Raw genomic sequence first — 72,089 nt, 5'->3', positions numbered from 1 at the left:
CCCTCTGTTCCGTGTTTCCTAGTTAATATGCTGAGGTACCCGTCTGCTCAATTTCTGTGTAATCTTGCAAGTTTAGCAGTAAAGCTGCCATGAGTTCAGTTCTGCATCTGTGTTCTGCAGTTTTGGGTCCATGACTCCACCTGCCAAACATCAAGATATAATACTATGAGTCTAGCTCTGTTAGTCTAAGTTCTGAATGTTTGATTAAAAGTGGGTAAAATAAGTATTGAACATATCAGCATTTTTCTAAGTAAATCTATTTCTAAATGTGCTATTGACATGAAATTATCACTAGCTGGCGATAACACTCTGTCCGAAAATCAAATGCAAAGAAATCAAACCATATGTCCATAAATAATGTGTAATAATGAGAAATGCCAGAGGGAAAAAGTATTAAATATGCTTATTGAACTGTATTTAATACTGCGTATATAATTTTCAAGACGCCTCATGCATGGAAAAACTAATCGCATGTATTGATCAGATGTGATTTTGGCTCATTCTTCCACACAAAAAGTCTTGAAATCCTAAAGCTTCTGTGGTCCTCTTCTATGAATTCTGAGCTTTAGTTCTTTCTGCAGATTTTCAATTAGATTCAGGTCAGGTGATTGGCTGGGCCATTCTAGCAGCTAGCGCGGTCAGATCAAGCCTCATCAAAACTTGAAGCTTTCAATCAGATTGGTTCAATAAACGTGTTACGGTCCTGGGCCGGTGGCCCAGTGTCTTGATTTTATTTTGTTGTTTATTAGTCTGTTTTCCTTTTGGTTCATGGTTTATGACTACTGGTGTTTTGGTTTCTGTTCTGTGTTTCTTAGCTTGTGTATTCCTTTGCTCCTCATGTCACTCTGGTCCCTGTACTCTGTCTCGTTAGGTCTAATTTTTCCCTGCTATGTTCCCACCTGTTCCTCGTTCCCTCATGTGTATTTATAGTGTGTGTCCTTCAGTGTTCAGCGTCTCGTCGAACCCTCAACTTGCTGTGTGTTTTTCTTCCGTGCTCCCAGTCTCTCGTCTTTAGGTTTTCCTAGTGTTTTGTTATTAGCTTTGTGTTTTCAGTTTAGGTCTGTTTTTGTAAGTTTATGTTTGGAGTCTTTGCCACAGCACAATAAAGATGCCTCTTTTAGTTCACTGTGAGTCCAGTGTTTGGGTCCTCTTCTCCTGCCTGCACACAGCAAAACATGACAAAAGGGTTCATTTCTAAAGGCTTCATGTGCCCACAAACCCACCTGCTGGTCAAAACCTTTATTTTAATTTTCTGTGATGGCCTCTTGACTGTCTTGCAACAGTTTCAGGATGGGAATGATCACTGCCAGGATTTGAAAAAAACACCCTAATTTGATTTTGTGTGGCTCATTCATTTATCTAATTTGTTTTTAGTTGATATCTGGGTAATGGTAATAGAAGTCTATCAAAAAGAAAAAAAGAAACCCATCATAACAAAGCTTATGTGTAAGTTCAATGAAGAAGATCTATGGTCTCACATCTGTTCATCCCCAGGTGTTGTGGGCTAAATCTCAGCTTTGCATCACTCCCACTTTCCGACGCTGTCCAGCTGTTTTTGACATCACTGGTCTAGTCCAATCACCTTCTCCCAGCCTTCTCCAGGCCAATCAGCATTCATGCCACATACTTTTAATCTCACTGCGCATCTGTCATTCTCCTTTGCAGACACCTTCGTGCAACCCACCTCATCCACATCGCCATTTCTCATCACTCAGGCTACATTCAACCCACCATCTTCATCTCCACCACCACCACAGTCTAGGCTCCGGGGGTTCCTGTTCTAATCCCTTTCACAGCTGGGGTTCCTTTTCACCAATCCCATCTCCCATCGGAGTCTAGCCACTAAACACCTTTATCTAAATTCTGTTCATCATGTTCATTTTTTCTAATGATCTCTCCTTACTGAAATTATTTCAGTCAATGTTTGAATAAATCCAACAGGATGTGAGATATACATTTTAGAACTGTTGCAGTGTTTTCAAAAGACGGGGCAGTGATTGTGCTTGTGAATACTGGGCTGATGGTGACTTGGACTCAATTCCCTTTGTCATGTGGTCCATACAACAGTTAACTACAACTGCTGTTTATTTGCTTCACAGCTGCCATGCAGTCTGCACTCTCAGACATCACATGGAGCCAGGACTGCATGGACTGGCTGTCCTCGTGAGACAGACTTTAAATTATACCTAAAGTAGACGTAGAAGTTGAGCAGAAATTTATTTAAGTCCATTAACTTCACGATGTTTAAGTTAATGAATAACTGTGTTGAAAAACTGAGATTACAATATCAATCAAGATAATTGTACCGTTTTTTCCACATTATAAGGCACACTTAAAATCCTCTAATTTTCAAAAAAATCGACAGTGTGCCTTATAATCCAGTGCACCTTATGTATGAATTCTGATTGTGCTTACTGACCTCGAACCCATTTTATGTGGTACACAGCGCTCAAAAATCTGTCAAAAAATGTTTTAGTACGACTTTGGTAAGCTACGAAGCTGCTCCGCTTCATGGATTGTCGGAGCATTACGGCTACTGTAGTCAGGAGCCTCGAGGAGTAATCTGGGTCCAAAACTCCGTCCGCTTCAGGTCCCAAAGTCAAACGAACACTGCGGCATCACTGATAGTTAAAAACTGTCTAAATTCTTTTATCTTTAATAAAATGATCAGTGTTGCTGCTTTACCGGGTGTAACAATTAAGTTTAATATCCAGGCATCCATGAAAACAGAATGTATTAAATTTAATGGAGCTAGAAGTTAGCAGGAAGTTAGCTCGCTAGTTTCCACCTAAATATGATATAGCATGTTCTGACAGCTTTGGTATCACTCCCAGCAAAAATGAAGACAGGAAACTAAACAGCAGTGACTTTTGTAGGGTTACTGAAGTTGGACTAGCTGGTATATAATGATGTGCTACGTGATCACTAGCGACACAGCTATGTTAGCATAACATAAACAGTGAAGCTGGAGGATGACCGCTAACTTTTTTCCACTCGATTAAAGTTAACGTGAGCATTCCCGATGGTTAGGAACAAATGCAATCGCATGGCAGGATGCTGTAAACAGACCAAACTTCAGTCAGGAGAATAACTGAGATAATCCATCCACAATACGAGGTTAGTCATTAATATACTGCAACAACATGGGAATAGAGCAGCTGCGAGAGAATTCAACATTAATGAATCAATGGTACGGAAGTGGAGGAAGCAAGAAGAATGAGTTGAGTAAAGATTGACTTATTTGACTGTTTTGTTTCCCTTAATGTGCCTTATAATCCGGTGCGCCTTATGGTCCGAAAAATACGGTAATTATGATTTTTGAGTGGATTCCCATTCATTTCCTATGGCGGTCACTTTTGACCGGGAACACCATAGGTGTAACAAGGTTGATTAAAACACTCAAAATTCAATGAAAAAGGTGATCATCACTTTTATATGTTCAAGTGCAGAGTGTGGAGGATATCATAAGGCCTTGAGGCAATCAGATGTAAAAAAACAAACAAAAAAAACAATATTTATGAGTGTTTTAAGTTGTAAATAGCTCAGATTTGACCCGAATACGACAGGAAGGCTAAAAGACAGTGCGCTGGTCTGACCCCCCCTCCTCCTTTCAGGGTGGAGCCTGCTGGAGTCTGATGGTTGACACCAGGTCTGAGGAAGTGTAAGTGTGTTTTTAATGTGATTCATGAAAACAAAGCAGCACACATTCAACCATCTTCAAACTGTCACATCACTCATTCACATCTCTGATGTCAGGAGTCATCATCAAAGTGTCAATCAATGAACAGATGGTGGATCAATAACTGCAGCTGGATTGTGTTTTTCTCTCCATCAGATTCCTGTCAACTCACAATCGACACAAACACAGTAAACAGAAACCTCAGACTGTGACAACAACAGGAAGGTGACACTTGTGTTATCGACTCATTATATCCTGATCATCCAGATAGATTTGACTGGTGGCCTCAGCTGCTGTGTAGAGATGATCTGAAAGGTCGCTGTTACTGGGAGGTCGAGTGGAGGAGACCGGCTTGTGTATCAGTGAGTTAAGCTTATCAGTACAACTATAAAAACAATATTGAAGATTTAATCGCCCTATAAACAGTTTGTCCGATGTATATAGCTAAACTGTGTCTTAAAAAGATAAAAGTAAATGTCAAATAGTTATGGACTTGTTTTTATGTGTCTGGTGCTGTTGTTCCCCGTTTTCCTGTGTGTGTGTGTGTGTGTGTGTGTGTGTGTGTGTGTGTGTGTGTGTGTGTGTGTGTGTGTGTGTGTGTGTGTGTGTGTGTGTGTGTGTGTCCAGAGGCCCGGTTTACATGCACCATCAGGCCCGGAGAGTGTGTCCTGCCAGAAGTCTGGTCACACCTGAAGCAGATGACGACACACACCTGCTGCTGATCAGCCTCGTCTGGAGGGAGCTACTTGAGAGAGTGGCTGAGCTCCCATCAACATGGGATCGTTGTGTGACATCACGTTAGTTTCCTTGCAGTTAGTGAAAGTTAGGCTGCTGCTGTAACTGTGGAGTTTTCATATCACCATTTAATCAAAAGCACACATGCACCTAACTGACAATGCAGAGGTGTGGCAAAATCATTTAAATTATTTTCGTTAAAATGAGCAATGAGCAAAACAAAAATAAGAGTGGAGCTGCAATGAAAGACAAGTTACCTTTTTTCACTTAACACAAAGTTATCCCTAACAGGTGACATTTAATTAGTTACTTTATTACCATACATACATTTAGAGGCAGTCTACTGCAAGGAGTGCTACCAGCTATTCACCAAATGTGTCTCCCTGCAATCCTCACTGCAAACTAAAATGCTGTCCTCATACTTGTGGCCTGGTACTTTTACCCACATGCATTAATATGGAGAGGGGGCCTCATCAAAAGTGGCTTGTGCCCCAACAAGACAGCCTTGTGCCTACTAAAAAGATTAACTAACCAAAAAATTAATAACCACATGCGCCAAAGACAGGTCAACTCAGTTAAATGTAACATGTGTGGTTAATATATTAAAATATGCAATCAAGCCAAAATACAGTAAAACAGGCTTAAACAACACAACACCAGAGGAGACGACTAAAAAGGACAAAAAACGTTACTGGCTTGTGTCCACTCTGCTGTAATCCCATTCACCACAATCAGTGACTAAAAAAACAAACAACCACCAAAAGAATCAGGTCCACAAACACTTAAAAAATAAATGATTAAATTACCACTGGGGTCATCTGTGCGAGCATGTTTTTACGACCATTACCTGTGTTTCATAATTAAGCAACCTCTAGCGTTCATACGTGAAAAGTCATGTGAATAATGCGTTTTCCTCAGATTTCTGTTTTAGTAACTCTGAAGTGAAGAAATCTTAAAAAAAAAAAAAAAAATAGTAAGTGACAGTACCTGTGTGCTGAAACAATGGTTAGGAAACAGAAATTGCCTGAGAATCTGCTCATATTTAATATTTCTTCTTTATAAACATTTTCTATGGCTGTTCCCAGTATGACCAACAATACAAAGCATGATAAACAGTGATAAGTTAATTCAGCCAAATACACTTTTTAAAACAGGGGTAGGCAACTCCAGGCCTCGAGTGCCGGTGTCCTGCAGGTTTTAAATATCACCTTGTGTCAACACACCTGAATCAAATGATTAGTTCATTACCAGGCCTCTGGAAAAACTTCAAGACATTGGGACATTGTTGAGGTGGTAATTTAGTCATTTGAATCAGCTGTGTTGAATCAAAGACACATCTAAAACCTGCAGGACACTGGCCCTCGAGGCCTGGAGTTGCCTACCCCTGTTTTAAAATGTAAAAAATGAATAAATAAATAAAAATAAATAAATAAAAAAGAAGCTAACTCACTGTATGTATGGCAACAGTTTACTTTCTGTTACTTGATATCAGAACCACATCTATGAAATCAATCAATAAATAAAATAAATATCAAATGAATGAATACATGAATTTATAAGTACATTACTCATGTGATCCATTTTGTTCAATGCCACATTTTTTAAAGGCTGCTATTTATTGAGATTGAGGATATTTTTTTAGAAATTAATCAAGCAGTGTTTTCTACTTGATATGTGTTTGAAGCAACATGCGTTGCTTCAAATTTGACAACACAAAGTTAAACAGCCAGAAACCATCGATGTGGACTTGAGTCAATGCAAGACCATACTGTACATTAAGAACTTAGCCTGTTAGCCTCTCCAGTCCGTTCCAGGAAGAAGGCAAGGGCTCATATTCCAGGGGTGCATTTTGAAGGGGGTGACTTCAATCTCAAATCATCAAATTTTTTAAATATTTTCTCCTCTGCCATCTCAGATTTGCATAAAAATGTTATAGTCCAAAATTTGAGTATACAGTATATGTCATTGCCCTGGGTCAGTGACCCGAGGTTTATGTTTTTGGATTGTTCTGTTTTGGGGTGTAATAGGAGATTCTAAGTTAGATTAGATTCTCTGAAATGGTAAATGGCCTGTATTTGTATAGCGCTTTACTAGTCCCTAAGGACCCCAAAGCGCTTTACACATCCAGTCATCCACCCATTCACACACACATTCACACACTGGTGATGGCAAGCTACATTGTAGCCACAGCCACCCTGGGGCGCACTGACAGAGGCGAGTGGTTTATGTTTGGTTTGCTTGTATTTTTATGTTCTTATTAGATCCTTTGGTTTCTGTTTAGTGTCTAGATCTTAGTGATCATAGTTCTTCCTCCCCTCAGAGTCTAATCTCCTCCTGTGGTTAGTTTGTCTTGTCTCTGTGTTTATTCTTGTCTCCCCGGTCACCATGTCAAGCTTGCATGTGTTGAGTCCAAGTGTCTGTCACTTTGCCGAGAGTTCTTGTTTTATTTTGAAAGTCCTTATCCTGTATTCAGTGTATCTAGTTTTGCTTCTCTTTGGTCTCGTTATGTCAGATTAGATCTAGCTGTGTTTCACTCCTGTTGTGAATTCCCCCATTACCCTCTGTGTATACATTGTGTGTGTTTTTCTTTGTTCTTAGTTGGGTTGTCTGTGTGTCAAGTCAAGTATTTCATGTTCAGGTTTGGGTTTCATGTCTTAGTTTCCCACGTCATCTTGCTTTCAGAATCATGTATTCAGATTTTAGTTGTTTTTCCCAGTTTAGGTGTTGTTAGGTTAGTGTTTTTTTCTCTTTTGCTTTTTTCCTTCAAGTTCAGTTCTGTCTCTGGTGTCTACATTTGAGTCCACTCCAAACAGTCTTCCAGTTCAGACCTTGACAGAACATAATGAATTATTCTAATTTTAGCTTCATGGGTAAAATATCTTTTTAGATAGTTATATTTTAAAAGGTGTGTCACTTTGATGTAATTTTTCTTTCACATTGAAATCAGAGGCTCAAAAATGATTAAATGGTAAGTAATGTTTTGCAGATGTCAGGTTTATACAGTAGAATAGTTTGTAAAAATGGCGCTAATGAGACTGAGCTGTATCAGTCGTATCCCGATCAAATTCGATCAGTGGCCTCAGCTGCTGTGTAGGAACATCAGATTAAAAAGCACCAAACCAACTGGTTCTGACAGACATTTTCTCTCTGTCTGTCAGAGCCAGTCGGACTCCTGCTTCCCCTCACATCAGCCAGAACTTCTCTGAAACTGATTCTAGCTGCATGTCCATAAGAAGTCATCAGTCCATGAGTCCAGACATGCAAGATTTATATTCAGTGTTTGTCATGATTTGTCAATGTCTAAGAGCATGTTTGCTTTCAGTGTTGTTCTTCACATGAATATCCATCTCTTAGCATCGTCATTAGCTTCAAGCTGAACTAGTAATCAAGACTAACAGATAATCCACAGGAAATTCTGGAGCATAAAACTTTCTTCACCAGACTGACTGACATTGCAAATTTACTGGATAAAGAGTTTAAAGTGAGCTGCATAAGCATTATAAAATCTGAAAAACATTCATAAAATAACATTCAAACAATCTGAAAGCAGCACATGGTGACAATGTGGAGGAAGAACAGGAAGAGACCTCCATCAGATTAAGACAGGTAACCATATGCGGGGAAACTGAAGAGAGAAAAACCTATTTCTGATGACTAAAAGGGTTAGGGTGGTGAGAAGTAATCAGTCCATGTGTCGTGGTCCTGGGTCTTTGATTTTATTGTGTTTCAGTCTTTTGGATTTGGGAGATATTTGTATTCAAGTTCTGTTTTGGTTCTTTGTATTGGTTGCTCATACTTTCTAGCAAAGGCGTAGATTTGGCATGGACGGAAGGGACATGTCCCCACCAATATCCAGTGGTTATTGAATTGTCCCCACCAATAATTTGATCTATTCGAGTAAAGAAAAACAAAACCGGTAGAAAGAAAAAACCGATCTGTCAACGTCTCATTCACGTAGCGGTGCAGAAAGAGTTAAATTACGTTCTCTACTGGAGTCCTTCCTCATGTGACAAATATGGCCAATGTGATTGGCTGTGCCTTTCAGGGAGCTCTGTTTAGTTTTAGCAGCGGCAATCCTGCGCTGCGAGGACCTGTAAGGACAGGGGCGGATCTAGAGAAATTTTCTTAGGGTGGCATGAGGGTGGCAAAGAAATCAAATGGGGTGGCAAAATCAAAGCCTTTTTCCCAAACACATATGCAGGTGGTTACATATGGTTAAAATGATTCAAATGCAGTAAGCATACACGTTTTTCATATAAATAGTCTATAACTTAATTATTGTCTGTAGCCCACATAATTACACACTTTAGTTACATAAAACATGTGAGTTTTGATTCTATGTACTGTATAGCCTGTATAATAAATAAATATGTAGCCCAATAACTATAAAATCCAGAAAGCTACACAACATGGGGCGGTTCATTTACAAACACAAGTCTAACTTAAGTTTCACACTGTTTTTTGTTAGAAAACAATCACATTGTTTGATGCTTAAATTACACAAAATGTCAGAAATCTTCACTGTCATGAACAAAAATTTAAACCAAATTTTTCATGATTTGTTGGATTAACCCACTGAGGTCTGAAATACAACCGGACATTTTTGACTCCTTTTGAGTTTACGTTTGTATTTCCCCCTCAAATTGTTTCATTTTATTTTTCCCCCCTTGCCTTGTTTGGTATCATTCTTTTCAGCTCATTTAGTTGTTTTTTTCACTGACATACTGCATTAGTATTAGAGTCTGGTTATTTGCAGTCCCAGTGTCAAGCTCACGTCTCAGTCTGGGTCTCTGTGTGTCCTGTTATATTTTGATAGTCTCCTGCTTTGTGTGGATCAAATTCATTGCGGGTCATACAGGAGAATTTTTTTCTCATAACAATCGTGGACGAAGCAGGAGTTAATGCGAGAGAGGAATACACTTTTAAGTATAAGTATATAGTATATGAAAATCTGGTGGTACAAAAGTTACATTTTCATAGTGGTTGTGTTGTTAGGCTTTGGGCATTTGCTTATTAAAATATTCTTCGTAAAAATTGCCCGTAAACTAGCTTGTATGCTGGGTCCCGTGGTTTTTCATGTATTGCTGCTTACATACAGCTAATTTTGATTTTTTAAAATTAAGCTTTTGGTGTTATATTTTAGGGAACAAAGACCAAACAGCTCAATTTATTAAAATGACAGGAGAAAAGATCACTGGTTCACTGGGGTGAAGAATTCGGCCACTGTGACAAGAATAAATCGATTTACACATCATATTCATATGAGTACGTTTTTATTAACCCTCATGCTGTACAGAACCTGTGATGTCCAGACGGAATTCCTCTTGTGTTCTGCTGTGAAAACTTTTGGATTTAGGGATTAACATAGTTGCCATGGTTTTCTCTCTTCTCTTATCTGTTGTGTGTGATCAGGACAATTCTGGAGAAGATGACCTTGCAGGGGAAAGTCCCCCCCTTAACATACATACATACTTTGTTTTTTTGTTTTTTTGTTTTTTTTATCAAGAAGACTATTCTTAAGAACACAAGTTAATAAATGTACAATTACTAAGAGTTGTGGTGTTTTTATTTGCCTACTGTCATTTTTGATTTCCTCTGCCTTTAAGATTGCAAGTATCCAGGCTCAGGAGAGGGAGTCAGTGGGAAGCCCACTGCTGCAACTTGGCCCTGGTTTGCCCTCATGGATGAGGTGATAGGACAGAGGCCTTCCATTAGGCCTCCTGTCCTAATTTCCTCTCTCCCTGGGAGAAAGAGGAAGAGAGACAGGGATGATGAGCTGCTAAACCTCATCAGAGAGGACATGAGGCAGCAAAGAGAGGCTGAGGAGAGGAGAGCGCAGGAGAGGATGGACAGACTGGTTTCAATTCTTGAAAGATCAGTTCCAAAATGAGTTATGTATTAAGAAATATAACAATGTAACAAATATATTAAAATAAATATATGTGTTGCATTAGTTTTAAAAATGTATGTTATGAATAAATTGATTAAAACAAACAGTAATTGTCACTGAACTCATTTCATTTACAGGTATTTTTAACATGTATGAACATAACGCTAACTTTGAACAATTTTAAATGGATATTTATTTAATAAGAATAAAGTAAATAACAATAACAATAAAACAAGAAGATTTATAATACATCAACAAAAATCAGGCCTGGGATCCTCCTGGTTGAAAAAAAAAAAAAAAAAAAAACAGTCCAGGACTAGGACACTCAGGTTAATCCTGCAGTACAAGGGTCTGGTCTGGTTAAGGAAAATGTGGAGAACAGTTTTAGTAGAAAGGTATGATTTCATTTATTTTAAGAGATCGAAGCATTATTCTGATTATTAAGCATAAGTAAAATATACTAACATGCTGTGAAAAGACATTTTCTACACTTCATCTGTGTAACTAAGCTTTTATGTGAACTCAAAAATAACCCTGTTTTCAGCTTTGTGACATTTGTGACGCGCTACCGACCGGAAAAACACGGAAGTAAGGGTGAACTTGAACGAAGGCTAGAAGGCTGTCCAATTTCACAGCCGCTCACTTCGGGCCTACCCTGCCTTCGAGGACCTGCCCTCGGTGGACCAGGTACGTCAGGTCCTTCAAAACATGCTACCCCTGAATTTGGACACAGTAACAGTCTGCATGTGATCTCTCCCTGGTGTGTGCCCAGGTGTGTGTTCAGTGATTCCTAGTTAATGTATATGCTCAGTCAGGGGTGTAATTTCCAGGGGGTTAGGGGGGTTATGACCCCCCCCCCCCCAATAATCAGACCCAACCAATATAACCCCCACACACCCCCACCCCCCAATAAAATTATGAATTATCTAGCATAAATAGGCTTTTGATTTTCTTTACTCATTTCAGGTATTACCAGCTAAATAGTTTCATGTTTAATCACCTGGGAATTTACCCAGATTTACACATAGATCTTCTAAAGAGAGAGACGCCTCCTGCATGGAAAAACGAGTCTACAATCTATTGATCAGATGTGATTTTAGCTCATTCTTCCACACAAAAAGTCTTGAAATCCTAAAGCTTCTGTGGTCCTCTTCTATGAATTCTGAGCTTTAATTCTTTCTGTAGATTTTCAATTAGATTCAGGTCAGGTGATTGGCTGGACCATTCATGAAGCTTATGTGTAAGTTCAATAGGGAAGATCAACACAGCTGCTGTATGATGGTCTGGTTACTGTTGCTAGGAGGTTGAGTGGAGAGGAAAGCTTTCTATATCAGTGAGTTACAGAACAATCAGAAGGAAAGGAGACAGTGATGACTGTTGGTTTGGATGCAATGATCAGTCCTGGAGTCTGTACTGCTCTGATGATGGTCCGTGTTCTGTCAGGCACAATAACACACTAACATCTCCTCCTCCTCTGTCTCTAACAGAGTAGCAGTGTATGTGGACTGTCCTGCTGGCACTCTGTCCTCCTACAGAGTCTCCTCTGACACTCTGATCCACCTCCACACATTCAACACCACATTCACTGAACATCTTTATCCTGGATTTGGGTTAGATCTGGTTCTTCAGTGCGTCTGTGCTGAGGTGAGTGTAAAGAGTTTCCTCCTGTTAGAGAAACACTCTGACTGTTGAACAGATAGTTCAGTCTTTACATGTCTGTCTCTTTCACTCAGAAACACATTTTCAGATTCATGGATTCAATCAGTTGATGTTTTAAACTGTTCTAAACGATTCCTGATAAACTTCTTCCTCTTTTGTACTTTAAAGATGGAAGCAACGATTCAGATGTTGTTTGTCTGTCTTTTTAAAACTTTCACAGTGAATATCAGTGTGTTGTGTTTCTCTGAAGCTCAGTTCAGCTGAGAATATTCAGTTCATGTCGCCTGCAGTTACTTTGCTGCAGATTAGAAAAACTGTGATGTCAGCTTTATTGCACTGCTTCCTTGTGTGTCAGATAAGACTCAACAGGTTGCAGATAGAAAATGTATTCCTTCAGCAGAGTATTAAAACAAAAGTGTATATGTATATCTGCATTCACATTACAAAATGTGAATGTGACGGCTTTCAGTCAGTAATGTAGCAGAGACAGAGTCTGACTAAAGAGACATTACAGTGAGACCTGTTTGATCAGCAGAGACAGTCTCTCTCTCTACAACAAGTGTTTGACTTTAACTGTCACACAAAATGATTCAGCTTCTTTAAACCCTCCAACAAACATTTACATTTTTATTCCTAAACAAAGGATGTGACTCGAAACTTATGTTTCCGAGCCCCAGCTTTCCCACAAACCCCTCCCTCCTGTCCCAGCTTTTTTCTACTTTTTATTAAAGTTTCACTTTCGTTTTCCTGAACTTGGTGTCGCAGATGATCTTGTCGGTGTGAATATCCATGTGAAGGTAAGGGAAGCAGTCTGTGATGGTTTTTTTTTTTTTAAGTTAACATCAGCTGTGTGCAGCTTAGTTCCAGCACAAACAGCACAAACCTGCTGCTGCATAGTTCAAAGTAACGGACTCGAAGCGACTGGTAACCTGTTCGCCATTTTCTGTGAGTGTGTGCGATCAGAGTCCGGGAATGAGAGCAGAAACCGTTAGTTGATGATCAGCAGCTGAACTCAGAGTCGTTGTTACTGTGGATCCACTTACTGATGACTGAAGGCAGCTTTTCCTGCCTCAATCTAATTCAACATAAACCTCGAAATAAAAATACTGCGTCACAAACTTCTGGCTCTCTTCAAACAGGAAGTAGGCTATTGTTCACTGTTTACACCCAGAGAAGAGTGGTGTTACTCAGAGACTGACTGGACCAAAAGTTTTTATGAACTTTTATTGTTAAACTTTATTAAATTTAAACATAATCATTTAAAGCTGATTACATATCAATCACAATTGTTACTGACTTTCTCACTGACATGCCCAAGGGAGCCTGAAGCAGCTGTCTGTAAATCATCACCTTACTCCTAAAGCTGATATCAGAGTACAATTAATCTGCACAAATTTGTGTTTAAAGACATTAAAGTCCCAGTTAGACATCAGTTCACTCCCCACAGTCTGTGTTCAGCATGAGTGCTGACATCATCAGTCTGTCATCAAAGTAGAGACAGAGCCGGTGATCTCGGTGAGATCTATACATATCTAGAAATACTGATTCTGTGGACATCAGGGCAGCTTTTTCCCTACATGACTGATTCCAAACATCACTGAATATATTTTTGGGGAGTTGTTGAACATCTACAGAGAGTCTGGATGTGCTCTGATAGCATTTCACACTGAAATATTCAAAACTCTTAAGTACAGATAAAATGTTGTTAAAACATTGAATTTAAAAAAGATCAATGTAAACGTGAACTACATCTACAGGCAAACAGAATCATGATCACATAAAGAATGTTTCCAGTGATAAGTAATTAATCTGTGAATAAATCGGAGTCCTTTTCATGGATCTTTGTTGATCTTTCTCAGAAATGTATTAAATTAAAGTGTTTTTTAAAAATGATGGTAGATTTCTCTGTAGTAACAATGGTTTAATGTTGTAATTTTAAAGCTGTGAGCTGAAATATGTGTGTGAAATAATCAGCTTCAATTTGTTCCATTGGTTAATTTTCTGCAGGCAGACTGCAGACTGGGAAACACCAGTCCTTCTTAGTCCTTCTACTCACAACATATAAGAATCTAACTGGACCGCGTCCTCTTACTGAGGTCTGTACTACGAAGCAGGATTTGATCTTATCAAGGTAATGTCAGGGTTCTTACAGGGGTATGTTCCCAATGGTAACTTATGCAGCTATTTTTCAGTCTCACTGACCAAACTTTTTCAAACATGCCACACTTTTAATTGTAAACTTCTGTTCACTACTTTTCCTGTCACACACAGTCATACATGTGTTTTATTTTTAGCTTGTATTATCAGTTTAATCTCTTCATATACTTCCTATAATATAGGTTTACCTTACTTTGTAAAGTCAGCAGGTCTGTCACGACTACACTCTTCTCTGACTCCTCATGTCTACACCATCATAATGCCCATTAATTTTTATTTATTTATTTATTTTTTGCTCAGATTATGGTTTTGTTCTGAGCAACTTATGACAGGTCGCCAGTCTGTCACATGGCTAACACAAACAGACAGACAGTCATTCACACTCACATCTATGGGAATTTAGAATCATCAGTTAACCTAACCCCACTAGCTGCATGTCTTTGGACTGTGGGAGGAAAAAAAAAATGCAAGCTCCACACAGAAAGGCCCTGACCTGGCGGTGGAGTCGAACTCGGGGGGGGGGGGGTACAATGCAGATGAGTGGAGGCTTAATGGACTGAAACTTCCAGTCACAGTGAATCAGTGTGTGTCAGTGAATGCATCATGTGTGTTTTATGGCTCCATCTAGTGGACTGATAGTAGAAGTAGAGCAGCTGATGGCAGCTTCCTCTGCCTCACACTGCTGTCTGACTGCATTCAGCTGACACTGAGAGGAAGGACAAAAGAAGCAGCTGATATTTGGACAGCACACATGATGGAAAGGAGGATTTCAGTTGATGTGCACATGAATGATTTGTGTTTCCTCTGCAGGTGAAGGTAGAAAGTGTGCGTGAGCTGATGTGGATGTGAATTCAGCAGCATGGATCAGTGTGAGGACAGAGAGGAGGGAGTCCCCCCCTCTAAAACCACTCTGTGTGGGGAACATGAGAGCCAGACCAAAGCTCAGAGGTGAGATGACCATCTCTAACTGTCCATGACTCTTCTCCATGTCACAGCTCAGCACTCACATCACTGCTCCATCATTATTCACAGGAACCAACCTGGAGCTGAACCCAGCTGTGTGTCCTTAAAGAGCGACCATTCAAAGAATTTTAATATTGATTTGAAACAAAGACATTTATCTGACACAGAGTAAGTATGTCTCAGCATTAAAATGGGGCCAAAAAATATTTCAGAGAACAAATTGTTGAATAGAATAATTTGAGTTTTGGATTATTTATTATATCTGCTGTAGTTTGCTCCATCATATTCATCATGTTTGGAATTAGTTTTCTTCTAGTTTATGCAAAATTATTTTAGTTTCACAATTCTTTACAGAAATTTAAAACTTTAACCTAAAGTGTGCTTTTGTTTTTTTTCTCTATCAGGATGTATCAGAAACCTGAACCCAGCTGTGTGTCCTTAAAAAGTGATGAGTTAAAGCATTTAAATGTTGATTTTAAAGAAAATTCTTCTGCTGCAGAGAGGTAATGTGTCACTAAATGCTGTTTCTTAAAATGTTTACATTATGTTTAATGCCAGCTCAGCTCTTTTTCACACACATTTCTATGTTCATATGTAAAGCTGTGTGTTTTGGGAGTTTTTCTTTTCATAAATACAGCAGTCAAAGATTGAAGAATGAGTATTTGTAGGATGTGTTTCTATACTGAGTGTAATTTTTACATATTGTATTAACACAATTGACCTAAATACACTGGAAGGCCATGAAGTTGGAGTGGGAATTATTATGCTAGATGTTTGTACCTATGTACTGGATTTGTGCTGACCTATTTACACGTTTTAAATACATTTATATCATATGTTATACTACTATATGAACACCTGTTAAAGAAGAGTGTTTGTTTTGCAAGCTAATAATTAGTACTTATGGTTAGTTTAGAAAGTTTTAGTTTTTTATCGTTTTTATTTTATATGAGGTTCACCTGGTGATTATGATGAGTTATGGCTCTTTTTGATAGTGTAAATTATTTGATGCTAAAGAAATTCCTAATTAGTTAGATATATGGTTTATTTTGGGAGCGTGACCCATTTTTAAGTCATAAAACTGTCAAGTAGATTAATTATGTCTTTCTTTAAGACAAACATAACAGCCATGATTTCTGACTCTGAGTTGACCTCAGCCACAAAAACCTATCAAAAAGGACAATAATGAAGATGGATGACAAGCTCTGGGAAGAATGTTCACAAAGTTCTTGATCTCATGGGATGTACTTCATAGAGGGGTTAAGATAAATTTATCATTTTGGCTTTAAAATTTAAGACCTGACTAGTCCGAAATATAAAAATGAAAATAAACAAAGTCCAAAACAAAACTCTTCATATTTCTCATCTGATCTGATCTTCTCAAATGTCAGAGAGAAGATTCTCAGTTTGACACCAAGACAAACAGCAAAGCATGTCTTGTGTCCTTTAGCTTGTATTTATCTCTGTGTGGAAAGTCATAATGTGAACTAATTCTTCATGATTCTTCATAGAGTGGACCAGGAGAGTTCAAAGGTTCCCATTGATCAACCTGCCAAACACCATCAGACACATTTGGACTCTGTATTTATGGTCTGTACATGCAGAACAACTGCTCTTACATCTGTTCTGTTCATCCCATACTGCACTTATAGACCACTGAATTGTTAATGTGTCCATCATCTGAGGTTTTGGTCAATGATTTCAGTCTGGCTGGATTATTCATATCATCTTCTGTTCCAGCTACTGGAGGATAACATCATCACTTTTGTGAAGAATGAGCTGAAGGAGATCCAGAAAATTCTAAGTTCAGATTACCCAGAATCCTTAGGGAGCCAGAAAGAGGATGAGGAGGTCTTGGAGGATGAAAATAAAGAGGAAAACAGAAACAGCAGAGAAGCATTTGTGAAAATCACACTGCACTTCCTCAGGAGAATGAGGAAGGAGGAACTGGCTGACTGTCTGCAGAGCAGTAAGAGGATGTATTTAAAGATTTAAGCTGCTGCATTAATGGGAAATTTAAGAATGTCTGAAGAAATGGACCAGCATAGATTCAAAAACCTATTCTTTAGGCAAGAAAAATGTAAGTGTATTTACTAAATAATAATTCCATCATTAAATGTATTTATTGTGTGTGTTCAGAAATATTTGCTCCAGATTTTCGACATGAACTCAAATCTTCTCTGAAGAAGAAGTTCCAGTGTGTGTTTGAGGGGGTTGCTAGAGCAGGAAACCCAACCCTTCTGAATCAGATCTACACAGAGCTCTACATCACAGAGGGAGAGACTACAGAGGTCAATGATGAACATGAGGTCAGACAGATTGAAACAGCATCCAGGAAACCAGACAGACCAGAAACAACAATCAGACAAGAAGACATCTTTAAAGCCTCACTTGGAAGAGAACAACCAGTCAGGACAGTGCTGACAAAGGGAGTGGCTGGCATTGGGAAAACGGTCTTAACACAGAAGTTCAGTCTGGACTGGGCTGAAGACAAAGCCAACCAGGACATCCAGTTCATATTTCCATTCACTTTCAGAGAGCTGAATGTGCTTAAAGAGGAAAAGTTCAGCTTGGTGGAACTTGTTCATCATTTCTTTACTGAAACCAAACAAGCAGGAATCTGCAGCTTTGAAAACGTCCAGGTTGTTTTTATCTTAGATAGTCTGGATGAGTGTCGGCTTCATCTGGACTTCCACAAAACTACAATCCTAACTGACCCTAGAATGTCCACCACAGTGGATGTGCTGTTGATTAACCTTATTAGGGGGAATCTTCTTCCCTCTGCTCGCCTCTGGATAACCACACGACCTGCAGCAGCCAATCAGATCCCTCCAGAATGTGTTGACATTGTGACAGAGATCAGGGGGTTCAATGACTCACAGAAGGAGGAGTACTTCAGGAAGAGATTCAGAGATGAACAGCAGGCCAGCAGGATATTCTCCCACATCAAGACATCAAGAAGTGTCCACATCATGTGTCACATCCCAGTCTTCTGCTGGATCATTGCTACAGTTCTGGAGGATGTGCTGAAAACCAAAGAGGGAGGAGAGCTGCCCAAGACCCTGACTGAGATGTACATCCACTTTCTGGTGGTTCAGGTGAAAATGAAAAAAGTCAAGTATGATGGAGGAGCTGAGACAGATCCACACTGGAGTCCAGAGAGCAGGAAGATGATTGAGTCTCTGGGAAAACTGGCTTTTGAGCAGCTGCAGAAAGGAAACCTGATCTTCTATGAATCAGACCTGACAGAGTGTGGCATTGATATCACAGCAGCCTCAGTGTACTCAGGAGTGTTCACACAGATCTTTAAAGAGGAGAGAGGACTGTACCAGGACAAGCTGTTCTGCTTTGTTCATCTGAGTGTTCAGGAGTTTCTGGCTGCTCTTCATGTCCACCTGACATTTATTAACTCTGGAGTTATTCTGCTGGAAAAGCAACAAAAATCATCGCATCAGTCTGAAACAGATGAATACTTCTATGAGAGTGCTGTGGACAAGGCCTTACAGAGTCCAAATGGACACTTGGACTTGTTCCTCCGTTTCCTCCTGGGTCTTTCACTTCAGACCAATCAGACTCTCCTACAAGGCCTGCTGACACAGACAGGAAGTAGCTCACAGACCAATCAGGGAACAGTTCAGTATATCAAGAAGAAGCTCAGTGAGAATCTGTCTGCAGAGAAAAGCATCAATCTGTTCCACTGTTTGAATGAACTTAATGATTGTTCTCTAGTGGAGGAGATCCAACAGTCCCTGAGATCGGGACATCTCTCTGCAGATAAATTGTCTCCTGCTCAGTGGTCAGCTCTGGTCTTCATCTTATTGTCATCAGAAAAAGATATGAATGTGTTTGACCTGAAGAAATACTCTGCTTCAGAGGAGGCTCTTCTGAGGCTGCTGCCCGTGGTCAAAGCCTCCAACAAAGCTCTGTAAGTAAAATGGACTCATCTGTGTCTGCTTAAAATGTTTATTCTACTTACCTGAACAAAACAGAACAAAAAAAAAAAAAACCACACAGACTGTGCCTACTGTGCCTGTGCCAGTGGGTACTACACAAGTATGACTAAATCTACCAGCTCCTCCCTGGTTTAGATTTAATTATACAGGCATAGTTGTGTTTTTACTGGGCAAATTTAAGGTGTTTTATATTTGACAAATTTGAGACATGTTTTGATTTATTTGAAATAACCAAGAACTGTAGTGCACACTCTGTTTTTCTTTTTTACGTTCAATATTAAGTGATTTAACCACTATTATCATTGTTTTTCAGACTGAGTGGCTGTGACCTCTCAGAGAGAAGCTGTGATGCTCTGTCCTCACTTCTCAGTTCCCCGCCCGTTAGTCTGAGAGAGCTGGACCTGAGTAACAACAACTTGCAGGATTCAGGAGTGAAGCTTTTGTCTGTTGGCCTCAAGAGTCCATACTGGAAACTGGAAACTCTCAGGTCAGGTTTCAGACTTTTACACTCATTACCACTTTAGATTACCTAATCTGAATAATATTAGTGCATAAGCCACTACCTGTACAGAATTCTTTAGTCACTTTGAATTCAATTTGGTTGGATTATTGTCTGAAAAGGTTTTTCTTCTTCAAATTCTTTTGTTTTTGAACTGGTAAAAATTACTGATATGCATGACACTGGTTTGAACATACACCAGTTACCAGGCTAGTTTAAATCCAGAGAATTACATGTCCAGGTGTGTTTCTATTTTTTACTCTTTTCACTCTTTGCAACGAAAGTTTCTGGAATTTTGAAATATATATTTTCAAAGTCTTTCTGTGTGGAGTTTGCATGTTCTCCCTGGGTCCTCCCGCTTCCTCCTACAGTCCATAGACATTCACTTAGTGGGGATAGGTTAATTGGAAAATTGCTCATAGGTGTGAATGTGGGAGTGAATGTGAGTGCGAATGGTTGTCTATGTCTATGTGTTAGCCCTGCGACAGACTGGTGACCTGTCCAGGCTGTACCCCGCCTCTCGCCCTAAGACAGCTGGGATAGGCTCCATCCCCCCCACGACCCTGAAAAGAATAAGCAGAAGCGAATGGATGGATGGATGGATGGACTTTCAAAGGTTGATTTCTCAAAGTGAGAGTATTGGGAATTTAATGTCACAGCAATTAAAACACATAACATCAACTTCGTTCAATAAAAATAAATACAATGTCACAAAGCAAAATTACAAAGAAAGGTGGAAAAAAGTGAACGTGTATGATTATCTTATCGCTCCGTATTAGCCCTGTGGTAGACTGGTAACCTATCCAGGTGTACACTTAATGTCAGCTGTGATACACTTCACCCCCTGCAAATCTCAATTAGATGGAAGTGATTTTACTTTGTTTTTCTTCAATGCCATGTGTCACCACAATTTATAGACGCTACCTAAACTTTACTTTCACACAGGTAGATTGTCTTGTTAATAGTATTGAAACCTCATGGATGGATAACACATGAGGATTAGACTGAGTTAAACACTGAGCAGAACCCATATTAATAAAAGAAGACAAAATTCATTTCAGAGTTTCCTTCTTATTCTTTAGTCCTATAAGTACATTTATTCTTGACTTTCACAAGCCATTGCATCCAACACATTCTTTTGTCAGAAAAAAAACACTAATGCTAACTCCGAGTTGTTCCCTATAATAAATATAATAATATAATAATAATATAATAAACCCCTTTACCGTAAATATAAAACGAACATCACAAACATATCAAATATTAACTGTTCTCTGGGCCTAATTATTTTTGTCACAAGTTTGCCACAGTCTACAAATCAAAGTAATATATCCAGTCAGCCCTTTTATGATAATGCAAGGCCTGTTCCGATCAAATAATCATAAATTGTTTTCTTAGCTCACAAGGGTTTACCTTATTGCCTTTGCAATAGTTTGAAATTGTTACTGAAGTTACAACCGAAAAATAAAAATCTGAAATTGAATGAGTATTTAGTACGAGGGTGACTACCTTTAACTTGATGTTTAAGAATGTATTAATTTTTGTTTTTTAATTTATACTTATTCTAGATGGCATTACCTCAGCTTCTGGTAACACTGTCATGAAACTCGAATACACTTTTTTAAGGATATGTACTTTGATGTGCACATTTAACAAATAACTGGGATTGCTCTATTTAATGTTTCTAGAATTAGAAACAAAGTCTCAGAGTAGTGCTGATGGGTGGCATTTATTGCTTTGAGGTTAAACTGCTTTAAAAGCTCCCTGAAGAGTCTTTAGTTTAAGCAAAATCTTCCAGTGGGAGTACTAAGAGTGACTAGAAAGAGAGAGATCAAATTTCATCCATATTGACTTTTCATCAGTGGCTTCCTGCTGTATCCAGAGCAACAACTTCTTCTCATTTACAACAGCAAAAATAAGCAATAACACATCACCAACTTTCTAAGTAAATATATTTCTATTTAGTGCTGTTGACATGAAATTATCACCAGATGTCAGTAACAAACAAAGAAATCAAACCATAGATGGTCATTAATTATGTGTGACAATGAGAAATGATACAGGGAAAAAGTATTGAATACATGAAGTAAAGTAGGTGTAAAAAGACTTGGAACATCATAGTAATTAGAAATCTTTCCACTCAGTGCAAATTAATATGATTTGTCTTAGTCCCAACTGATGGCCTATAAAAATGTGTCTCATAACCAAGGTGTCACACAAGAAAAATATCACTGTGTGTATAACTGGTGAGCTCTCTCAAGACCTTCACAACTGCTGCAAAGCATACTGATGGTATAGGCTACAGAAGAATTTCTAAACTACTGAAGGTTCCAGTGAGCTCTGTTCCAGATGTAGAAAGAACATAATTTCACCATAAACTGACAATGACCAAGTGCTCCTCACAAATGCCAGACAGACAAGTGAAAAGAATTATCCAAGATCCAAGAACCACTTGTGAGGAGCTACTGAAAGACCTGGAAACAGCAGGTATAATTGTTGCTAAGAAAAGTATAAGCAATTCACTCAACCACCATGGCCTATTAGCACTCTGATCATGCAAGACTCCATTACTGAAGAAACACCATGATTTAAAGTTTGCTGAAAAATATTTAGCCTGTGAAATACTAGGAGAATGTAGTCTGTTCAGATTGGACCAAAATTAAAATCTTTGGATGCCATAGTATTTCACTGCATTTCACCCCCAAAACACCAGCAGTGACGTTTGGATGTGGGAACATCATAGTGTATTGGTATTTTTCAGCACAGGGCACTTGCATGCTTCATATAGAAGGAAGGGAGGATGATTGGAAAAATGCAACGAGACATTCTTGATAAAAATCTGTTGTCATCTACCAGGATGATGAAAATGAAATGAGGGTGGATGTTTCAGTCAAGGAAACTCAATTGGTTTCAGAGAAAGAAAGTAAAGATTGGCCCAGCCAATCACCCAAACTGAATCCAACTGAAAATCTATAGCAAGATCTAAAGGTCAGAGTTCGTAGAATGTAGCCTTCTAGATTTGAAGATTATTTTTGATGAAGAACCACACCTGAGCGATGCATGTGACTAATTTCTCCATACAGAATAGAATAGAATAGAAGAACAGAATAATCCTTTAATTGTCCCACAAGGGGAAATTTGGTTGTAACAGCAGCCAAAAAGACACATGTACAAACAAACAGTACACAGGACACAGAACAGAAACATACACAATTTTTCTTACATATTTACATTAAGGACAATGGTTACTATAAGCAGAGTACTGTACAGCTATTAAATTAAATATAAATAACTACAGATAAGAGGCAAACCAGGTTGTAGTGCGAATCGGTTGAATAACTTATTGCAGTTACAGCGCAGATGTAAACATCTATGATTGTTGGGAGCAGTTCTGATTGTACAGTCTGACAGCTGCAGGGAGGAGACATCTTGAAGTTGTCAGCGCCAACAAAAGCTTTTAGACAAAAAAAATTAGTAAGAACACTTACTAAAATTTTCAACACTAGAAACATTTGTCCTGTGTCACTTCTAATTATTACACAAAACATAATTTAAGGACATCTATGGTTTAATTTCTTTGCATGTGTGGATTGGATGGGTTATTACGCATATCTTTTGAGAATTTCATGCCAATAGCACCTTTAGAAATAAATTTACTTAGAAAATTGGTGCTGTGTTCAGTACTTACTTTATCCATTCAAATAGAGCACTTTACACTAAGACTGCAGACTTACTCATGGCTGTTAGAGTTTGTATAACTAGGATAGAGGTCTCTCTTCTATGGAACCAGCTCCCAGTTTGGGTTCAGAAAAAGACGCCCTTTATACTTATAGCTTTGAGTTAGAACTGAATCAGGTGACTCTGAATCACATTTTAGTCATGCTGGAATAAACTCCTTACACCTTACACAATTTAACAACTTGAGACAGCTGTTGTTGTCTGTTGCATGTGGTCACTATAAATAAATATACATTGATTTAATGCAGGGGTGGGCACCGAGGGCCAGTGTCCCTGCAGGTTTTACATGTGTCCTTGAACCAACACAGCTGATTTAAATGGGTAAATTATCTCCTCAACATGTCCTGATGTTCTCCAGAGGCCTGTAACGAACTAGTCATGTGATTCAGGTGTGTTGACCCAAGGTGAGATCTAAAACCTGCAAGGACACCGGCCCTCGGGGCCTGGAATTGCCCACCCCTGATTTAATGGATGGAAATGAATATGGATATGATTAAAAACCTTTTAAAATAAAGTGTTCACAGATGGACTGTTATTTTGTGTGTCTGCAGTCTTTCAGGCTGTCTGATCACAGAGGAAGGCTGTGCTTCTATAGCTTCAGCTCTGAGCTCCAACCCCTCAAATCTGAGAGAGCTGGACCTGAGCTACAATCATCCTGGAGACTCAGGAATGAAGCTGCTAAAGGATCTACACTTGAGACTGGACACTCTCAGGTATGGAAAGAATATCTGAAAGAGGAGAAAGAGCTGGAAACATTTTCTGTGTCCTTCACTCAGCTCTTGTTTGTTTCATGTAGATGTGACATGGACAATAACACACTGAGAACAATCTTTCCTTTGCTTACAACAAAAACACCAGTCTAACTGAACAATAACAAGAGGTATTTATGTAGGTGGGCACCATTTATTCATCATTTTGATCTCTGTAGGTTTAACTATTAACTCATTTTCAGTATTTCTGTATTCTTTGTATAGAAACAGGTTTAGGGCCTGTTTATCCTAGCAGAAAGACTGTACGCAGGGGAAACCATCAGCCTGGCTTGATCAAAAATAAATCATTAGTCAAGGTTTATAATCAAAACTGTGGTAGAACCTGACAACCACCAGGCATTTTTTCTGTACATTTTAGAGCATGCAAGCTTGCAGAATTTAAAAAAAAAAAGTTCTTATTCATAGCACTTTTTATGAACAAAAAGGCTGTCGTGGTCCTGAGCCTGTTGACTCAGTGTTTTGTGTTTCTTTATGCTTTTGTTATTCTGATTAGGTATTTCATTATTATTCACCATTTTGTTAGGTTTCTGTTCTGTGCCTGTCCTGGTCCCTCCTTCCATGTCCCCCCTGTCTGTCCATGATGTCATTATGCCTGCTTATGAGTCTGCGTCTGTGTCTCTGTCTGTCGTGTGCTTCCTGTTTTATTTTGTAGGTCTGTGTCCGATGTCAGTGCGTTCAGCTTTGTGCTCTCCCTGTCTCGTCAGTGTAATCAGCGTCAGCCGTGTCTCCCAGCTGTTTCCTCTTCGCTCCGTTCACCTCTTGTATTTAGTGTCTGTGTCTTCCCCTACTCGGTGTCGCGTCGTTAACGTCTGTTCACCCTCTTACCTCCCTGTGTGTTCTGTTTGCCTGCATGCCAGTTTAGTTATTTTCCAGTATAGTTAGTTTTCTGTTCAGTCTCCCCTGCAATAAAGCTGGTTATTCCGAATTCACTTTCGCTTCCGCGAGTCCTGCATTTTGGGTCCTCCCTCTCTGCCTGCCTGCACACAGCCGAATCATGACAAAGGCAGTGTTTTTCTAAATTAGTGCACAACATAGAATAATGTTATTTAAAGCAACACAAAAATAAAAAGTTAAATTAAATTAAATGAACACCGGAACTGAACAAAACAGGAATTTAAAATAGGCACAGAAGCCATTTTAAGCTAGATATCATGATCAACAGCAATCATCAACACTTCAAATCACTATTTCAAAGCAGTGCATCAAAGTAAGTAATTTTATTTTCACTTAAATATTTGAACTACAGTTATAACCAAATTAAAGCAGTAATATAATACATTTTTTAATTTTGCTTAACAGATGCCAAAGAAATCAGTGGTGAACAAAACTGCAGTGTTTGAAGTCCTTTGTGCTTCAAAAGAAGCAGTAAAAAAAAAAAAAAAAATTGAAACATTTCAACTCCAAGTGATGGAATATGGCAAAATCTGTGCAAAGAACTTGGTGAAAAGATGACGCCAATAGCACTTTACAATTTTGTTAAATTAAACAGACACAGTGTATGGGCTGCTCTGGATTACAGTAATGAAAGGAGACTGACATAGACAGCAGTGACAATGACAATGCTTTTGAGCCAAGTAGCTCTCCTTTTCAAAACAAAGACTGCAAGACTTTCAATGTGGAGCTCCCATTTGAACAGTGGATACATAGGATTCCAGATGAAGTCACATACAAAAAGAATACTTTAAAAAAATAAAAGGAAATACACCATTTTGAAGCCAGGTACATGGACTCATGTAGTAAGCCAGGGAATCTGGAAAGAGATTAAAAGTACATGCACCATTACCTTTAAACGAGCCAATGTGTACCCCACAACTGTATCTTGTTTCATAAAAGTCAGACGGAACCTGAAATTCACTGCCCAATGGTGCTGAAGTGTGTAATGGCAAACACAGATGCACACTGCACACTGGCTTTTCTAAGAGAGCCATGTCCAGAAGTCTGTGGGCACAAGTAACAAAAGAACTTTGTGAAGGAAGACTGCAGCCCCATGTGTGGAGAGCATCAGAGGCAGCAAAGCTTATGGACACTGGTGATCCAGATCCAAGCCATCTACATAAGGCCAAACACAAAAAAAATCAACTAGAAGTGGCTCATAAAAATCCAATACTGTCACTCCACTCATTAAAATACAGTTCTTCTCACAGTGGAAGCATTGGAGACATTAGATTAGACAAGTTCTTCTGTCACTACTGGAGTCAAACTCAAATGCTAATGTACAAGATGGTGAAGCACCCCATAGCTGCCTGTGATGCAGCTGGCTGAGTTGTAAAAAAGCTTCTCAGGCCTAATGGTTTGTCTGGAAATATCTTCCTATATCAAGGTGTTTTAACAGGAAGCTACAACTCTCACGTCCCAGTGGTGCAAATGTTGTCAAAGAGACATGATGTCCACGCAATCACAAGATGGTTATCAGAATGGATTCGTGCTGGAGCACCAATCCCAAAAGAGGCCATTTGTGATTTCTCTTTAGCTTTACTTGGTGCTTTAGTGAAGGCTTTAACACATCGTTCAGATTTGAAGAGCTACATTAATGAATGCGCTGGTGTCTTGCTTCAGAAAAAATCCTACAAACTACCACCATGTTTCATCAGAGTGGATGTGGCACACTTCATCAAAATGATTTGCCAGTGGGACTGTTTGAGAAAAAAAGCCTGATCAGGTAAAAGACTTGCGATCAATGGCACAACTTGTCAAGTCCCAATCCTTGGAGGAAGAGAAGGTCCTAACATGCAGCATTGCTATTGTGGTATTAAGTGAGACAGAAGGCAACAACAGTTTTGAAAGCCCCATTATGTCAGAAGTGTCCTAATCAAATCTCAAGAGAAAAATTGCAGATGAGACTATGTTTGTTTCTAATGATGAGGAAGAAGAAGACATTAGATTGGATCCATGCACAGAAATGAACACTGACTTAAGGCGGTGGGTGGCAGATAGGCAGTAAGGAGAGCAGGTGCCATGCTGAAGTTAATGGTGATCGAGACAATATGCACTATCTACCTGAGCTCGTCCCACACCTAATAAGTTTGGGCGGATACCCACCACTCTGGACTAGAATAATGGTTCCCCTATTTCAGAGCAAACGCACTGCAACTTCAGCTAATGTTGAACAGAGTTCAAGAACATTAAACATCGTCTGTTCAAGCATGAAAATCTCCCTTTTAGGATAGATAAATTCATTGCACGTCATCTTGGTTTCATTGAAGGCAACATGCGGATTTGTTCTGCAAAACAAATACGAAAAGAAACAGAAGTTGCTGGACAGGATGGTAAAGTAAAGCTTCAGAATCCACACCAGGCCTCCACAAACTGGAGAGGTCTTGCAGTCCCACCAAAGAAGAGGAAATTGACTTCATACTTCTCCCTGGTCCTGAATGGCTCCACTCAGATCCAGCTGTAAAAACAAAAACAAAAAAGTAAAGCTAGGGCTGTTAAAATGGAAATAATCAACAGCCAGTCAAGCTTGGCAAAGGACAACACTGTGTCATTAACACCTGTGCCTTTGATGCTTTCTGTCAAAGTCTGTGCTCTGCTTTCTGTGACTCTCTGCTCAAAACATGTTGAATAGTTCAGAGGAGAGTAAAGTATTCCAGCTTGTGAAATCCCTTGCTTCAAGGGGTGTCATTCAACATACCTATTCTTTGAAAGCAGAGTTTCTGAGTTAAGTATTCTCCCTGTTCAGTTGAAGACTGGTGTGCATCATGTTGATGCACAGTGCCATGTGTCCACAGTAATTCAGAAAACAATGACAGATAATCAAAGTGTTAACTTCACTCACATTGAACAGTCTATTTTGCATACTGTGTTTATACACAGGTCAGGCATAACATTATGACCATTAACAGCTAAAGTGAATAACACTAACCTGTTAGTTGGTGGGATACATTAGGGAGCAAGTGAATACCTTGTCCTCAACACTGAGTTAGAAGCAGGAAAAATGGGCAAATTTAAAGATTTGAGTGAGTTTGACAACGGCCAAATTGTGATGGCTGGACGACTGGATCAGAGCATTTTCAAACTTGCAGCTCTTATTATGTGTTCCCAGTCTGCAGTGGTCAGTATCTATAAAAAGTGGTCCAGGGAACAGTGGTAAATCACTGACAGGGTCATGAGTGACCAAGGCTCACTGATGCACATGTGGAGCAAAGGCTGGGCCCTGTGGTCCCATGAATTTCAACTTAATATTAATGAATTATGAATTAATTACATCATTACAAAGAAACCTTCCATTTCCACAGATTAATTTCACTTCAGATGAACGTTACACTAACTCACTGAGTTATTTAATCTAGAAATGACAATCAGGCTGACCTGATAATAAGCAACTCCACGCATTGATTCCCAGGCCACCCCCCATCCCCACTCAGCCTTTCAGATCACAGCTTCCAACATTTGCTTCAGACTACATCTCCAAGGTGAATAAAACACCATCAGCAGTGAAGTCTGTAGATCGGGTCGGAGGGGGTGTGGTGGATTTCTAAAAGCCTGAATCCACATCATTTCACCCTGAAGAAATTCAGCAAAATTGTTAAAATATGCGACCTGACGGAACCCAATGAGACGCTGAGGGACTGTTTCAAAACCACAAACTGGTAGTCTGGTAAAGAGGGCCAGCTTTGTCCTGCCCAGTCACCTACACCCATAGAGCCCCATTATTTACCTTTTTCTGTTTTTACTTTTCTAATATATCTCTAATTCACTTTCTTCTGTCCTGTATGCTGCTGTAACTAGTAGTCTTTCTTCAGTGTGGCATCAAATCATTTCTATATCTATGTGTATTTCTATCCAGGATCAGTCAAAATCATCAGTAATTTCATCCATGTATTGATTAAAGTGTATGTGTCCAAATATTCATTTATCAGGGTCTAACAGTATGTATATGAGATGTAATGTCCATGTGTGCATGCTGAAAGAGACTGTGCTGGTCTGACCCCCCTCCTCCTTTCAGGGTGGAGCCTGCTGGAGTCCGATGGTTGAGACCAGGTCTGAGGAAGTGTAAGTGTGTTTTTAATGTGATTCATGAAAACAAAGCAGCACACATTCAACCATCTTCAAACTGTCACATCACTCATTCACATCTCTGATGTCAGGAGTCATCATCAACGTGTCAATCAATGAACAGATGATGGATCAATAACTGCAGCTGGATTGTGTTTGTTCTCTCCATCAGATTCCTGTCAACTCACAATCGACACAAACACAGTGAACAGAGAACTTAAACTGTCTGACAACAACAGGAAGGCGACACGTGTGGAGGAGGTTCAGTCATATCCTGATCATCCAGACAGATTTGATTACCAGTATCCTCAGCTGCTGTGTAGAGATGGTCTGACTGGTCGCTGTTACTGGGAGGTCGAGTGGAAAGTAGAGGTTCAAATATCAGTGAGCTATGGAACAATCCGAAGAAAAGGAGACAGTAAAGACTGTGTGTTTGGAAGGAATGATCAGTCCTGGAGTCTGTTCTCCTCTGATGTTAAGGGTTACTCTGTCGTACACGGTAACAGAGAAACATATCTGTACCCCCCATCCTCCTCCTCCTCCTCCTCCTCCTCCTCCTCTGTCTCTAACAGAGTAGCAGTGTATGTGGACTGTCCTGCTGGCACTCTGTCCTTCTACAGAGTCTCCTCTGACACTCTGATCCACCTCCACACCTTCAACACCACATTCACTGAACCTCTTTATCCTGGATTTACAGTCTGGTTTCCTGGTGCTTCAGTTACTCTGTGCTGAGTGTAAAGAGTTTCCTCCTGTTAGAGAAACACTCTGACTCTTGAACAGATAGTCTGTACATGTTTGTCTCTTTCACTCAGAAACACGTTTTCAGATTCATGGATTCAATCAGTTGATGTTTTATAACTGTTCTAAATGATTCCTTGTAAACTTCTTTATAATTGGTCAAGATGGAAGCTACGATTATTCCAGGATCCACATCTTGTTTTTCTTTTCCACTTAAAGCTTCACAGTGACAATCAGTATGTTGTGTTTCTCTGAAGCTCAGTTCAGCTGAGACACTTCTGCAGCAAACAAAGTGCAGCTGACTGAATAGAAAATCTCTGATTTCTGAGAGGAATCACTGAACAGCAGTTACCCAAAAGATGAATTTACAAACTGCTCAGAGACATTCACACATTATTGTCTATGGTTACAAGTTTAATGAGCATCCAGGGCTCATTGTGATTTTTACTTTTGCTGTTAGAATGATGAAGCGATAGCTAGACTTTAGCTTTCCTGTAATGGCATTAAACGATCCTTTAGAAAACAGTTATAAGTGTATTAGTTCCCGGCTTTGTACATTGCTGAATCATTATTTTGTCTTCCTGGGTTCCAGTTTTCTACTTTTATTGTAAGCCTGTTTAGTTTCCAATCTAAAAATAAAACTGTCTGACTAGCTCGCATATTACAGTTTGACTTTCCTGTTTGATCAGCAGAAAAATTAGATATCTTATACTAGGGATGGATCGATCCGATATTACGTATCGATATCGGTCTGATACTGACCTAAATTACTGGATCGAATATTGGAGAGAAATAAAAAATGTAATCCGATCCATTAACTATCACAAAAGCACCTCACAAAACTTGCAACATAGTGTAACCCAGCTCATGACCTTAGCATGTCGGAGCAGTGTGCGTCATGTGATAGAGCGGCTGTGGCGTGCGAGACCTGTTGGCGGTCTGGTTGAGCATTTGGAGCCTTGCTACCAAACTGCCATTTCATCTCAGAGAAAGGTATCCCAGAGAAGTAAAGCAAGTGTGTAAGTTTATCTCTGAATGTTTGTAAAGCATTCCCACGTTAAGCTTAGCAACCGATATATGGATCGACTGCCTCTTCTTTCTCCCTCCCTCTCCTGCTGCTACTTCAATCATGAAACTGATCAATGATCAGCTGATCGGCTTTTCTCTCTTGTTTGCTTAACGCCCACTTTGCACCAGAAAGAGGAAACCAGCGGCTGAACAACAGCAGCACGTTTAATCTTGATAAGCTGTTGTTATAATTTATTTAATATTACTTTCTACACCAGGATCCTTTTCTACGTAGCTGACAGCTGGTAACTGTGCAGGGGTGGGTCTAGCAAAGTTTTGCCAGGGGGCCAGGTAGGGCATTAACAGGGAAAAGGGGGCACAAAGACATACTTTTCTTTCTTATTATCATTTAAAATGTCTACCTTTTAATAAATAATTATCTGAATGTTACAACCGAAGTTTTCATCTGATGTAAAATGTATAGAAGTCCATTATTGTATATAGTAACTATTAAGTCTAATATACCCTAGTAAGCTATAGTACTTTTTCCTTTGGGAAGGTACCATCTGTGAAGTCTGCAATTCTGTTGAAGAAAGATGTTGAATCTATTTAATTATTGTAGAAAAATAATTGATTGATTGATTGATAAACAAAGGATGTGACTCTAAACTTATGTTTCCGAGCACCAGCTTTCTCACAAACCCCTCCCTCCTGTCCCAGCTTTTTCTTCTTTTTATTAAAGTTTCACTTTCACTTGTCCTGAACTTGGTGTCGCAGATGATCTTGTCGGTGTGAATATCCATGTGAAGGTAATGGAAGCAGTCTGTGATTTTTTTTTTTTTTTTTAGTTAACATCAGCTGTGTGCAGCTTAGTTCCAGCACAAACATCACAAATCTGCTGCTGCATAGTTCACAGTAATGGACTCGAAGCAACTGGTAACCTGTTCACCATTTTCTGTGAGTGTGTGCGATCAGAGTCCGGGAATGAGAGCAGAAACAGTTAGTTGATAGTCAGCAGCTGAACTCAGAGTCGTTGTTACTGTGGATCCACTTACTGATGACTGAAGGCAGTTTGCCTCAATTAGACTGTGGAGGAGGCGGCGAGGAGCCGCTGCTATGTCGCTCACTGAGCTACAAAATGCGGCCTCAACATAAACCTCGAAATAAAAATACTGCGTCACAAACCTCTGGCTCTCTTCTAACAGGAAGTAGGCTATTGTTCGCTGTTTACACCCAAAGTGGAGTGGTGTTACTCAGAGAGTGACTGGATTAAACGGACCAAAAGTTTTTATGAACTTTTATTGCTACACTTTATTAAATTTAAACATAATCATTTAAAGCTGATTACATATAAGTCACAATTGTTACTGACTTTCTCACTGACACGCCCACTGGAGCTGCTGTCTGCAACATGAGTGCTGACATCATCAGTCTATCATCAATGTAGAGACAGAGCCGGTGATCTCAGTAAGATCTATACATATCTAGAAATACTGAGTTTGTGGACATCAGGGCAGCTTTTTTCCTACATGACTGATTCTAAACATCAGTGAATATATTTTTGAGGAGTTGTTGAACATCTACAGTAGTCTTTATGTGCTCTGACAGCATTTTCCACTGAAATATTCAAAATTCTTAAATACAGATAAAATGTTGCTGAACCATTACATTTAAAGAAGATGTCTCGATGTAAACGTGAACTACATCTACAGGCAAACAGAATCATGATCACATGAAGAATGTTTCCAGTGATAAATGATTAATCTGGGAATATTTATTGGCTTGAAATGAAAATAATAAATCGGAGTCCTTTTCATGGATCTTTGTTGATCTCTCTCAGAAATATATTAAATCAAAGTGTGTTTATAAAAATCATTTTAGGATTCTCTGTAGTAACAATGGTTTAATGTTGTAATTTTAAAGCTGTGAGCTGAAATATGTGTGTGAAATAATCAGCTGTCATTTGTTCCATTGGTTCATTTTCTGCAGGCAGACTGCAGACTGGGAAACACCAGTCCTTCTTAGTCCTTCTACTCACAACATATAAGAATCTAACTGGAACACGTCCTCTTACTGAGGTCTGCACTACGAAGCAGGATTTGATCTTATCAAGGTAATGTCAGGGTTCTTACAGGGGTATGTTCCCAATGGTAACTTATGCAGCTATTTTTCAGTCTCACTGACCAAACCTTTTCAAACATGCTGGACTTGAAACATGAAAAACAGACATTGGTTTTGAATTGTGGTTCAGCAGAATCACGTTTCAGTTTTTAGCCCTGTTTTGGTTCATCCTGTTGGAGGATCTGTGACCTGTGACTGAGACAAAGCTTTCTGATACTGGGCAGCACATTTCACTGCACACTATCTAGGGGTTGTTGTTTTATTGTTGTTGTTGTTGTTGTTATTTTTGTTGTTTTTTTGCAGGAACACTTAACTTTTACAAATAATTAGATTCATCCATTATTTATTACTTATATTTATCCGACATGATTCCTTCCAAATGTCTGAAGTAGCTGCTGGTACCTACTCTAACTGGAAGAAGTAGTCTATAAACAGATTTGTTAATATTTGAACCTTTGCAGTACAAATGTTCATATTTGTACAAGCAGGCTGGGTGTGGCTGTGTCTGTTTGTGTTACAGCATCAGAGTCACAGCAGGAAGTTGTTGCTGTTGTAATCATTGGTAAGTTTAAAGACATATTAAGGTGCAGCAGCTGATCTTTGAGGTCTGAGCTGCATCTTAAGACTCTTTTTTGGTTTAAAGTGTTCAATGTGGCGGCAGCCAGATCACAGAGAAGAAGCAAAGGATTTTCTGTTTTTCTAAACAGACGTGTTCCACACAGTGGAGAACCAAAGAGTGAAGAAGGTCATTGGAAGAAGCTGAGTAAGTGGAACTTTGATTCATTAGAGTCTCTGAGGTTTCGTCTTCATCACAAAGCAGCTGCTGCTCTTTGTTAGTGTGTTTATGCAGAGAACAGATGAAGACTGTGATGCATTGGATAAAGACTCAAAACCAAAATGTGCCTTGAATATAAACTTGACAACATCTACAAGTAGATATTTGGTTTACTCTCTTCTCTTCAGATGAACAGTCTGTGTCAGTGTCTTCAGACGGCTGCAGGTTGTTACCAGCTTCATTAAATGTTTCTCATTCTGCATTTCATATCACATCTGCCACTGTTTGAGCCTCTTTAACAGAGGAGATCAGACTGTAACGTGATATTTATTAAGACTCAGTTTTCTTGTGAACTCTGAACAGATTAGATTAGATTAGATACAGCCTCACAAATCAAACTATAAACTATAAAACAAGTTCTGATTTTAGCTCAGATGGTTCAGATGCTGGACTCCAGTCTGACTGATACTCAAGTTGTTTTATGGAGCGCCAAGGTTCATGTTCATTTGTTAAATATTCTTCATAATTCATGGAGAATATTTAACAGGAATCAGTGAGCGCCCCCTGCTGGTTCCCCCTGAGTGCTGCTTGTCAGTCTGCAGTGATACTGCAGGATGGATTTATGGAGGCTTTGAGGGATTCACTGCAGTTCTTCTGTAGTTAGTCCCTCACAGCTACATAGTCAGTCACAGTGCCACTGATACGAGCTACACCAGTTCTATAGTCCCTACAAACAACACATGAAATACTAACAGGCTGAAAAGGAGACCAGGGAGTGTGAATGATCACATATGTGACATGTGATGTGTGGATAGATGGAAAATCTGTAATAAATACAAGGTAAAATTAAATAGCCTGTCTCTCTGCTGATAATGTGTGGATATAGGGTAATGATAAAACTGGAAAGATGTCATTCTATGTTCTGTTAATGAAAACTCATTTTATCTTCATCTAAATAAACTTCTGTTTCAATAAGCACAAAATCTGCATATATAGAATCATGAGCAAATTGAATTAAATGAATAATTGATTTTTTCAAAACCATTTAAAAACTCTGCTAACTGACAAACTGTGATGTTTTATTCTTCCCCGGAGGCTCCATGTCTACCACCATTATTTATTTTCATAGAAATCTGTCAGAAATGTTAATTCAGGATTGTTTTGATTACTGTATCTCTCTAGTAAAACCACAGTAACTTCTGCAGCTGCAGCTTTTGTTGTGAAAGTGGAGTTTCAGAACTGAAGTTTGATTCAATCAATCAATCAATCAATCAATCAATCAATCAATCAATCTTTATTTATAAAGCACTTTTCATACAAAAAATGTAGCACAAAGTGCTTTACATGGTTAAAAGCAGCCCACCCACCCCCAACACACACACACACACACACACGCACACTTAAAGAGTAAAATTGGGCTGGGTACACATGAGCCAAGTGAGGAAACAATATCACAGGGAGCCGTCTGCACCTGGAGCCGGTCACAGACCGCAGCCTCCAGGCTGGGCACACAGCAGGAGGGAGGCAAAGAAGCCCCCCAGCCAGGCTGAGAGGACCCACAGAGCCCCAGCAGCCACGGTCAATCACAGCCCTGGTGCAGAGAGCCCCCTCCGAGGAAACACTGGAGATATGACCCAATAATTAATTGGGATTAATTGATTCTCTGAGGTTTTGTTAGCGTGTTTATGTAGAGATTTATTTCATCTTTGATGTCTTGGCAATCAAACCACAAAGTTCCTCCAACAATAAACTCTACAAATATCAGCTCACAGACTTTTAGAGTCTGTAGGTAGAGATGTATTCTCCTCACATCAGAATAACTGTCTGAGTGTCTTAATCAGAAGACTGCAGGTTGGCTTCAATATCATGAAATGTTTCTCACCATCCACTTTACATCACATCTAGAACTGTCTGGTCCTCTTTAACAGAGAAGTTTGACTGTGATGAGATGTTTATTAGGACTCAGTTTTCACTTTGACTCTGAAGCTCTGGGCTCATAGTCAAACTATAAAACTGGAGATGTGATGGTGACACTGGTGCACGTGACGGATTCCAGTTTGATTTTGATGGCCAGATTGTTTTATGGAGGAGTTCATTATTGTGTTAATGAGGAGGTTCAAAGGAAGTTTGAGGTTGTTATCACCATCCGGTCAGAATGTGAAAAAAACAGCAATCAATCTGTTGAAGTATATTTCAGTTTATTGAATTGTAATCAGTGATAACTCAACTTAAAGGAAGACACACACAGACTGCTAAACTCTAAAAGAGAAAACAAGGTTGGACTACAAGTCACTAACCTACCTTAAGAATAAAGGTTTAAACTCAAGAGACCAAATCAAACTCACCTCAGCTCCCACCCCATGTGAGAGTGAAAAGAGTGAGCTGTAAGTGAGTGCAGTCCTTATATAACGTGTGCCAGGTGAGTGCAATTAAGGGACAAAGTCCAGAGCCAATCAATGGTGAGAAAGGGAAACAAGGTCAATCTGGTGAGCTGAAGGAGAGTGAGGGAAAAAAGGGTGAGAAAAACAAGAATCTTTACAACAGCCGCCCCCATATTTCTAGTAGGAAATATGTGTAAATTACCATAGTCAACGGTCTTTTTCAGGAAGTGAAGGCAGGGGGATGAGACATGCTACAGGTTTTTGTATACGTTTTATCCCGCACTGCGACTTTTACTGTTCTTATGTGGCCATCTGTGCTCTTTAGAAGGCGTGTTAATTTCCCTACAGGCCAAACACTTCTGTGGGTGACCCAAAGGTAGACAGCATAAAAGTCCACAATTCAAAGTTCAAGGGGCTGGCTGCGTGGAAAGCAGCAGCAATGCAAATTTAAATTTGATCACGCCTGTATCCAATTCAGTTCCAGTCATTTCCTGGCTCACAGCTACTTATTGTGTCCCAACATGATCTGTATTTAAAAATGGCTCATCCTCAATGAGAATGGAGCTTTGAACTTTAATGCTTTCTGTTTGTGTAGAGACACAGAAAAACTTTGATTTGATCTTATTTATGAGATCAGAGGAGGCTTTTTGAAGTTATGCTGTGCCTGCTTCCTGAACATGTTGGTGGGAGGGAAATCAAAGGGCAGATTTAATCCAATACCAACAGGAAGGAAAGGAGGGAGATGTTCCTGTGTCACCTGGGAGAGTGATATTTACAGGAAAATCAGAGAAGATGTTGAAAGTGAGGAAAAAGAAGAAAAGAGGGAACCTTTACTTTTCACGTTAAAGTCTGCTGCTCCTGCTGAGCACCTCCTTCCTGTCCTGCTTCAGGTGGAGTCTTGACTCCTTCCAGGAAGTAGCTCACCTGTGCGTCAGTCCATGTGTGGAGTGGAGACTCTTCTTCAGCACTTTCAAAAATTAAATGCAGTTTGCTCTATGACTTCACTTTTTTTCATTGTCTCCAGATGCACAACATTCTAGTGATGAGGAATTTGAAGATCCATCATCTAGTATCTCTTCTGTCCACAGTTGTTCACTCAGCCAGAGTGAAATTGTTTAGTCTGAGATTTAGATCTGCCAAAGGAAGCGACTGAGTTTCCTGCATCTAGTCCTCCTGACGCGTTTACCTCCCACCCCTTACTTTAGTGTTGACCGGTCTGTTTCAACAGCTCTTAAATTAGCATAACAAACATTTTTCACCACCAAATTCAGTTCAGTAGGTCGTTCAGTGGGTAATCAGATGTAAAACACAATATTTATGAGTGTTTTAGGTTATAAATTGGTCAGATTTGACCCAAAGACGATAGGAAGGCTAGTCTCAGTGAGAAAACCCTCCTGGCTCCAGGTGGTGGTGGTGGGGGTGGGGGGTACAATGCAGATGAGTGGAGGCTTAATGGACTGAAATTTCCAGTCACAGTGAGTCAGTGTGTGTCAGTGAATGCATCATGTGTGTTTTATGGCGCCATCTAGTGGACTGATAGTAGAAGTAGAGCAGCTGCTGGCAGCTTCCTCTGCCTCACACTGCTGTCTGACTGCATTCAGCTGACACTGAGAGGAAGGACAAAAGAAGCAGCTGATATTTGGACAGCACACATGATGGAAAGGAGGATTTCAGTTGATGTGCACATGACTGATTTGTGTTTCCTCTGCAGGTGAAGGTAGAAAGTGTGTGTGAGCTGATGTGAATTCAGCAGCATGGATCAGTGTGAGGACAGAGAGGAGGGAGTCCCTCCCTCTAAAACCACTCTGTGTGGGGAACATGAGAGCCAGACCAAAGCTCAGAGGTGAGATGAGCATCTCTAACTGTCCATGACTCTTCTCCATGTCACAGCTCAGCACTCACATCACTGCTCCATCATTATTCACAGGAAGAAACGAGGAACTAAACGTAAACATCAACCTGAACCCAGCTGTGTGTCCTTAAAGAGCGACCATTTAAATGATTTTAATATTGATTTGAAACAAAGACATTTATCTGACACAGACTAAGTATGTCTCAGCATTAAAATGGGGCCAAAAAATATTTCAGATGACAAATTGTTGAATAGAATGATTTGAGTTTTGGATTATTTATTATATCTGCTGTAGTTTGCTCCATCATATCCATCATGCTTGGAATTAGTTTTCTTCTAGTTTATACAAAACTATTTTAGTTTCACAATTCTTTACAGAATTTAAAACTTTAACCTAAAGTGTGGTTTGGGTTTTTTTCTCTATCAGGATGTATCAGAAACCTGAACCCAGCTGTGTGTCATTAAAAAGTGATGAGTCAAAGAACTTTAATGTTAATTTTAAAGAAAATTCTTCTGCTGCAGAGAGGTAATGTGTCACTAAATGCTGTTTCTTAAAATGTTTACATTATGTTTAATGCCAGCTCAGCTCTTTTCACACACATTTCTATGTTCATATGTAAAGCTGTGTGTTTTTGGAGTTTGTCTTTTCATAAATACAGCAGTCAAAGATTGAAGAATGAGTATTTGTAGGATGTGTTTCTATAGTGAGTGTAATTTTTACATATTGTATTAACACAATTGACCTAAATACACTGGAAGGCCATGAAGTTGGAGTGGGAATTATTATGCTAGATGTTTGTACCTATGTACTGGATTTGTGTTGACCTATTTACACGTTTTAAATACATTTATTTCATATGTTATACTACTATATGAACACCTGTTAAAGAAGAGCGTTTGTTTTGCAAGCTAATAATTAGTACTAATGGTTAGTTTAGAAAGTTTTTGTTTTCTATAGTTTTTATTTTATATGAGGTTCACCTGGTGATTATGATGAGTTATGGCTCTTTTTGATAGTGCAAATTGTTTGATGCTAAAGAAATTCCTAATTAGTGAGATATATGGTTTACTTTGGGAGCGTGACCCATTTTTAAGTCATAAAAATGTCAAGTAGATTAATTATGTCTTTCTTTAAGACAAACATAACAGCCATGATTTCTGACTCTGAGTTAATGTCAGCCACAAAAACCTATCAAAAAGGACAATAATGAAGGTGAATAACAAGCTCTGGGAAGAATGTTCACAAAGTTCTTGATCTCACGGGATGTACTTCATAGAGGGGTTAAGATAAATTTATCATTTTAAAATTTAAGACCTGACTAGTCCGAAATATAAAAATGAAAATAAACAAAATCCAAAACAAAACTCTTCATACTTCTCATCTGATCTGATCTTCTCAAATGTCAGAGAGAAGATTCTCAGTTTGACACCAAGACAAACAGCAAAGCATCTCTTGTGTCCTTTAGCTTGTATTTATCTCTGTGTGGAAAGTCATAATGTGAACTAATTCTTCATGATTCTTCATAGAGTGGACCAGGAGAGTTCAAAGGTTCCCATTGATCAACCTGCCAACCAGCATCAAACACATTTGGACTCTGTATTTATGGTCTGTACATGCAGAACAACTGCTCTTACATCTGTTCTGTTCACCCCATACTGCACTTTATAGACCACTGAATTGTTAATGTGTCCATCATCTGAGGTTTTGGTCAATGGTTTCAGTCTGGCTGGATTATTCATATCATCTTCTGTTCCAGCGACTGGAGGATAACATCATCACTTTTGTGAAGAATGAGCTGAAGGAGATCCAGAAAATTCTAAGTTCAGATTACCCAGAATCCTTAGGGAGCCAGAAAGAGGATGAGGAGGTCTTGGAGGGTGAAGATAAAGAGGAGAACAGAAACAACAGAGAAGGATTTGTGAAAATCACACTGCACTTCCTCAGGAGAATGAGGCAGGAGGAACTGGCTGACTGTCTGCAGAGCAGTAAGAGGATGTATTTAAAGATTTAAGCTGCTGCATAAATGGGAAATTTAAGAATGTCTCAAGAAATGGACCAACATAGATTCAAAAACCTATTCTTTAGGCAAGAAAAATGTAAGTGTATTCACTAAATAATAATTCCATCATTAAATGTATTTATTGTGTGTGTTCAGAAATATTTGCTCCAGATTTTCAACATGAACTCAAATCTTCTCTGAAGAAGAAGTTCCAGTGCGTGTTTGAGGGGGTTGCTAGAGCAGGAAACCCAACCCTTCTGAATCAGATCTACACAGAGCTCTACATCACAGAGGGAGGGACTGCAGAGGTCAATGATGAACATGAGGTCAGACAGATTGAAACAGCATCCAGGAAACCAGACAGACCAGAAACAACAATCAGACAAGAAGACATCTTTAAAGCCTCACTTGGAAGAGAACAACCAATCAGAACAGTGCTGACAAAGGGAGTGGCTGGCATTGGGAAAACAGTCCTAACACAGAAGTTTACTCTGGACTGGGCTGAAGACAAAGCCAACCAGGACATCCAGTTCATTTTTCCATTCACTTTCAGAGAGCTGAATGTGCTTAAAGAGGAAAAGTTCAGCTTGGTGGAACTTGTCCATCATTTCTTTACTGAAACCAAACAAGCAGGAATCTGCAGCTTTGAAAACGTCCAGGTTGTTTTTATCTTTGATGGTCTGGATGAGTGTCGACTTCCTCTGGACTTCCACAAAACTACAATCCTAACTGACCCTAGAAAGTCCACCACAGTGGATGTCCTGTTGATTAACCTTATTAGGGGGAATCTTCTTCCCTCTGCTCGCCTCTGGATAACCACACGACCTGCAGCAGCCAATCAGATCCCTCCAGAATGTGTTGACATGGTGACAGAGATCAGGGGGTTCAATGACTCACAGAAGGAGGAGTACTTCAGGAAAAGATTCAGAGATGAACAGCAGGCCAGCAGGATATTCTCCCACATCAAGACATCACGAAGTGTCCACATCATGTGCCACATCCCAGTCTTTTGCTGGATCACTGCTACAGTTCTGGAGGATGTGCTGAAAACCAAAGAGAAAAGACAGCTGCCCAAGACCCTGACTGAGATGTACATCCACTTCCTGGTGGTTCAGGTCAAAGTGAAAAAAGTCAAGTATGATGGAGGATCTGAGACAGATCCACACTGGAGTCCAGACAGCAGGAAGATGGTTGAGGCTCTGGGAAAACTGGCTTTTGAGCAGCTGCAGAAAGGAAACCTGATCTTCTATGAATCAGACCTGACAGAGTGTGGCATCGATATCACAGCAGCCTCAGTGTACTCAGGAGTGTTCACACAGATCTTTATAGAGGAGAGAGGACTGTACCAGGACAGGGTGTTCTGCTTTGTCCATCTGAGTGTTCAGGAGTTTCTGGCTGCTCTTCATGTCCATCTGTCATTTATTAACTCTGGAGTTAATCTACTGGACAAGCAACAAAAATCATCGCATCAGTCTGAAACAGATGAATACTTCTATGAGAGTGCTGTGGACAAGGCCTTACAGAGTCCAAATGGACACCTGGACTTGTTACTTCGTTTCCTCCTGGGTCTTTCACTTCAGACCAATCAGACTCTCCTACGAGGCCTGCTGACACAGACAGGAAGTAGCTCACAGACCAATCAGGGAACAGTTCAGTATATCAAGAAGAAGCTCAGTGAGAATCTGTCTGCAGAGAAAAATATCAATCTGTTCCACTGTTTGAATGAACTGAATGATTGTTCTCTAGTGGAGGAGATCCAACAGTTCCTGAGATCGGGACGTCTCTCTGCAGATAAACTGTCTCCTGCTCAGTGGTCAGCTCTGGTCTTCATCTTATTGTCATCAGAAAAAGATCTGGATGTCTTTGACCTAAAGAAATACTCTGCTTCAGAGGAGGCTCTTCTAAGTCTACTGCCTGTGGTCAAAGCCTCCAACAAAGCTCTGTAAGTAAAATGCACTCATTTGTGTCTGTGTAAAATGTTTATTCTACTTACCTGAACAAAACAGAACAAAAACAAACAAACAAAAAAAACACAGACTGTGCCTAGTGTGCCTGTGCCAGTGGGTACTACACAAGTATGACTAAATCTACCAGCTCCTCACTGGTTTAGATTTAATTATATAGGCATAGTTGTGTTATTACTTGCCAAATTTAAGGTGTTTTATATTTCACAAATTTGAGACATGTTTTGATTTATTTTAAATAACCAAGAACTGTAGTGCACACTCTGTTTTTCTTTTCTACATTCAATATTAAGTGATTTAATTTAACCACTATTATCATTGTTTTTCAGACTGAGTGGCTGTGACCTCTCAGAGAGAAGCTGTGATGCTCTGTCCTCACTTCTCAGTTCCCCGCCCGTTAGTCTGAGAGAGCTGGACCTGAGTAACAACAACTTGCAGGATTCAGGAGTGAAGCTTTTGTCTGTTGGCCTCGAGAGTCCATTCTTTAAACTGGAAACTCTCAGGTCAGGTTTCAGACTTTTACACTGATTACCACTTAAAATCTGAATCATATTAGTGCATAAGCCACTACATGTACAGAATTCTTTAGGCACTTTGAATTAAATTTGGTTAGATTATTGGCTGAAAAGGTTTTTCTTCTTCAAATTCATTTGTTTTTGAACTGATAAAAATTACTGATATGCATGACACTGGTTTGAACACACACCAGTTACCAGGCTAGTTTAAATCCAGAGAATAACATGTCCAGGTGTATTTCTATTTTTTACTCTTTTCACTCTTTGCAACGAAAGTTTCTGGAATTTTGAAATATATATTTTCAAAGTCTTTCTGTGTGGAGTTTGCATGTTCTCCCTGGGTCCTCCAGCTTCCTCCTACACTCCATAGACATTCACTTAGTGGGGATAGGTTAATTGGAAAATTGCTCATAGGTGTGAATGTGGGAGTGAATGTGAGTGCGAATCGTTGTCTATGTTTATGTGTTAGCCAAGCTACAGACTGGTGACCTGTCCAGGGTGTACCCCGCCTCTCGCCCTAAGACAGCTGGGATAGGCTCCATCCCCCCCACGACCCTGAAAAGAATAAGCAGAAGCGAATGGATGGATGGAGTTTCAAAGGTTGATTTCTCAAAATGAGAGTATTGAGAATTTAATGTCACAGCAATTAAAACACATAACATCAACTTCGTTCAATAAAAATAAATACAATGTCACAAAGCAAAATTACAAAGAAAGGTGAAAAAAAATGAATGTGTATGATTATCTTATCGCTCCGTATTAGCCCTGTGGTAGACTGGTAACCTGTCCAGGTGTACACTTAATGTCAACTGTGATACACTTCACTCCCTGCAAATCTCAATTAGATGGAAGTGATTTTACTTTGTTTTTCTTCAATGCCATGTGTCACCACAATTTATAGACGCAACCTAAACTTTACTTTCACACAGGTAGATTGTCTTGTTAATAGTATTGAAACCTCATGGATGGATAACACATGAGGATTAGACTGAGTTAAACACTGAGCAGAACCCATATTAATAAAAGAAGACAAATTCATTTCAGAGTTTCCTTCTTATTCTTTAGTCCTATAAGTACATTTATTCTTGACTTTCACAAGCCATTGCAGCCAACACATCCTTTTGTCAGAAAAAAAAACACAAATGCTAACTCCGAGTTGTTCCCTATAATAAATATAATAATAATATAATAAACCCCTTTACCTTAAATATAAAATGAACATCACAAGCACATCAAATATTAACTGTTCTCCGGGCCTAATTATTTTTGTCACAAGTTTGTCACAGTCTACAAATCAAAGTAATATATCCAGTCAGCCCTTTTATGATAATGCAAAGCCTGTTCCGATATCATTTTAAATCAAATAATCATAAATTGTTTTCTTAGCTCACAAGGGTTTAACTTATTGCCTTTGCAATAGTTTGAATTCGTTACTGAAGTTACAACCAAAACATAAAAATCTGAAATTGAATGAGTATTTAGTACAAGGGTGACTACCTTTAACTTGATGTTTAAGAATGTATTCATTTTTGTTTTTTAATTTATGCTTATTCTAGATGGCATTACCTCAGCTTCTGGTAACACTGTCATGAAACTTGAATACACTTTTTAAGGATATGTACTTTGATGTGCACATTTAACAAATAACTGGGAATGCTCTATTTAATGTTTCTAGAATTAGAAACAAAGTCTCAGAGTAGTGTTGATGGGTGGCATTTATTGCTTTGAGGTTAAACTGCTTTAAAAGCTCCCTGAAGAGTCTTTAGTTTAAGCAAAACCTTCCAGTGGGAGTACTAAGAGTGACTAGAAAGAGAGAGATCATATTTCATCCATATTGACTTTTCATCAGTGGCTTCCTGTTATATCCAGAGCAACAACTTCTTCTCATTTACAACTGCAAAAATAAGCATTAACACGTCACCAACTTTCTAAGTAAATATATTTCTACTTGGTGCTGTTGACATGAAATTATCACCAGATGTCAGTAACAAACAAAGAAATCAAACCATAGATGGTCATTAATTATGTGTGAGAATGAGAAATGATACAGGGAAAAAGTATTGAATACATGAAGTAAAGTAGGTGTAAAAAGACTTGGAACATCATAGTAATTAGAAAGCAATCTTTCCACTCAGTGCAAATTAATATGATTTGTCATGGTCCCAACTGATGGCCTATAAAAATGTGTCTCATAACCAAGATGTCACACAAGAAAAATATCGCTATGTGTATAACTGATGAGCTCTCTCAAGACCTTCACAATTGCTGCAAAGCATACTGATGGTATAGGCTACAGAAGAATTTCTAAACTACTGAAGGTTCCATTGAGCTCTGTTGGTGTCATAATCCAGATGTAGAAAGAACATAATTTCACCATAAACTGACAATGACCAGGTGCTCCTCACAAATGCCAGACAGACAAGTGAAAAGAATTATCCAAGATCCAAGAATCACTTGTGAGGAGCTACTGAAAGACCTGGAAACAGCAGGTATAATTGTTGCTAAGAAAAGTATAAGTAATTCACTCAACCACCATGGCCTATTAGCACTCTGATCATGCAAGACTCCATTACTGAAGAAACACCATAATTTAAAGTTTGCTGAAAAATATTTAGACAAGCCAGTGAAATACTAGGAGAACATAGTCTGTTCAGATTGGACCTAAATTAAAATCTTTGGATGCCATAGTATTTCACTGCATTTCACCCCCAAAACACCAGCAGTGACTTTTGGATGTGGGAACATCATAGTGTATTGGTATTTTTCAGCACAGGGCACTTGCATGCTTCATATAGAAGGAAGGGAGGATGATTGGAAAAATGCAACGAGACATTCTTGATAAAAATCTGTTGCCATCTACCAGGATGATGAAAATGAAATGAGGGTGGATGTTTTAGTCAAGGAAACTCTCAATTGTTTTCAGAGAAAGAAAGTAAAGATTGGCCCAGCCAATCACCCAAACTGAATCCAACTGAAAATCTATAGCAAGATCTAAAGGTCAGAGTTCGTAGAATGGAGCCTTCCAGATTTGAAGATTATTTTTGATGAAGAACCACACCTGAGCGATGCATGTGACTAATTTCTCCATACAGGAGGCATCTTGAAGTTGTGACCACCAACAAAAGCTTTTAGACAAAAAATTAAAAAAAAATAGTAAGAACACTTACTAAAATTTTCAACACTAGAAACATTTGTCCTGTGTCACTTCTAATTATTACACAAGACTTAATTTAAGGACATCTATGGTTTAATTTATTTGCAAGTGTGGATTGGATGGGTTGTTACACATATCTTTTGAGAATTTCATGCCAATAGCACCTTTAGAAATAAATTTACTTAGAAAATTGGTGCTGTGTTCAGTACTTACTTTATCCATTCAAATAGAGCACTTGACACTAAGACTGCAGACTTACTTCTGGCTGTTAGAGTTTGTATAACTAGGATAGAGGTCTCTCTTCTATGGAACCAGCTCCCAGTTTGGGTTCAGAAAAAGACGCCCTTTATATTTATAGCTTTTAGTTAGGACTGGATCAGGTGACTCTGAACCACATTTTAGTCATGCTAGAATAAACTCCTTACACCTTACACAATATAACACCTTGAGACAGCTGTTGTTGTCTGTTGCATGTGGTCACTATAAATAAAGATACATTGATTTAATGGATGGAAATGAATATGGATATGTTGTTTGTTTGTTTGTTTTTTAAAAAAAAACACCTAAAAGACCAAACTTTTAAAATAAAGTGTTCACAGCTGGACTGTTATTTTGTGTGTCTGCAGTCTTTCAGGCTGTCTGATCACAGAGGAAGGCTTTGCTTCTATAGCTTCAGCCCTGAGCTCCAACCCCTCAAATCTGAAACTGCTGGACCTGAGCTACAACCATCTTGGAGACTCAGGAATGAAGCGGCTGAAGGATCTACACTTGAGACAGGACACTCTCAGGTATGGAAAGAATATCTGATAAAGGAGAAAGAGCTGGAAACATTTTCTGTGTACTTCACTCAGCTCTTGTTTGTTTCATGTAGATGTGACATGGACAATAACACACTGAGAACAATCTTTCCTTTGCTTACAACAAAAACACCAGTCTAACTGAACAATAACAAGAGGTATTTATGTAGGTGGGCACCATTTATTCATCATTTTGATCTCTGTAGGTTTAACTATTAACTCATTTTCAGTATTTCTGTATTCTTTGTATAGAAACAGGTTTAGGGCCTGTTTATCCTAGCAGAAAGACTGTACGCAGGGGAAACCTTCAGCCTGGCTTGATCAAAGATAAATCATTAGTAAAGGTTTATAATCAGACCTCTGGTAGAACCTGACAACCACCAGGCATTTTTTCTGTACATTTTAGAGCATGCAAGCTTGCAGAATTTAAAAAAAAAAAAAAAAGAGTTTTTATTCATAGCACTTTTTATGAACAAAAGGCAGTGTTTTTCTAAATTAGTGCACAACATAGAATAATGTTATTTAAAGCAACACAAAAATAAAAAGCTAAATTAAATTAAATTAACACCGGAACTGAACAAAACAGGAATTTAAAATTGGCACAGAAGCCATTTTAAGCTAGATATCATGATCAACAGCAATCATCAACACTTCAGTTCACTATTTCAAAGCAGTGCATCAAAGTAAGTAATTTTATTTTCACTTAAATATTTGAACTACAGTTATAACCAAATTAAAACAGTAAATGGCCTGGTAAATGGCCTGTATTTATATAGCGCTTTCTAGTCCCTAAGGACCCCAAAGCGCTTTACATATCCAGTCATCCACCCATTCACACACACATTCACCCATTGGTGATGGCAAGCTACGTTGTAGCCACAGCCACCCTGGGGCGCACTGACAGAGGCGAGGCTGCCGGACACTGGCGCCACCGGGCCCTCTGACCACCACCAGTAGGCAACGGGTGAAGTGTCTTGCCCAAGGACACAACGACCGAGACTGTCCGAGCCGGGGCTCGAACCGGTAACCTTCCGATTACAAGGCGAACTCCCAACTCTTGAGCCACGATCGCCCTAGTAACAGTAATATAATACATTTTTTAATTTTGCTTAACAGATGCCAAAGAAATCAGTGGTGAACAAAACTGCAGTGTTTGAAGTCCTTTGTGCTTCAAAAGAAGCAGTAAAAAAAAAAAAAAAATTGAAACATTTCAACTCCAAGTGATGACATATGGCAAAATCTGTGCAAAGAACTTGGTGAAAAGATGACGCCAATAGCACTTTACAATTTTGTTAAATTAAACAGACACAGTGTATGGGCTGCTCTGGATTACAGTAATGAAAGGAGACTGACACAGACAGCAGTGACAAACAAAGGCTGCAAGACTTTCAATGTGGAGCTCCCATTTGAACAGTGGATACATATGATTCCAGATGAAGTCACATACAAAAAGGATACTTTCAAAAAAAAAAGGAAATACACCATTTTGAAGCCAGGTACATGGACTCATGTAGTAAGCCAGAGAATCTGGAAAGAGATTAAAAGTACATGCACCATTACTTTTAAACGAGCCAAGATGTACCCCACGACTGTATCTTGTTTCATAACAGTCAGACGGAACCTGAAATTCACTGCCCAATGGTGCTAAAGTGTGTAATGGCAAACACAGATGCACACTGCACACTGGCTTTTCTAAGAGAGCCATGTCCAGAAGTCTGTGGGCACAAGTAACAAAAGAACTTTGTGAAGGAAGACTGCAGCCCCATCTGTGGAGGGCATCAGAGGCAGCAAAGCTTATGGACACTGGTGATCCAGAGCCAAGCCATCTACATAAAGCCAAACACAAAAAAAATCAACTAGAAGTGGCTCATAAAAATCCAATACTGTCACTACACTCATTAAAATATAGTTCTTCTCACAGTGGAAGCATTGGAGACATTAGATTAGACAAGTTCTTCTGTCACTACTGGAGTCAAACTCAAATACTGATGTACAAGATGGTGAAGCACCACATAGCTGCCTGTGATGCAGCTGGCTGAGTTGTAAAAAAGCTTCTCAGGCCTAATGGTTTGTCTGGAAATATCTTCCTATATCAAGGTGTTTTAACAGGAAGCTACAACTCTCACGTCCCAGTGGTGCAAATGTTGTCAGAGAGACATGATGTCCAGGCAATCACAAGATGGTTATCAGAATGGATTCGTGCTGGAGCACCAATCCCAAAAGAGGCCATTTGTGATTTCTCTTTAGCTTTACTTGGTGCTTTAGTGAAGGCTTTAACACATCGTTCAGATTTGAAGAGCTACATTAATGAATGCGCTGGTGTCTTGCTTCAGAAAAAATCCTACAAACTACCACCATGTTTCATCAGAGTGGATGTGGCACACTTCATCAAAATGATTTGCCAGTGGGACTGTTTGAGAAAAAAACCTGATCAGGTAAAAGACTTGCGATCAATGGCACAACTTGTCAAGTCCCAATCCTTGGAGGAAGAAGGTCCTAACATGCAGCATTGCTATTGTGGTATTAAGTGAGACAGAAGGCAACAACAGTTTTGAAAGCCCCATTGTGTCAGAAGTGTCCTAATCAAATCTCAAGAGAAAAATTGCAGATGAGACTATGTTTGTTTCTAATGATGAGGAAGAAGAAGACATTAGATTGGATCCATGCACAGAAATGAACACTGACTTAAGGCGGTGGGTGGCAGATAGGCAGTAAGGAGAGCAGGTGCCATGCTGAAGTTAATGGTGATCGAGACAATATGCACTATCTACCTGAGCTCGTCCCACACCTAATAAGTTTGGGCGGATACCCACCACTCTGGACTAGAGTAATGGTTCCCCTATTTCAGAGCAAACGCACTGCAACTTCATCTAATGTTGAACAGAGTTCAAGAACATTAAACATCGCCTGTTCAAGCATGAAAATCTCCCTTTTAGGATAGATAAATTCATTGCATGTCATCTTGGTTTCATTGAAGGCAACATGCGGATTTGTTCTGCAAAACAAATACAAAAAGAAACAGAAGTTGCTGGACAGGATGGTAAAGTAAAGCTTCAGAATCCACACCAGGCCTCCACAAACTGGAGAGGTCTTGCAGTCCCACCAAAGAAGAGGAAATTGACTTCATACTTCTCCCCTGGTCCTGAATGGCTCCACTCAGATCCAGCTGTAAAAAAAACAAAAAACAAAAGTAAAGCTAGGGCTGTTAAAAATGGAAATAATCAACAGCCAGTCAAGCTTGGCAAAGGAAAACACTGTGTCATGAACACCTGTGCCTTTGATGCCTTCTGTCAAAGTCTGTGCTCTGCTTTCTGTGACTCTCTGCTCAAAACATGTTGAATAGTTCAGAGGAGAGTAAAGTATTCTTGTGAAATCCTTTGCTTAAAAGGGTGTCATTCAACATACCTATTCTTTGAGGGCAGAGGTTCTGAGTTCAATATTCTGCCCTGTTCAGTTGAAGACTGGTGTGCATCATGTTGATGCACAGTGCCATGTGTCCACAGTAATTCAGAAAACAATGACAGAAAATCCAAGTGTTAACTTCACTCACATTGAACAGTCTATTTTGCATACTGTGTTTATACACAGGTCAGGCACAACATTATAACCACTAACAGCTAAAGTGAATAACACTAACCTGTTAGTTGGTGGGATACATTAGGAGCAAGTGAATACCTTGTCCTCAACACTGAGTTAGAAGCAGGAAAAATGGGCAAATTTAAAGATTTGAGTGAGTTTGACAACGGCCAAATTGTGATTACAAAGAAACCTTCCATTTCCACAGACTAATTTCACTTCAGATGAACATTAAATAACTCTGTGAGTTAGTGTAATCTAGAAATGACAATCAGACTGACTTGATAATAAGCAACTCCACGCATCGATTCCCAGGCCACCCCCCATCCCCACTCAGCCTTTCAGATCACAGCTTCCAACATTTGCTTCAGACTACATCTCCAAGGCTAATAAAACACCATCAGCAGTGAAGTCTGTAGATCTGGTCGGAGGGGGTGTGGTGGATTTCTAAAAGCCTGAATCCACATCATTTCACCCTGAAGAAATTCAGCAAAATTGTTAAAATATGCGACCTGACAGAACCCAATGAGACGCTGAGGGACTGTTTCGAAACCACAAACTGGTAGACTGGTAAAGAGGGACAGCTTTGTCCTGCCCAGTCACCTACACCCATAGAGCCCCATTATTTACCTTTTTCTGTTTTTACTTTTCTAATATATCTCTAATTCACTTTTTTCTGTCCTGTATGCTGCTGTAACTAGTAGTCTTTCTTCAGCGTGGCATTAAATCATTTCTATATCTATGTGTATTTCTATCCAGGATCAGTCAAAATCATCAGTAATTTCATCCATGTATTGATTAAAGTGTATGTGTCCAAATATTCATTTATCTGGGTCTAACAGTATGTATATGAGATGTAATGTCCATGTGTGCATGCTGAAAGAGACTGTGCTGGTCTGACCCCCCTCCTCCTTTCAGGGTGGAGCCTGCTGGAGTCCGATGGTTGACACCAGGTCTGAGGAAGTGTAAGTGTGTTTTTAATGTGATTCATGAAAATAAAGCAGCTCACATTCAATCATCTTCAAACTGTCACATCACTCATTCACATTTCTGATGTCAGGAGTCATCATCAAAGTGTCAATCAATGAACAGATGATGGATCAATAACTGCAGCTGGATTGTGTTTGTTCTCTCCATCAGATTCCTGTCAACTCACAATCAACACAAACACAGTGAACAGAAATCTCAAATTGTCTGACAACAACAGGAAGGTGACACGTGTGGAGGAGGATCAGTCATATCCTGATCATCCAGACAGATTTGATTACCAGTATCCTCAGCTGCTGTGTACAGATGGTCTGACTGGTCGCTGTTACTGGGAGGTCGAGTGGAAAGTAGAGGTTCAAATATCAGTGAGCTATGGAACAATCCGAAGAAAAGGAGACAGTAAAGACTGTGTGTTTGGAAGGAATGATCAGTCCTGGAGTCTGTTCTCCTCTGATGTTAAGGGTTACTCTGTCGTACACGGTAACAGAGAAACATATCTGTACCCCCCATCCTCCTCCTCCTCCTCCTCCTCCTCCTGTGTCTCTAACAGAGTAGCAGTGTATGTGGACTGTCCTGCTGGCACTCTGTCCTTCTACAGAGTCTCCTCTGACACTCTGATCCACCTTTACACCTTCAACACCACATTCACTGAACCTCTTTATCCTGGATTTACAGTCTGGTTTCCTGGTTCCTCAGTGACTCTGTGCTGAGTTGAGTGTAAAGAGTTTCCTCCTGTTAGAGAAACACTCTGACTCTTAAACAGACAGTCTGTACATGTCTGTCTCTTTCACTCAGAAACACGTTTTCAAATTCATGGATTCAATCAGTTGATGTTTTATAACTGTTCTAAATGATTCCTTGTAAACTTCTTTATAATTGGTCAAGATGGAAGCTACGATTATTCCAGGATCCACATCTTGTTTTTCTTTTCCACTTAAAGCTTCACAGTGACAATCAGTATGTTGTATGTTGTAAGCTCAGTTCAGCTGAGACACTTCTGCAGCAAACAAAGTGCAGCTGACTGAATAGAAAACCTCTGATTTCTGAGAGGAATCACTGAACAGCAGTTACCCAAAAGATGAATTTACAAACATCTCAGAGACATTCACACATTATTGTCTATGGTTACAAGTTTAATGAGCATCCAGGGCTCATTCTGATTTTTACTTTTGCTGTTAGAATGATGAAGCGATAGCTAGACTTTAGCTTTCCTGTAATGGCATTAAACGATCCTTTAGAAAACAGTTATAAGTGTATTAGTTCCCAACTTTGTACATTGCTGAATCATTATTTTGTCTTCCTGGGTTTCAGTTTTCTACTTTTATTGTAAGCCTGTTTGGTTTCCAATCTAAAAATAAAACTGTCTGACTAGCTCGCATATTACAGTTTGACTTTCCTGTTTGATCAGCAGAAAAATTAGATATCTTATACTAGGGATGGATCGATCCGATATTACGTATCGGTATCGGTCTGATACTGACCTAAATTACTGGATCGAATATTGGAGAGAAATAAAAAATGTAATCCAATCCATTAACTATCACAAAAGCACCTCACAAAACTTGCAAAATAGTGTAACCCAGCTCATAACCTTAGCACGTCGGAGCAGTGTGCGTCACGTGATAGAGCGGCTGTGGCGTGCGAGACCTGTTGGCGGTCTGGTTGAGCATTTGGAGCCTTGCTACCAAACTGCCATTTCATCTCAGAGAAAGGTATCCCAGAGAAGTAAAGCAAGTGTGTAGGTTCATCTCTGAATGTTTGTAAAACATTCCCACGTTAAGCTTAGCAACCGATATATGGATCGACTGCCTCTTCTTTCTCCCTCCCTCTCCTGCTGCTACTTCAATCATGAAACTGATCAATGATCAGCTGATCGGCTTTTCTCTCTTGTTTGTTTAACGCCCACTTTGCACCAGAAAGAGGAAACCAGCGGCGGAACAACAGCAGCACGTTTAAGCTTGATAAGCTGTTGTTATAATTTATTTAATATTACTTTCTACACCAGGATCTTTTTCTACGTAGCTGACGGATGGTAACTGTGCAGGGGTGGGTCTAGCAAAGTTTTGCCAGGGGGCCGATAGGGCATTAACAGGGAAAGGGGGCACAAAGAAATAATTTTCTTTCTTATTATCATTTAAAATGTCTACCTTTTAATAAATAATTATCTGAATCTTACAACCGAAGTTTTCATCTGATGTAAAATGTATAGAAGTCCATTATTGCATATAGTAACTATTAAGTCTAATATATACCCTAGTAAGCTATAGTACTTTTTCCTTTGGGAAGGTACCATCTGTGAAGTCTGCAATTCTGTTGAAGAAAGATGTTGAATCTATTTAATTATTGTAGAAAAATGATTGATTGATTGATAAACAAAGGATGTGACTCTAAACTTATGTTTCTGAGCCCCAGCTTTCCCACAAACCCCTCCCTCCTGTCCCAGCTTTTTCTTCTTTTTATTAAAGTTTCACTTTCACTTGTCCTGAACTTGGTGTCGCAGATGATCTTGTCGGTGTGAATATCCATGTGAAGGTAATGGAAGCAGTCTGTGATGTTTTTTTTTTTTAGTTAACATCAGCTGTCTGCAGCTTAGTTCCAGCACAAACAGCACAAATCTGCTGCTGCATAGTTCACAGTAACGGACTCGAAGCAACTGGTAACCTGTTCGCCATTTTCTGTGAGTGTGTGTGATCAGAGTCCGGGAATGAGAGCAGAAACAGTTAGTTGATAGTCAGCAGCTGAACTCAGAGTCGTTGTTACTGTGGATCCACTTACTGATGACTGAAGGCAGTTTGCCTCGATTAGACTGTGGAGGAGGCGGCGAGGAGCCGCTGCTATGTCGCTCACTGAGCTACAAAATGCGGCCTCAACATAAACCTCGAAATAAAAATACTGCGTCACAAACCTCTGGCTCTCTTCTAACAGGAAGTAGGCTATTGTTCACTGTTTACACCCACAGAGGAGTGGTGTTACTCAGAGACTGACTGGATTAAACGGACCAAAAGTTTTTATGAACTTTTATTGCTACACTTTATTAAATTTAAACATAATCATTTAAAGCTGATTACATATAAGTCACAATTGTTACTGACTTTCTCACTGACACGCCCAGCGGAGCTGCTGTCTGCAACATGAGTGCTGACATCATCAGTCTGTCATCAATGTAGAGACAGAGCCGGTGATCTCAGTAAGAGATCACCGGCTATACATATCTAGAAATACTGAGTTTGTGGACATCAGGGCAGCTTTTTTCCTACATGACTGATTCTAAACATCACTGAATATATTTTTGAGGAGTTGTTGAACATCTACAGTAGTCTGGATGTGCTCTGATAGCATTTTCCACTAAAATATTCAAAATTCTTAAATACAGATAAAATGTTGCTGAACCATTACATTTAAAGAAGATGTCTCGATGTAAACGTGAACTACATCTACAGGCAAACAGAATCATGATCACATGAAGAATGTTTCCAGTGATAAATGATTAATCTGTGAATATTTATTGGCTTGAAATGAAAATGATAAATCAGAGTCCTTTTCATGGATCTTTGTTGATCTCTCTCAGAAATATATTAAATCAAAGTGTGTTTATAAAAATCATTTTAGGATTCTCTGTAGTAACAATGGTTTAATGTTGTAATTTTAAAGCTGTGAGCTGAAATATGTGTGTGAAATAATCAGCTGTCATTTGTTCCATTGGTTCATTTTCTGCAGGCAGACTGCAGACTGGGAAACACCAGTCCTTCTTAGTCCTTCTACTCACAACATATAAGAATCTAACTGGAACACGTCCTCTTACTGAGGTCTGCACTACGAAGCAGGATTTGATCTTATCAAGGTAATGTCAGGGTTCTTACAGGGGTATGTTCCCAATGGTAACTTATGCAGCTATTTTTCAGTCTCACTGACCAAACCTTTTCAAACATGCTGGACTTGAAACATGAAAAACAGACATTGGTTTTGAATTGTGGTTCAGCAGAATCACGTTTCAGTTTTTAGCCCTGTTTTGGTTCATCATCCTGTTGGAGGATCTGTGACCTGTGACTGAGACAAAGCTTTCTGATACTGGGCAGCACATTTCACTGTACACTATCTAGGGGTTGTTGTTTTTTTGTTGTTGTTGTTATTTTTGTTTGTTTTTTGCAGGAACACTTAACTTTTACAAATAATTAGATTCATCCATTATTTATTACTTATATTTATCCGACATGATTCCTTCCAAATGTCTGAAGTAATGCTGGTACCTACTCTAACTGGAAGAAGTAGTCTATAAACAGATTTGTTAATATTTGAACCTTTGCAGTACAAATGTTCATATTTGTACAAGCAGGCTGGGTGTGGCTGTGTCTGTTTGTTTTACAGCATCAGAGCCATAGCAGGAAGTTGTTGCTGTTGTAATCATTGGTAAGTTTAAAGACATATTAAGGTGCAGCAGCTGATCTTTGAGGTCTGAGCTGCATCTTAAGACTCTTTTTTGGTTTAAAGTGTTCAATGTGGCAGCAGCCAGATCACAGAGAAGAAGCAAAGGATTTTCTGTTTTTCTAAACAGGCGTGTTCCACACAGTGGAGAACCAAAGAGTGAAGAAGTTCTTTGGAAGAAGCTGAGTAAGTGGAACTTTGATTCATTAGAGTCTCTGAGGTTTTGTCTTCATCACAAAGCAGCTGCTGCTCTTTGTTAGTGTGTTTATGCAGAAAACAGATGAAGACTGTGATGCATTGGATAAAGACTCAAAACCATAATGTGCCTTGAATATAAACTTGACAACATCTACAAGAAAAGATTTGGTTTACTCTCTTCTCTTCAGATGAACAGTCTGTGTCAGTGTCTTCAGACGGCTGCAGGTTGTTACCAGCTTCATTAAATGTTTCTCATTCTGCATTTCATATCACATCTGCCACTGTTTGATCCTCTTTAACAGAGGAGATCAGACTGTAATGTGATATTTATTAAGACTCAGTTTTCTTGTGAACTCTGAACAGATTAGATTAGATTAGATACAGCCTCACAAATCAAACTATAAACTATAAAACGAGCTCTGATTTGAGTTCAGATGGTTCAGATGCTGGACTCCAGTCTGACTGATACTCAAGTTGTTTTATGGAGCGCCAAGATTCATGTTCATTTGTTAAATATTCTTCATAATTCATGGAGAATATTTAACAGGAATCAGTGAGCGCCCCCTGCTGGTTCCCTCTGAGTGCTGCTTGTCAGTCTGCAGTGATACTGCAGGATTGATTTATGGAGGCTTTGAGGGATTCACTGCAGTTCTTCTGTAGTTAGTCCCTCACAGCTACATAGTCAGTCACAGTGCCACTGATACGAGCTACACCAGTTCTATAGTCCCTACAAACAACACATGAAATACTAACAGGCTGAAAAGGAGACCAGGGAGTGTGAATGATCACATATGTGACATGTGATGTGTGGATAGATGGAAAATCTGTAATAAATACAAGGTAAAATTAAATAGCCTGTCTCTCTGCTGATAATGTGTGGATATAGGGGTAATGATAAAACTGGAAAGATGTCATTCTATGTTCTGTTAATGAAAACTCATTTTTATCTTCATCTAAATAAACTTCTGTTTCAATAAGCACAAAATCTGCATATATAGAATCATGAGCAAATTGAATTAAATGAATAATTGATTTTTTCAAAACCATTTAAAAACTCTGCTAACTGACACAATGTGATGTTTTATTCTTCCCCGGAGGCTCCATGTCTACCACCATTATTTATTTTCATAGAAATCTGTCAGAAATGTTAATTCAGGATTGTTTTGATTACTGTATCTCTCTAATAAAACCACAGTAACTTCTGCAGCTGCAGCTTTTGTTGTGAAAGTGGAGTTTCAGAACTGAAGTTTGATTCAATCAATCAATCTTTATTTATAAAGCACTTTTCATACAAAAAATGTAGCACAAAGTGCTTTACATGGTTAAAAGCAGCCCCCCCAACACACACACACACACACACACACACACACACACTTACTTAAAGAGTAAAATTGGGCTGGGTACACATGAGCCAAGTGAGGAAACACTATCACAGGGAGCCGTCTGCACCTGGAGCCGGTCACAGACCGCAGCCTCCAGGCTGGGCACACAGCAGGAGGGAGGCAAAGAAGCCCCCCAGCCAGGCTGAGAGGACCCACAGAGCCCCAGCAGCCACGGTCAATCACAGCCCCAGTGCAGAGAGCCCCCTCCGAGGAAACACTGGAGATATGACCCAATAAATATATGACCCAATAATTAATTGGGATTAATTGATTCTCTGAGGTTTTGTTAGCGTGTTTATGTAGAGATTTATTTCATCTTTGATGTCTTGGCAATCAAATTACAAAGTTCCTCCAACAATAAACTCTACAAATATCAGCTCACAGACTTTTAGAGTCTGTAGGTAGAGATGTATTCTCCTCACATCAGAATAACTGTCTGAGTGTCTTAATCAGAAGACTGCAGGTTGGCTTCAATATCATGAAATGTTTCTCACCATCCACTTTACATCACATCTAGAACTGTCTGGTCCTCTTTAACAGAGAAGTTTGACTGTGATGAGATGTTTATTAGGACTCAGTTTTCACTTTGACTCTGAAGCTCTGGGCTCATAGTCAAACTATAAAACTGGAGATGTGATATGAGACACTGGTGCACGTGACAGATTCCAGTTTGATTTTGATGGCCAGATTGTTTTATGGAGGAGTTCATTATTGTGTTAATGAGGAGGTTCAAAGGAAGTTTGAGGTTGTTATCACCATCGGGTCAGAATGTGAAAAAAACAGCCATCAATCTGTTGAAGTATATTTCAGTTGATTGAATTGTAATCAGTGGTAACTCAACTTAAAGGAAGACACACATGGACTGCTAAACTCTAAAAGAGAAAACAAGATTGGACTACAAGTCACTAACCTAACTTAAGAATAAAGGTTTAAACTCAAGAGACCAAATCAAACTCACCTCAGCTCCCACCCCATGTGAGTGTGAAAAGAGTGAGCTGTAAGTGAGTGCAGTCCTTATATAACGTGTGCCAGGTGAGTGCAATTAAGGGACAAAGTCCAGAGCCAATCAATGGTGAGAAAGGGAAACAAGGTCAATCTGGTGAGCTGAAGGAGAGTGAGGAAAAAAGGGTGAGAAAAACAAGAATCTTTACAACAGCCGCCCCCATATTTCTAGTTGGAAATATGTTCAAATTACCATAGTCACCAATCCTTTTCAGGAAGTGAAGGCAGGGGGATGAGACATGCTACAGGTTTTTGTATACGTTTTATCCCGCACTGCGACTTTTACTGTTCTTATGTGGCCATCTGTGCTCTTTAGAAGGCGTATTACTTTCCCTACAGGCCAAACACTTCTGTGGGTTGACCCAAAGGTAGACAGCATAAAAGTCCACAATTCAAAGTTCAAGGGGCTGGCTGCGTGGAAAGCAGCGGCAATGCAAATTTAAATTTGATCACGCCTGTATCCAATTCAGTTCCAGTCATTTCCTGGCTCACAGCTACTTATTGTGTCCCAACATGATCTGTAATTAAAAATGGCTCATCCTCAATGAGAATGGAGCTTTGAACTTTAATGCTTTCTGTTTGTGTAGAGACACAGAAAAACTTTGATTTGATCTTATTCATGAGATCAGAGGAGGTTTTGTGAAGTTATGCTGTGCCTGCTTCCTGAACATGTTGGTGGGAGGGAAATCAAAGGGCAGATTTAATCCAATACCAACAGGAAGGAAAGGAGGGAGATGTTCCTGTGTCACCTGGGAGAGTGATATTTACAGGAAAATCAGAGAAGATGTTGAAAGTGAGGAAAAAGAAGAAAAGAGGGAACCTTTACTTTTCACGTTAAAGTCTGCTGCTCCTGCTGAGCACCTCCTTCCTGTCCTGCTTCAGGTGGAGTCTTGACTCCTTCCAGGAAGTAGCTCACCTGTGTGTCAGTCCATGTGTGGAGTGGAGACTCTTCTTCAGCACTTTCAAAAATTAAATGCAGTTTGTTCTATGACATCACTTTTTTTCATTGTCTCCAGATGCACAACATTCTAGTGATGAGGAATTTGAAGATCCATCATCTAGTATCTCTTCTGTCCCCAGTTGTTCACTCAGCCAGAGTGAAATTGTTTAGTCTGAGATTTAGATCTCCCAAAGGAAGCAACTGAGTTTCCTGCATCTAGTCCTCCTGACGCGTTCACCTCCCGCCCCTTACTTTAGTGTTGACCGGTCTGTTTCAACAGCTCTTAAATTAGCATAACAAACATTTTTCACCACCAAATTCAGTTCAGTGGGTCGTTCAGTGGTCATTAAGTGGGTAATCAGATGTAAAACACAATATTTATGAGTGTTTTAGGTTATAAATTGGTCAGATTTGACCCAAAGACAACAGGAAGGCTAGTCTCAGTGAGAAAACCCTCCTGGCTCCAGGTGGTGGGGGTGGGGGGTACAATGCAGATGAGTGGAGGCTTAATGGACTGAAATTTCCAGTCACAATGAGTCAGTGTGTGTCAGTGAATGCATCATGTGTGTTTTATGGCTCCATCTAGTGGACTGATAGTAGAAGTAGAGCAGCAGATCTGTCATCTCGGTTGCGGGCAAAAGACCTGCAACTGACAAATAAAGGCTATCTCATCTCATCATCTCTCATCAGATGGCAGCTTCCTCTGCCTCACACTGCTGTCTGACTGCATTCAGCTGATACTGAGAGGAAGGACAAAAGAAGCAGCTGATATTTGGACAGCACACATGATGGAAAGGAGGATTTCAGTTGATGTGCACATGAATGATTTGTGTTTCCTCTGCAGGTGAAGGTAGAAAGTGTGTGTGAGCTGATGTGGATGTGAATTCAGCAGCATGGATCAGTGTGAGGACAGAGAGGAGGGAGTCCCTCCCTCTAAAACCACTCTGTGTGGGGACCATGAGAGCCAGACCAAAGCTCAGAGGTGAGATGACCATCTCTAACTGTCCATGACTCTTCTCCATGTCACAGCTCAGCACTCACATCACTGCTCCATCATTATTCACAGGAAGAAACGAGGAACTAAACGTAAACATCAACCTGAACCCAGCTGTGTGTCCTTAAAGAGCGACCATTTAAATGATTTTAATATTGATTTAAAACAAAGACATTTATCTGACACAGAGTAAGAATGTCTCAGCATTAAAATGGGGCCAAAAAATATTTCAGACGACAAATTGTTGAATAGAATGATTTGAGTTTTGGATTATTTATTATATCTGCTGTAGTTTGCTCCATCATATCCATCATGTTTGGAATTAGTTTTCTTCTAGTTTATGCAAAACTATTTTAGTTTCACAATTATTTACAGAATTTAAAACTTTAACTAAACTAACTAAACTTTAACCTAAAGTGTGCTTTGGGTTTTTTTCTCTATCAGGATGTATCAGAAACCTGAACCCAGCTGTGTGTCCTTAAAAAGTGATGAGTCAAAGAACTTTAATGTTAATTTTAAAGAAAATTCTTCTGCTGCAGAGAGGTAATGTGTCACTAAATGCTGTTTCTTAAAATGTTTACATTATGTTTAATGCCAGCTCAGCTCTTTTTCACACACATTTCTATGTTCATATGTAAAGCTGTGTGTTTTTGGAGTTTGTCTTTTCATAAATACAGCAGTCAAAGATTGAAGAATGAGTATTTGTAGGATGTGTTTCTATACTGAGTGTAATTTTTACATATTGTATTAACACAATTGACCTAAATACACTGGAAGGCCATGAAGTTGGAGTGGGAATTATTATGCTAGATGTTTGTATCTATGTACTGGATTTGTGCTGACCTATTTACACGTTTTAAATACATTTATATCATATGTTATACTACTATATGAACACCTGTTAAAGAAGAGCGTTTGTTTTGCAAGCTAATAATTAGTACTTATGGTTAGTTTAGAAAGTTTTTGTTTTCTATCGTTTTTATTTTATATGAGGTTCACCTGGTGATTATGATGGGTTATGGCTCTTTTTGATAGTGCAAATTGTTTGATGCTAAAGAAATTCCTAATTAGTTAGATATATGGTTTATTTTGGGAGCGTAACCCATTTTTAAGTCATAAAACTGTCAAGTAGATTAATTATGTCTTTCTTTAAGACAAACATAACAGCCATGATTTCTGACTCTGAGTTAACGTCAGCCAGAAAAACCTATCAAAAAGGACAATAATGAAGATGGATGACAAGCTCTGGGAAGAATGTTCACAAAGTTCTTGATCTCACGGGATGTACTTCATAGAGGGGTTAAGATAAATTTATCATTTTGGCTTTAAAATTTAAGACCTGACTAGTCCGAAATATAAAAATGAAAATAAACAAAGTCCAAAACAAAACTCTTCATATTTCTCATCTGATCTGATCTTCTCAAATGTCAGAGAGAAGATTCTCAGTTTGACACCAAGACAAACAGCAAAGCATGTCTTGTGTCCTTTAGCTTGTATTTATCTCTGTGTGGAAAGTCATAATGTGAACTAATTCTTCATGATTCCTTCATAGAGTGGACCAGGAGAGTTCAAAGGTTCCCATTGATCAACCTGCCAAACACCATCAGACACATTTGGACTCTGTATTTATGGTCTGTACATGCAGAACAACTGCTCTTACATCTGTTCTGTTCATCCCATACTGCACTTATAGACCACTGAATTGTTAATGTGTCCATCATCTGAGGTTTTGGTCAATGATTTCAGTCTGGCTGGATTATTCATATCATCTTCTGTTCCAGCTACTGGAGGACAACATCATGAATTTTGTGAAGAATGAGCTGAAGAAGATCCAGAAAATTCTAAGTTCAGATTACCCAGAATCCTTAGGGAGCCAGAAAGAGGATGAGGAGGTCTTGGAGGGTGAAAATAAAGAGGAAAACAGAAACAGCAGAGAAGCATTTTTGAAAATCACACTGCACTTCCTCAGGAGAATGAGGAAGGAGGAACTGGCTGACTGTCTGCAGAGCAGTAAGAGGATGTATTTAAAGATTTAAGCTGCTGCATTAATGGGAAATTTAAGAATGTCTCAAGAAATGGACCAACATAGATTCAAAAACCTATTCTTTAGGCAAGAAAAATGTAAGTGTATTTACTAAATAATAATTCCATCATTAAATGTATTTATTGTGTGTGTTCAGAAATATTTGCTCCAGATTTTCAACATGAACTCAAATCTTCTCTGAAGAATAAGTTCCAGTGTGTGTTTGAGGGGGTTGCTAGAGCAGGAAACCCAACCCTTCTGAATCAGATCTACACAGAGCTCTACATCACAGAGGGAGAGACTACAGAGGTCAATGATGAACATGAGGTCAGACAGATTGAAACAGAATCCAGGAAACCAGACAGACCAGAAACAACAATCAGACAAGAAGACATCTTTAAAGCCTCACTTGGAAGAGAACAACCAGTCAGGACAGTGCTGACAAAGGGAGTGGCTGGCATTGGGAAAACAGTCTTAACACAGAAGTTCAGTCTGGACTGGGCTGAAGACAAAGCCACCCAGGACATCCAGCTCATATTTCCATTCACTTTCAGAGAGCTGAATGTGCTTAAAGAGGAAAAGTTCAGCTTGGTGGAACTTGTTCATCACTTCTTCACTGAAACCAAACAAGCAGGAATCTGCAGCTTTGAAAACGTCCAGGTTGTTTTTATCTTTGATGGTCTGGATGAGTGTCGACTTCCTCTGGACTTCCACAAAACTACAATCCTAACTGACCCTAGAAAGTCCACCACCGTGGATGTGCTGTTGATTAACCTTATTAGGGGGAATCTTCTTCCCTCTGCTCGCCTCTGGATAACCACACGACCTGCAGCAGCCAATCAAATCCCTCCAGAATGTGTTGACATGGTGACAGAGATCAGGGGGTTCAATGACTCACAGAAGGAGGAGTACTTCAGGAAAAGATTCAGAGATGAACAGCAGGCCAGCAGGATATTCTCCCACATCAAGACATCACGAAGCCTCCACATCATGTGCCACATCCCAGTCTTCTGCTGGATCACTGCTACAGTTCTGGAGGATGTGCTGAAAACCAAAGAGGGAGGAGAGCTGCCCAAGACCCTGACTGAGATGTACATCCACTTCCTAGTGGTTCAGGTGAAAATGAAAAAAGTCAAGTATGATGGAGGATCTGAGACAGATCCACACTGGAGTCCAGAGAGCAGGAAGATGATTGAGTCTCTGGGAAAACTGGCTTTTGAGCAGCTGCAGAAAGGAAACCTGATCTTCTATGAATCAGACCTGACAGAGTGTGGCATCGATATCACAGCAGCCTCAGTGTACTCAGGAGTGTTCACACAGATCTTTAAAGAGGAGAGAGGACTGTACCAGGACAAGCTGTTCTGCTTTGTTCATCTGAGTGTTCAGGAGTTTCTGGCTGCTCTTCATGTCCACCTGACATTTATTAACTCTGGAGTTATTCTGCTGGAAAAGCAACAAAAATCATCGCATCAGTCTGAAACAGATGAATACTTCTATGAGAGTGCTGTGGACAAGGCCTTACAGAGTCCAAATGGACACTTGGACTTGTTCCTCTGTTTCCTCCTGGGTCTTTCACTTCAGACCAATCAGACTCTCCTACAAGGCCTGCTGACACAGACAGGAAGTAGCTCACAGACCAATCAGGGAACAGTTCAGTATATCAAGAAGAAGCTCAGTGAGAATCTGTCTGCAGAGAAAAGCATCAATCTGTTCCACTGTTTGAATGAACTGAATGATTGTTCTCTAGTGGAGGAGATCCAACAGTCCCTGAGATCGGGACATCTCTCTGCAGATAAATTGTCTCCTGCTCAGTGGTCAGCTCTGGTCTTCATCTTATTGTCATCAGAAAAAGATATGAATGTGTTTGACCTGAAGAAATACTCTGCTTCAGAGGAGGCTCTTCTAAGACTGCTGCCCGTGGTCAAAGCCTCCAACAAAGCTCTGTAAGTAAAATGCACTCATCTGTGTCTGCTTAAAATGTTTATTCTACTTACCTGAACAAAACAGAACAAAAAAAAAGAAAAAAACAAAACAAAACACAGACTGTGCCTAGTGTGCCTGTGCCAGTGGGTACTACACAAGTATGACTAAATCTACCAGCTCCTCACTGGTTTAGATTTAATTATATAGGCATAGTTGTGTTTTTACTGGGCAAATTTAAGGTGTTTTATATTTGACAAATTTGAGACATGTTTTAATTTATTTGAAATAACCAAGAACTGTAGTGCACACTCTGTTTTTCTTTTCTACGTTCAATATTAAGTGATTTAATTTAACCACTATTATCATTGTTTTTCAGACTGAGTGGCTGTGACCTCTCAGAGAGAAGCTGTGATGCTCTGTCCTCACTTCTCAGTTCCCCGCCCGTTAGTCTGAGAGAGCTGGACCTGAGTAACAACAACTTGCAGGATTCAGGAGTGAAGCTTTTGTCTGTTGGCCTCAAGAGTCCATACTGGAAACTGGAAACTCTCAGGTCAGGTTTCAGACTTTTACACTCATTACCACTTAAAATCTGAATAATATTAGTGCATAAGCCACTACATGTACAGAATTCTTTAGTCACTTTGAATTAAATTTGGTTGGATTATTGTCTGAAAAGGATTTTCTTCTTCAAAATCTTTTGTTTTTGAACTGGTAAAAATTACTGATATGCATGACACTGGTTTGAACATACACCAGTTACCAGGTTAGTTTAAATCCAGAGAATTACATGTCCAGGTGTATTTCTATTTTTCACTCTTTTCACTCTTTGCAACGAAAGTTTCTGGAATTTTAAAATATATATTTTCAAAGTCTTTCTGTGTGGAGTTTGCATGTTCTCCCTGGGTCCTCCAGCTTCCTCCTACACTCCATAGACATTCACTTAGTGGGGATAGGTTAATTGGAAAATTGCTCATAGGTGTGAATGTGGGAGTGAATGTGAGTGCGAATGGTTGTCTATGTCTATGTGTTAGCCCTGCGACAGACTGGTGACCTGTCCAGGGTGTACCCCGCCTCTCGCCCTAAGACAGCTGGGATAGGCTCCATCCCCCCCACGACCCTGAAAAGAATAAGCAGAAGCGAATGGATGGATGGATGGATGGACTTTCAAAGGTTGATTTCTCAAAATGAGAGTATTGGGAATTTAATGTCACAGCAATTAAAACACATAACATCAACTTCGTTCAATAAAAATAAATACAATGTCACAAAGCAAAATTACAAAGAAAGGTGGAAAAAAGTGAACGTGTATGATTATCTTATCGCTCCGTATTAGCCCTGTGGTAGACTGGTAACCTATCCAGGTGTACACTTAATGTCGACTGTGATACACTTCACCCCCTGCAAATCTCAATTAGATGGAAGTGATTTTACTTTGTTTTTCTTCAATGCCATGTGTCACCACAATTTATAGACGCAACCTAAACTTTACTTTCACACAGGTAGATTGTCTTGTTAATAGTATTGAAACCTCATGGATGGATAACACATGAGGATTAGACTGAGTTAAACACTGAGCAGAACCCATATTAATAAAAGAAGACAAAATTCATTTCAAAGTTTCCTTCTTATTCTTTAGTCCTATAAGTACATTTATTCTTGACTTTCACAATCCATTGCATCCAACACATCCTTTTGTCAGAAAAAAAAACACAAATGCTAACTCCGAGTTGTTCCCTATAATAAATATAATAATATAATAATAATATAATAAACCCCTTTACCTTAAATATAAAACGAACATCACAAATATATCAAATATTAACTGTTCTCCGGGCCTAATTATTTTTGTCACAAGTTTGTCACAGTCTACAAATCAAAGTAATATATCCAGTCAGCCCTTTTATGATAATGCAAGGCCTGTTCCGATATCATTTTAAATCAAATAATCATAAATTGTTTTCTTAGCTCACAAGGGTTTAACTTATTGCCTTTGCAATAGTTTGAATTCGTTACTGAAGTTACAACCGAAAAATAAAAATCTGAAATTGAATGAGTATTTAGTACGAGGGTGACTACCTTTAACTTGATGTTTAAGAATGTATTAATTTTTGTTTTTTAATTTATACTTATTCTAGATGGCATTACCTCAGCTTCTGGTAACACTGTCATGAAACTTGAATACACTTTTCTAAGGATATGTTCTTTGATGTGCACATTTAACAAATAACTGGGAATGCTCTATTTAATATTTCTAGAATTAGAAACAAAGTCTCTGAGTAGTGTTGATGGGTGGCATTTATTGCTTTGAGGTTAAACTGCTTTAAAAGCTCCCTGAAGAGTCTTTAGTTTAAGCAAAACCTTCCAGTGGGAGTACTAAGAGTGACTAGAAAGAGAGAGATCATATTTCATCCATATTGACTTTTCATCAGTGGCTTCCTGCTATATCCAGAGCAACAACTTCTTCTCATTTACAACAGCAAAAATAAGCATTAACACATCACCAACTTTCTAAGTAAATATATTTCTACTTGGTGCTGTTGACATGAAATTATCACCAGATGTCAGTAACAAACAAAGAAATCAAACCATAGATGGTCATTAATTATGTGTGAGAATGAGAAATGATACAGGGAAAAAGTATTGAATACATGAAGCAAAGTAGGTGTAAAAAGGCATGGAACATCATGGTAATTAGAAAGCAATCTTTCCACTCAGTGCAAATTAATATGATTTGTCTTAGTCCCAACTGATGGCCTATAAAAATGTGTCTCATAACCAAGGTGTCACACAAGAAAAATATCACTATGTGTATAACTGGTGAGCTCTCTCAAGACCTTCACAATTGCTGCAAAGCATACTGATGGTATAGGCTACAGAAGAATTTCTAAACTACTGAAGGTTCCAGTGAGCTCTGTTGGTGTCATAATCCAGAAGCAGAAAGAACATAATTTCACCATAAACTGACAATGACCAGGTGCTCATCACAAATGCCAGACAGACAAGTGAAAAGAATTATCCAAGATCCAAGAACCACTTGTGAGGAGCTACTGAAAGACCTGGAAACAGCAGGTATAATTGTTGCTAAGAAAAGTATAAGTAATTCACTCAACCACCATGGCCTGTTAGCACTCTGATCATGCAAGACTCCATTACTGAAGAAACACCATAATTTAAAGTTTGCTGAAAAATATTTAGACAAGCCTGTGAAATACTAGGAGAACATAGTCTGTTCAGATTGGACCTAAATTAAAATCTTTGGATGCCATAGTATTTTCACTGCATCCAAAACACCATCAGTGACGTTTGGATGTGGGAACATCATAGTGTATTGGTATTTTTCAGCACAGGGCACTTGCATGCTTCATATAGAAGGAAGGGAGGATGATTGGAAAAATGCAACGAGACATTCTTGATAAAAATCTGTTGTCATCTACCAGGATGATGAAAATGAAATGAGGGTGGATGTTTCAGTCAAGGAAACTCTCAATTGGTTTCAGAGAAAGAAAGTAAAGATTGGCCCAGCCAATCACCCAAACTGAATCCAACTGAAAATCTATAGCAAGATCTAAAGGTCAGAGTTCGTAGAATGGAGCCTTCCAGATTTGAAGATTATTTTTGATGAAGAACCACACCTGAGCGATGCATGTGACTAATTTCTCCATACAGGAGGCATCTTGAAGTTGTGACCGCCAACAAAAGCTTTTAGACAAAAAATAAAAAAAAAATAGTAAGAACACTTACTAAAATTTTCAACACTAGAAACATTTGTCCTGTGTCACTTCTAATTATTACACAAGACTTAATTTAAGGACATCTATGGTTTAATTTCTTTGCATGTGTGGATTGGATGGGTTGTTACACATATCTTTTGAGAATTTCATGCCAATAGCACCTTTAGAAATAAATTTACTTAGAAAATTGGTGCTGTGTTCAGTACTTAGTTTATCCATTCAAATAGAGCACTTGACACTAAGACTGCAGACTTACTTATGGCTGTTAGAGTTTGTATAACTAGGATAGAGATCTCTCTTCTATGGAACCAGCTCCCAGACATCCTTTATACTTATAGCTTTTAGTTAGGACTGGATCAGGTGACTCTGAACCACATTTTAGTCATGCTAGAATAAACTCCTTACACCTTACACAATATAACACCTTGAGACAGCTGTTGTTGTCTGTTGCATGTGGTCACTATAAATAAAGATACACTGATTTAATGGATGGAAATGAATATGGATATGTTGTTTTTTTTTTTGTTGTTTTTTAAAAAACACCTAAAAGACCAAACTTTTAAAATAAAGGGTTCACAGATGGATTGTTATTTTGTGTGTCTGCAGTCTTTCAGGCTGTCTGATCACAGAGGAAGGCTGTGCTTCTATAGCTTCAGCCCTGAGCTCCAACCCCTCAAATCTGAGAGAACTGGACCTGAGCTACAATCATCTTGGAGACTCAGGAATGAAGCTGCTAAAGGATCTACACTTGAGACAGGACACTCTCAGGTATGGAAAGAATATCTGAAAGAGGAGAAAGAGCTGGAAACATTTTCTGTGTACTTCACTCAGCTCTTGATTGTTTCATGTAGATGTGACATGGACAATAACACACTGAGAACAATCTTTCCTTTGCTTACAACAAAAACACCAGTCTAACTGAACAATAACAAGAGGTATTTATGTAGGTGGGCACCATTTATTCATCATTTTGATCTCTGTAGGTTTAACTATTAACTCATTTTCAGTATTTCTGTATTCTTTGTATAGAAACAGGTTTAGGGCCTGTTTATCCTAGCAGAAAGACTGTACGCAGGGGAAACCATCAGCCTGGCTTGATCAAAAATAAATCATTAGTAAAGGTTTATAATCAAAACTGTGGTAGAACCTGACAACCACCAGGCATTTTTTCTGTACATTTTAGAGCATGCAAGCTTGCAGAATTAAAAAAAAAAAAAAAAGAGTTTTTATTCATAGCACTTTTTATGAACAAAAGGCAGTGTTTTTCTAAATTAGTGCACAACATAGAATAATGTTATTTAAAGCAACACAAAAATAAAAAGCTAAATTAAATTAAATGAACACCGGAACTGAACAAAACAGGAATTTAAAATTGGCACAGAAGCCATTTTAAGCTAGATATCATGATCAACAGCAATCATCAACACTTCAGTTCACTATTTCAAAGCAGTGCATCAAAGTAAGTAATTTTATTTTCACTTAAATATTTGAACTACAGTTATAACCAAATTATAGCAGTAATATAATACATTTTTTAATTTTGCTTAACAGATGCCAAAGAAATCAGTGGTGAACAAAACTGCAGTGTTTGAAGTCCTTTGTACTTCAAAAGAAGCAGTAAAAAAAAAAAAAAAATTGAAACATTTCAACTCCAAGTGATGACATATGGCAAAATCTGTGCAAAGAACTTGGTGAAAAGATGACGCCAATAGCACTTTACAATTTTGTTAAATTAAACAGACACAGTGTATGGGCTCCTCTGGATTACAGTAATGAAAAGAGACTGACACAGACAGCAGTGACAAACAAAGGCTGCAAGACTTTCAATGTGGAGCTCCCATTTGAACAGTGGATACATATGATTCCAGATGAAGTCACATACAAAAAAGTATACTTTCAAAAAAAAAAGGAAATACACCATTTTAAAGCCAGGTACATGGACTCATGTAGTAAGCCAGGGAATCTGGAAAGAGATTAAAAGTACATGCACCATTGCCTTTAAACGAGCCAAGGTGTACCCCACGACTGTATCTTGTTTCATAACAGTCAGACGGAACCTGAAATTCACTGCCCAATGGTGCTAAAGTGTGTAATGGCAAACACAGATGCACACTGCACACTGGCTTTTCTAAGAGAGCCATGTCCAGAAGTCTGTGGGCACAAGTAACAAAAGAACTTTGTGAAGGAAGACTGCAGCCCCATCTGTGGAGGGCATCAGAGGCAGCAAAGCTTATGGACACTGGTGATCCAGAGCCAAGCCATCTACATAAAGCCAAACACAAAAAAAATCAACTAGAAGTGGCTCATAAAAATCCAATACTGTCACTCCACTCATTAAAATACAGTTCTTCTCACAGTGGAAGCATTGGAGACATTAGATTAGACAAGTTCTTCTGTCACTACTGGAGTCAAACTCAAATGCTGATGTACAAGACGGTGAAGCGCCCCATAGTTGCCTTTGGTGCAACTGGCTGAGTTGTAAAAAAGCTTCTCAGGCCTAATGGTTTGTCTGGAAATATCTTCCTATATCAAGGTGTTTTAACAGGAAGCTACAACTCTCACGTCCCAGTGGTGCAAATGTTGTCAGAGAGACATGATGTCCAGGGGCCTGTTCTTCGTACCTCGCTTACTACATCCAAGATCAAATGACACATCCAAGATCAAATCATCGCGCTAACTTTGAGCTCGCTAATCCGGTTCTCCGAACACACCTGTTGTTGACGATTAGTATAGCTGGATGAAGTAATCTGAGATCACTGGGTGGCTTAAAAGGGGCTACGCATCGATAGTAGAAACATTGATCGGCAACCCTGTGATTGGTCGGCGAAGATGTCGAAGGAGCGCGCGCAGTATTTCACGGCAGCAGACCAAGAACTCTTGATTGAGGGATATCAGGAGTTTCAGAGTTTAATTAAAACGCAGGGGAACACTGCAAAGGCTGCAAAAGCAAGGAGAGAGGGCTGGCAGAAAGTTGCTGACAAATTAAACTCGTAAGTGATCCATGATATTACATTATATCATGTGATATTATATTATACCACAGTATATTATATTACATCATATCCTCTTTCACATTAGAGCCACAACAGGACCCACTAGAACATGGGAACAAGTAAAAGTGAAATATAAAAATATTCCACAGAATGGTAATATTTATCACTTATATTGCTTTTAGTCTATGACAAGAGACCCTGAAATAATCTGTTTGTTTGTTTATAACAGCAACCAAGAAAAGGGCAGAGCAAATAAAGACAGGTGGTGGTCCTGCACCCCCTCGTCACACCCCTTTTTGTACTGTGACATTTATTGACATTGTGGGTTTTTTTGTGTGTAGTTTGACATAACTGTCACGGTCTGCCATGCAGACCGTGGGGACGAGGAAAGTAGGACCCAAAACGCGGGACTCTTCGATGCCACAGTGCACTTTATTTACAGTGACCAGACAGGTAAGTCCAACAATAAACTCAAAGGTGCAATATTCCAATGGTGCTCGTCTCCTGCTCCCAGTGCGTCCCGTGCTGTAGCTCCCTTAGTGCGTGTGCTCCCCAACTCGCTTCTCCGCTCGGCTATCCTGGAGGAAGACAGAGAGTCCACAATTAGCCACACGCTAGCCGACAAACACGCTCACGCTGCTCGCACGGACTATACCAGTTCGGAGTAATAATCCCACGTCGACTGTCGCCGCGAGTCCAGGTTAAATACCTCTCTCAGCAGGGAGGGATGATTACCAACAGCTGGTCAGGTAATCAGCTGCAGGTGGGCCGTAACAGTGAAGAGGGACTCCCAATGACGACAGTCGCCAGGACACGCCCTCCCACGGCGTGCACTTCTGTGAACAGCCCGAGGACCAGGGAGAGAGAGAGAGAAGCAAACCCACACGCAAACACACACTACACATTCAACTGTGGACCGAACAGTAGACGACACAGCCCCTAAATAATAATAATAATAATAATAATAATAATAATAATAATAATAATAATAATAACAATAATAATAACAACAACAACAACAACAACAACAACAACAACAACAACAGTCCATAACGGCTCACGGACCCCCGAGTCCTCCAGAGCCGGGTCCGTGACAGTACCCCCCTCTCTAAGGGTCGGCCCCGACGACCCCAAAACAAAAACACAAAACCAAAACCACAGTACAACCAACCCAGGGCGGGCGGCGGGGGGGTCCAGGACGGAGGGCCCCAAAACCACTCCAACAACTCCACTAAACAACAAAAAAAGAACACCTCAGTTCATTAGTCCAACCCCAGCCCTAATGGCAGCGGACATAGTTCTGGCAACCGACCCGGTGGGCGGCAAAACAGGTGAGATCTGCTGTAGGTAGGCAGAGGCAGAAAACAGTTCCGGAGGCCTACCTCTAGTCCATCGGAGGGAACGCTGGACCTCCGGCGGACGGCCATGGGTCCGGCAGCAACGGCGAAACGGTTCCGTGGCCCTCCACGGGTCTTGTAGCGGCAGTGTGACAGCTCCGTGGCCTGCCACGGGTCCGTGGCGGCGGTGTTGCAGCTCCGGCGGCCGACAGAGTTGAAAGGCCCAGGATCCCCGACG

General features: G+C 39.4%; 3 protein-coding genes and 3 long non-coding RNA genes across 8 annotated transcripts; 5 read left to right on the top strand and 1 right to left on the bottom strand.

Annotated features, from left to right (window-relative positions):
- Window positions 1-12,673: 12,673 nt before the first annotated feature.
- On the top strand, window positions 12,674-51,067 carry LOC116319830 (NACHT, LRR and PYD domains-containing protein 3-like; the record flags this gene model as incomplete). The annotated part of the gene is made up of 12 exons (XM_039606491.1): window positions 12,674-12,760; window positions 13,971-14,094; window positions 14,931-15,068; window positions 15,153-15,251; window positions 15,488-15,586; window positions 16,595-16,673; window positions 16,824-17,052; window positions 17,223-19,008; window positions 19,350-19,523; window positions 46,173-46,334; window positions 50,838-50,884; window positions 51,060-51,067. Coding segments are annotated over exons 3-12 (2,772 nt in total), but the record flags the coding sequence as incomplete, so codon positions are not given.
- On the top strand, window positions 31,316-37,837 carry LOC120436098. 2 transcript variants are annotated; one of them, XR_005610133.1, is made up of 4 exons: window positions 31,316-31,593; window positions 32,774-33,467; window positions 33,613-33,668; window positions 37,773-37,837. It is a non-coding gene; the product is annotated as an uncharacterized LOC120436098 (long non-coding RNA). The 2 variants fall into 2 exon arrangements; XR_005610134.1 differs by having other exon boundaries at window positions 33,549-33,668; window positions 37,773-37,813.
- On the top strand, window positions 37,914-41,859 carry LOC120436096 (NLR family CARD domain-containing protein 3-like). Its single transcript, XM_039606494.1, has 4 exons — window positions 37,914-38,439; window positions 39,441-39,519; window positions 39,671-39,899; window positions 40,070-41,859. The coding sequence occupies exons 1-4, from the start codon at window positions 38,342-38,344 to the stop codon at window positions 41,857-41,859; spliced, it is 2,196 nt and encodes a 731-aa protein (XP_039462428.1). The 5' UTR covers window positions 37,914-38,341.
- Window positions 51,068-53,252: 2,185 nt separating the features above from the next.
- Window positions 53,253-59,758, top strand: LOC116319838. 2 transcript variants are annotated; one of them, XR_005610132.1, is made up of 4 exons: window positions 53,253-53,438; window positions 54,624-55,313; window positions 55,459-55,514; window positions 55,715-56,730. It is a non-coding gene; the product is annotated as an uncharacterized LOC116319838 (long non-coding RNA). The 2 variants fall into 2 exon arrangements; XR_005610131.1 differs by lacking the exon at window positions 55,715-56,730 and adding an exon at window positions 59,695-59,758 and having other exon boundaries at window positions 53,254-53,438.
- Window positions 59,759-59,776: 18 nt separating this feature from the next.
- On the top strand, window positions 59,777-63,814 carry LOC120436094 (NLR family CARD domain-containing protein 3-like). Its single transcript, XM_039606493.1, has 5 exons — window positions 59,777-59,832; window positions 60,289-60,387; window positions 61,397-61,475; window positions 61,626-61,854; window positions 62,025-63,814. The coding sequence occupies exons 2-5, from the start codon at window positions 60,290-60,292 to the stop codon at window positions 63,812-63,814; spliced, it is 2,196 nt and encodes a 731-aa protein (XP_039462427.1). The 5' UTR covers window positions 59,777-59,832; window position 60,289.
- Window positions 63,815-70,927: 7,113 nt separating this feature from the next.
- Window positions 70,928-71,226, bottom strand: LOC120436099. The gene is made up of 2 exons (XR_005610135.1): window positions 71,170-71,226; window positions 70,928-71,092 (listed from the first exon to the last, which is right to left on the bottom strand). It is a non-coding gene; the product is annotated as an uncharacterized LOC120436099 (long non-coding RNA).
- Between the last annotated feature and the right edge of the window lie 863 nt (window positions 71,227-72,089).

This window comes from Oreochromis aureus, linkage group 23, assembly GCF_013358895.1.
Source record: "Oreochromis aureus strain Israel breed Guangdong linkage group 23, ZZ_aureus, whole genome shotgun sequence".
NCBI lineage: Eukaryota > Metazoa > Chordata > Actinopteri > Cichliformes > Cichlidae > Oreochromis > Oreochromis aureus.
The sequence above is the reverse complement of the archived record's forward strand: the minus strand, read 5'-3'. Positions and strand labels throughout refer to the sequence as shown.

Excerpts from the sequence above, each read along its gene's own strand:
- LOC120436096 (XM_039606494.1), top strand. The coding sequence starts at position 38,342 with ATGTATCAGAAACCTGAACCCAGCTGTGTGTCATTAAAAAGTGATGAG. Across the intron at positions 38,440-39,440 it reads AATTCTTCTGCTGCAGAGAG|AGTGGACCAGGAGAGTTCAA; the intron begins GTAATGTGTCAC and ends GATTCTTCATAG. Across the intron at positions 39,900-40,069 it reads GGCTGACTGTCTGCAGAGCA|AAATATTTGCTCCAGATTTT; the intron begins GTAAGAGGATGT and ends GTGTGTGTTCAG.
- LOC120436094 (XM_039606493.1), top strand. The coding sequence starts at position 60,290 with ATGTATCAGAAACCTGAACCCAGCTGTGTGTCCTTAAAAAGTGATGAG. Across the intron at positions 60,388-61,396 it reads AATTCTTCTGCTGCAGAGAG|AGTGGACCAGGAGAGTTCAA; the intron begins GTAATGTGTCAC and ends ATTCCTTCATAG. Across the intron at positions 61,855-62,024 it reads GGCTGACTGTCTGCAGAGCA|AAATATTTGCTCCAGATTTT; the intron begins GTAAGAGGATGT and ends GTGTGTGTTCAG.